This window comes from Mustela nivalis, assembly GCF_964662115.1.
Source record: "Mustela nivalis genome assembly, chromosome: 17".
Classification (NCBI taxonomy): domain Eukaryota; kingdom Metazoa; phylum Chordata; class Mammalia; order Carnivora; family Mustelidae; genus Mustela; species Mustela nivalis.
This window is the reverse complement of record NC_139036.1, coordinates 55,856,480-55,925,525: the sequence shown is the minus strand read 5'-3', so window position 1 is coordinate 55,925,525 and position 69,046 is coordinate 55,856,480. Positions and strand designations below refer to the sequence as shown.

The window sequence follows — 69,046 nt, the reverse complement described above, 5'->3', positions numbered from 1 at the left end:
GAGCCTCAGAGACATCCCTGCTCATTTACTGTTCACCATCTATTTAAACAGAGCAGCCAGAGACCCACAAGGTGTTATCAACATATGACTCTCAAGTTCCTGCAAGAAGTGGAGAACTTTTGGATGTGTCTTCAGTGTCTCATGGGGTGATGTGTACCTGCAATTTGCTACTCACACCAACCAGCCCTGGGGAAAACAGAACAAAATGTAGATTATATTAATAATAGATTAATAATAGAGAACTGACAGCCGTTCCCGATGTTGGTGTCACAGACACTGACCCAGAATCATACGTGTCTCCACCACCCAGGATACGGCACCAATGTCCCCAAAACAGAATGAACACTGATGAAACTAATCCTGATAAAGCCAACATGGAAAGAAAAAAATCTAACATGAATCGTAACTTCACTGTCAAACAGGAAAGATGGGCAGAATTGTCACCCTCAGAAAAATTATTTTTAGGGCACAAAGAAAGGAAATTAAAGCCTTGGAAAGGAAGGCGGCTGGCCAGAGGCAGGACGAAGCTGTGACAGGGAGTCGGGAGTGGTAGTGCAAGAAGTAGAAGGTTGCCACACCTGGAACTTTGCATGCATTCTGCTTATTAAGTTTCCCAAACTCAACCAGCTCTGAAATTTCTGTCACCATTACCTTTTCTAATATGTGAAATTAAGACACAGCTGGAGGTGTGGGAGGAGAAGGTAGATGAAAGGGATTTGGTCTGGGAGCTGGGTAAGGAGCATCGAGACCACTCTGGCAGCCACAAGCCGCCCGTGGCTACTGAGCGTGTGACAGTGGGGGTGGTCGGCACTGAGCTGTACCGTAAGTGTACATCTAGGTGTTGAAGATATACTAGGTGTCGAAGAAGTTCTATGAAAAAAAATGTTTAATATCTCCAATATCATCAAATGATAATATTTTGAGGGTACTGGGTTAGATTAAATGTACTACTAAAATTACTCTCACCTTTTTAAAAAGCCTTCTTAATGTAGCTACTGGAAATTTTAAATTACACATGTGATTCCCATTCTAGACAGTGCTGGGGGTAACATTCACATGATGTTGGGATTTGCTGCCTATTTCTGCCAGGAGAAGCGGGAGTCGGAGAAGGAGGATTCTGAGCCTGCTCCCAGCGCTGCTTGAGGAAGTACCTTGGGAAGGGGGCGCTTCTCGAGACAGCAGGAGGAGGGGACATGAGGCTAGAGGAGCAGGTTTGGGTCAGAGAGTTAAGGTCATTCAGCTAAGATCAAGAACTGAGAATAAAATCAGGATGGGTACTGTAAAGTTGTCTAGTCTTTCCTCTCCTGGGTAACTCTCTGGAATCCTTTTAGACTCAAAAAGAAACTTTTTAAGACTAAAAATAGTTTTAAAAAGAAGAAACAAAAAACTCAGCCTTGGATTGCTCACCAATTGACAAGGCTGGGTTCATGAAGCACCCTGAGAAGGCCTAGGGGGTTGATCATAGCAGGACAGAGACACCCAATTCTGAGTAATGGGAGCAAAAGAGCACTATTGTGGGGTCAGGACCTGTGGGTCCTGGTCCTTGTGCTGGTGTGTCCTTCTCCTCTGATCTCCCTGCTTCTGTCCTTTCAATGTCCTATGAGTGGTGAGGGCACAGACAGAATGTCTTCAAGTTTTCCAAGAAGACTTTAAGAAGTCTTTTCATCTTAAAGTTCAAGAACGCTTGATCCCTCTTTCTGTACGTTGGGCACCAAAAAATGTTTATTATTGGTGGTGATGAGCAGAAGGAGGAAGAGGAAAGCTATAAAGCAGTACTTTTGTGTATTTTGTTTGCTTCTCCACTTCCTGTGTGCAGGCAACCCCTGGGGCCCAACCCAGGTAGCAAGTAGATGCTGAATAAGGGAAGGAGGAAATGACAGAAAAGGGGGTACCTCTCTGTATGGGGGACTCGGACTCTGAGAAAGACAAGGTAATTTGTTTTTTTGAAGATTTTACTTATTTTTTTTGAGAGAGAGAGAGCAAATGAGCACGCACAAACAGGAGGAAGGGCAGAGGGAGATGGAGAAGACAAGTCAGCAACAAGTCAGAGTCTTCTCTGAAGTCTTCTCCATGTCTTCAACAAGTCAGATGATGCTTAACCAACTGAGCCACCCAGGCACCCAAGGTAATTTATTTTTTGAAGTTTTTATTTAAATTCCAAATAAACAAATAAATTCCAGTAAGTTAGCACACAGTGTGCTATTAGTTTCACGTGTACCATGCAGCGATTCGACACTTGCACGTATTGCCCGGGGCTCACACAGGGGCGCTGCTTCATCCCCATCACCTGTTTCACCCATCCCCCACCCCCTCCCCTCTGGTAATCAGCCACACCGTGTTGTTTGTTCTTAGGAATCTGTTCCATGGTGGGAAGGACAAGGTAATTTAAATTAAAACTCAGCAATGGGGCTGCTGCGAGGGGAAGTTTTGAAGGACACAGAGAATGTTTTCCAAGTCCAAAGGATGAGTGTCATGACTTGACTTTACCTTAAAAAGCCAAAGTAGCCCTCTAAACCAGAGGTTCTCAGCCAGGGACCATTTTGCCTCCCAAGGGACATCTAGTGAATGTCTGAGGCTATTTGGGCTGTCACCATTGGTGTGCGTTTAGGGAGGGTGCTACTTATGTCTGCTTGGTCAAGAGCAGAGAGTCTGCTAAATGTCCTGTAATGTGCAGGACAGTCCTCCACGGTAAGGGATGACCTCATCCAAAATGTCAAGAGTTAAACAAAACCAAGCATTGAATTAACATAGGAGCAAGCAACTCTCCTCCTAGGTATATACCCAAGAGCAGTGAAAATACATGTCCACGCGGAAATGTGTACGTGAATGTTCATAGTAGCAAGAGTCACAATAGTCAAAAAGCATCCAAATGTCCATCAATTGATAAAAGGATAAACAAAACATGGTCTACTCTTTTTTTTTAAGATTTTATTTATTTATTTGATAGACATCACAAGTAGGCAGAGAGGCAGGCAGAGAGAGAGGACGAAGCAGGCTCCCAGCTGAGCTGAGAGCCCGATGAGGGGCTTGATCCCAGGACCCTGAGACCATGACCTGAGCCAAAGGCAGAGGCTTAACCCACTGAGCCACTCAGGCACCCAACATGGTCTACTCTTTACCAGGGGTATGACTCAGCCATAAAAAGGAATGAAGTATTGACCCCCAATACAGCATGAATGAACCTTGAAAACGTTAAACCTTAAAAACCCCACACAGGCACCTGTTGTAGGATTCCATGTACAGGAAGTGTCCAGAAGAGGGCGATATGTCGAGACAGAAGGTAAATCAGTGACTGCTCATGGGCACGGGGTGAGGCTTTTGGAATAACAACGATGTTCTGAAATTGAACCGTGGTGGTGGTCATGCCCTTTGTGAATATGCCGAGAACCACAGAGTGAACTTGATTGAATGGAATTAGATCTTTAAAAACAAACACTCAAAAATCAACGGAATAGTGCCGAGTTTGAGAGACTGTTCTCGATGAAAATTATTTGGTGATGGAACCCAGAGGAAGATGGAGACCGGGCGCCTGGGTGGCTCAGTTGGTCGACCATCTGCCTTTGGCTCAGGTCTTGATCCTGGGACCATGGGATCGGGCCTTGCATTAAGCCCGATTGTTGATCCCTGCTCAACAGGGAGTTTACCTGAGATTCTTTTTCTCCTTCTGCCCCTCCTCCCAATGCGTGTGCACACTCTCTCTCAAAAATAAATAGATAAAATCTTTACAGGAAAGAAAGGAAAGGGAGGGAGGCAGGGAGGGAGGAAGAAAGAAAGAAAGAAAGGGAAAAAAAGGAAGGAAGGACGGACAGACGGAAGGAAGGAAGGAAGGAAGGAAGGAAGGGAAACCAACCAAGTGGGCCATTCAAAGCCAGTCTCACCATGGAAGGGGAGGCCTTCAGGGACACCTGCTCCTGACCAGGCTTATGAGCTGCCTTCTGCCCACTCAGGCCACCCGGCACGGAGCTGATGTCAGAAACCTGGAGAAGGACGTGTTGGGACACCTGTGAAGGCATTCAGATCCTTGGGAAAGAATGTTCGCCCAGTAAATCCCCGAGTCTCATAGAACTAAACATCTCCCCTTGCCTGGAGCCTGGGTTCTAGATTTGTAAGGATGAAGACCAGACTTGGGTAAATTCACTGAAGTGATGTTTCATGTTTCAGAATCTCTCGTTTCTTCAATCATTTCCTGACTCCATTAACCTCAAAAGCGCCTGGGGGATTGGTCCAGCCAAATGAAACCAGGGGCCCTCTGGTCCACACAATAACCTCAGAGAACGATCTGCAAGGGGCCCGCCACCTCTGTCCGTCCGCCGGCGCCACGCCCTCTCGCGGCTCACACATTTTCTCCTTTCCTCCCACCCCAGCACCACCCCCACGTGTTAAATCACTGTGTTGAGCCAAAAATTCACAAGAAAATAGCAATGCCCACAAGACGGAAATCAGAAAGAATCCGTGAGCAGATGATCGGGGGAGGAAAGGGAAGTGACAGCACGGGTCACCATTGGCATCGAGTCCCATGAGCACACAGCACGTGGGGAGCCGGCATGCCCCTTCAACGCCCTTCTTCCCGCCCTGGCACGTGGGCAGGCTAGTCTCAAGCCCACTTCTCTGGTGAAGGAATCTTCAAAGAAGGTGACTCAGACCCCTTTAAAGCCTGGTCCTGAATCCAGGTTCTGTACCAACCGTGCGGACAAGGGCACATCCCTTCGCTTCTCCAGACCTCAGTCTTCACATCTGTGAAATGGGTGATGCAGGACCTCTTGCATCTCTTCCAGCTTAACTGCTCTGACTCTGAGCCACGACAGGATACTTGTTTCCAGACACCTTGCCCAGGCTTCTCCAGTAACTGAGTGGGCTGATAATGTTTATAATCTGTCCACCCCCCACTGGGGAACGAGGTAGAAGAAGAAGTGACAATATGTATCTCCTTCACTGCTTTGTCTCTGGTGAGAAATTCAGATGGGCCCCTTTCTCTTTCCTTTCCTTCTTTGTTTTTGGCTTCAGAGATATTATCTGGGGATAGAATTATAAAGACTTTTCTAAAGTAATCATGTTTGAATGAAAAGCCATGAGATATCATTTCTGTCGATTTCGCAAAGGTTTAACTATTTTTTGGCACACACCCCCAATGTTGGCCATGGGGTATGTTAAAGCATATTTTCCTGTGTAGCTGATGGGAAAATAAATAATATTATTATGTATTATGTTAGCATGACTATTTCTAGAAGGATATATTTTGCATATTTAAAATTCCCTATAGAAATAATTATGTGCAAAATGTGTATGTTCAGGAGTAACAGTAGCAGGAAATTGCCAACAACCAAACTGTACAGTGGCAGGCAAGTGACTACATCAATTAAATTACCTTCCTAGAAGAGAATATTGCACAAACCTTAGAAGAGGTGATTTGAACCCATATTTAGTAAGGAAAAATGTAAATAGGCAGGCATTTTATTACTTTCTTCTTTATGTTTGTCTACCATTCCCAAATTTTCTATGATGAATATATATTTCTTGCATAGTAAAAATAATTTTTTTTCTTTTTTATTTTTTAAAGATTTTATTTATTTATTGGACAGAGAGAGAGATCACAAGTAGGCAGAGAGCAGGCAGAGAGAGAGGAGGAAGCAGGCTCCCGCTGAGCAGAGAGCCCGATGTGGGGCTCTCCCAGCACCCTGGGATCATGACCCGAGCTGAAGGCAGAGGCTTAACCCACTGAGCCACCCAGGCGCCCCAGTAAAAATCATTTTTAAAAAACTGTTAACTTTCAATAGCTCCTGACTTACTTACAAAATAAAATCTAGGCCCTCTTGGTGTCCCGTAGCAGACGTTTGAAGACCTGGTCTCCCGTCCAGTCTAGCTCTTATCACCCTTGCCTCTCGCTTTGTCCTCCAGTAGTAGGCCCAGCAGATCTGTCCCCCGGCCGGTCCTCTTCGCTCGCTGCCCGCTTCCTTCCATGTCACCTGGTTCACCTAAATGTGACACTTTTAGGACTCCATTCCTCATTCAAGAGTCATCTTTGGGGGCCCTGAGTGGCTCAGTTGGTGGTGTCCAACTCTTCATTCTGGCTCAGGTCATGATCTCAGGGTCGTGAGATCGAGCCCCCACATCGGGCTCTGTGCTCAGCAGGGAGTCCCTTTGAGATTCCCTCTCTCCCTCTGCCCCTCCTCCTGCTCACGCTCCCTCTCTCAAATAAATAAACAAATCTTTCTTATTATTATTATGTACTTGACAGGGAGAGAGAAAGAGCACAAGCAGGGGGGTTGGCAGGAGAGGGAGAGGGAGAAGCAGCCTTCTGGTGAGCAAGGAGTCTGATGCGGGACTTGATCCCAGAATCCCAGGGAACATGACCTGAGCCAAAGGCAGATGCTCAACTGACTGAGTCACCCAGGCATCCCAAATAAACAAATCTTAAAAAAAAAAAAAAGTCATTTCCAGGAAGCTCCCAGAAAAACTCCTTGCTCTCCACCATAGCAGGATACACGCCCAACCTCTCTGCTCCCTAAGACACTGTGTATATCTTTCTCATTTCAACTTACAGTGTTTTTTTTTTTTTAATAAGATTTTCACATTTAAGTGTCAGTCTCTCTAACTAGTCTCTGAGTTCCTTCTGGATTGTGTCCCCACATAGTCAAACTCCACGGACGTATGCTAGCGGACGAATGAATGAACGAATGGGTGGAAACATGAATGAATGATGTCCTCCTCCAACTCCTCCTCCTCCTACCAGATTCATGACCGTTAGCACCTGGTTAGTCGGGTTGGTCCAGTTTGGGTACATCGGATTCATATGCCTGAAGAGCACGTTAACTCATAACTTGAGAAGAATCAGAATGGGAATCCGTCGAGGGGATCCCGAACGACACTTGGTACGAATTGTAGATAAGTTTGCAGAATAAAAAGACAGACAGTGTCTCACAAATGAAATGTTGAATACAGGGCTCAGGGGAAAGGACCATCTGACGGATGATTTTTTTAAAGATTTTATTTATTTATCTGACAGACAGAGATCACAAGTGGGCAGAGAGGCAGGCGGAGGCGGTGGGGGCGGGGGGGTGGGAAGCAGGCTCCCCGCTGAGCAGAAAGCCCGATGGGGGGCTCGACCCTAGGACCCTGAGATCATGACCTGAGCCAAAGGCAGAGGCTTTAACCCACTGAGCCACCCAGGCGCCCCTGACAGATGATTTATTACACGGCTGTCATCCCTCTCATCAGGAAGCCCCTGCGCTGTGCCCCCAGTACACCAACACCCCTCCCTGGCTCTTGGTCTCTCTTCTCACAGTTTTTCCTGAGTGGTCAGCTCTGGTTTGAGTAATGACGAAGCAGTTTCCCCTTCATTTGGGACATGAGTAGAAATGGCCTTTATTGTCCTAGAATTCTTTCTCTGACACTCATGGAAAATTCTATGCAGACCTGCTCCTGACCTAATCCTTGGGATTAGCCGGCAGCTCATGAGGCTGATAATCTGACAAGTGAAGGACATGTTCGACCCTCTTGCTCAGACCAGTCCTATACCGTGAGAGCATCTCTGCTTCTGTGCACAGGAAGGCAACTGGGCCAACGGACCTTCTGCAGGTGCCTTTGATCTTGAATTCAGCTCATTGAGCGTCAGGTGTCACAGACTCTTGTCAACCCAAGCTCCCTGCTTCTTCTTCTAACCCATCATCTTTCTGTTCACCTGCTTGCACACATTCACCCATAGATGCCAACTTCATTCTTTCCTTAGTAAACAGTTACTGGGGGGCACCTGGGTGGCTCACTGAGTTAAAGCCTCTGCCTTCGGCTCAGGCCTGCTTCCCTTCCTCTCTCTCTGCCTACCTGTCTATGTCTGTCAAATAAATAAATAAAGTATTTTTAAAAAATAAACAGTTAATGTGTCTGGTTGGTACTTGGCCACCGTCCTTACGATTTGTTCTTTTTTAGGATTTTATTTATTTATTTGAGGTGGGGGGGGGTATGAGCAGGGGTGGGACAGAGGGAGAGAGGGAGAGAGTCGCACACAGTTTCTGCAGAGTCTTCTTTCCTCTCCTGAGCATGGAGCCCAACATGGGGATCCATCTCACAACCATGAGAGCATGACCTGAGCTGAGACCAAGAGTTGGACGCTCAACTGACTGAGCCACCCAGGCACCCCCACTACGATTTGTTCTAATACGTTGCTACAAAACCCTGGCTGTTGCCGCTTGCGTAAGGCAGCTGAGGCTGGCCCAGTTACCCCAACACTCTGCAATCAACCAATGTGTCTGCCGGGTTCTCCCGGCAGAGAGGGACTCGCTATGCTCCTTCTTACAATTTATTAAGACGAAGTTCACAGAGTCTTATAGACTTGCTTCACAGTTACTATAAAAAGGAGGGAAGCAAGGGAAGGAAAGGATAGAGGGAGGAAGAGAGAAATTCGTGCATCTGGAGAACAGGTTTTGGTTCAAGACCTCTATTCAGTGCACCCGAGGACGCCCTCAGCGATCCTGAAAGTAGACCCTGCCATTCCCATTTCCACTTTCCCTCCCAGACACATGGAACCAAGGATGTGCCTTTGGCTTGGGTGTTAGGATGTGTTATGGGTTCATTTGCCCCAGGTGGCCCAGATTCGCACGGGAGGCAAAGGGGAGTCAGAGGGACAAATTCAGAGTTGCTAGAAATTAGCCAGTGAAAAACTGAAGAATTGCTAACAAAGAGCTCTCTGCAATGAGAATCCAGGTCAGGGGTGTCTGGAGACCACAAAAAGGAGGGGTGGGGGTAAGGGAGTGGTGAGAGCCTTTATAAAGAACTTGCTCTTGAGCCTAGTAAGGGAGCAAGCACTGGAGGAGCACTAGGACATCCTTGGTTACGGATGGCCTTGAGGGCCAGCCCCAGCCCCCGCCCCGAGAGCTGGTAAGCGCAGATCTGAGACTTAACACCTGTTCTGTCGGACACCCAGTGCGCCATGCCAACTACAGGTGGGGAGACCGCCCTTCCCTCTGACATGCTGAATTCAGGCTGGGAAAACCCAGGAACTGGAAAGAGGCGATTGGATTCAAAATAAGGGATCTCAATGTTGGGGAGGAATTGAGTTTTCTGCACAATGACACCCCAAGGGTGGCTGGGTAGGGGAACTGCCAAGCCAAGTAGGGGTCTTCCTCTCCCTTCCCAATTTCAGGCCCTTGCCCTTCTCAGCTGCATTGACCTGGAAAATACAGAATTCCTTCTGCACAGGCCTGCCAGCCCCAGCAAAGGCGAGGTGGCCTTAGAATCCAGGATGTGTGATTCCAGATGTGGCCACAGGGTGGAGACACACAGTAGTCAGTTCCCTCTGCGTCTCTCCGGGCTGAGTTGCATCAAGGGGTTTATCCAAAGCCGACTTGCTGGGTGGCAAGGTTTAAAAACAAACCAACGTAGTCTTGAAATCATTTTCTAAACCCTGATAAGAAGCCCTGGGTCATCCTTCAAAAGGACTCGGGCTAATTTAGAAATATCTTCCACCTTCTTGGGCCAGCTGTAAATATACTGATGTTTAACCCAACGTGGGTTTTTTGTTGGTTTTTTTTTGTTGTTGTTGTTGTTGTTTTTAAAAAGATTTTATTTATTTATCAGAGAGAGAGAGAGCGCACGCACCCACAAGCAGGCAGAGGTGGAGAGAGAAGCAGGCTCCCTGCCAAGCAAGGAGCCGGATGTGGGACTCGAATCCCAGGACCCTGGAATCATGACCTGAGCTGAAGGCAGTGGCTTAACCAACTGAGCCACCCAGGAATCCCTAACCTAACGTTATTTAATCCTGAAAATATTTATCACGTTGGCAGTCTGTGAAGGCGAATCTGAACTACAAAGCAAGGCGAGGCACAAGTGGGGAAGGACGTCATCTGACACCACGGCACACACAGAAGGACAGCCCCCGAGTATCCCAGGCTTACTCCCGTGGAAGTCAGGTAAGTAACCTATTCACAGAAGCTTCTGGGGGAAAAATTGTATTTATACAGATAAACATAAAAACGTGTTTATACAGATTAAGAAAACAAATGTGGCAAGATGTTTTTAAAAATACGTGAATCTGAGGGGCATCTGGGTGGCTCAGTGGGTTAAGCCTCTGCCTTCGGCTCAGGTCATGATCTCAGGGTCCTGGGATCCAGCCCTATGTCGGACTCTCTGCTCAGCGGGGAGCCTGCTTTCCTCTCTTTCTCTCTCTGCCTCCCTCTCTGCCTACTTGTGATCTCTGTCAAATAAATAAATAAAATTAAAATAAATAAACGAATCTGAAATAAAATCTTTAAAAGACAGGGGGCAGCGTGGGAGGGGGAGCCTGGGTGATTCAGTCAGTTAAGCATCTGCCTTTGGCTCAGGTTGCGATCTCAGGGTCCAGGGGTGGAGACCCACTTCACATCAGGCTTCCTGATCAGCGGGGCGCCTGCTTCTCCCTCTGCCTCTGCCCCTCGCCCTGCTCTCATTCTCTCCCTCTTCCTCTCTCAACTAAATAAATAAAATCTTTTTTAAAAAATGAGTGAATCTGGGTAATGGATATGCAGGACTTTTTGGTATTGTTTTCATATTTTTTCTGTAAGTTTGAAATTGTTTCAAAATAAAGGTTTTTAAAATGCTAAGATCCAGGAGGCCTGGATGTAAGAATCACACTTTCTATTACCCCTCTTCTTGGTATTTGTCATTTCAAGTAACCTCTTTGGCCAGTAGTTCTTCTTCTATAAAATAAAGAAAGCCATCTCTTTACACTACTGCAAAGTTTCTACTGCATGAGTAAACTTCAGCTTACCCATTCCCAGAGAGAGAAAGAAAGAAAACAAACTTGATCTTAGTAATGTATTCTATTTGCCTCACTATAGGCAAAGTATAACCATTTCAACATGTAATCATGGTGTTGAATTATCAGTGAGAGATTTTACTTTCTCTCTTATTTCGTTCTTTATTTTTTTAACTTTCTCTTATTTGTAATAAGCCTTAGACTTAACAGCCCCCTTCACGGAGACTAGCACATTTCATGAGCTAGGACCCACCTGTGGCCAGTGGCTGCCTCGAGTGGCCCAGTGCAGGTCTTTGTGCCGGTGATCTGGGCACCTTTGAGTCAGGGCTCAGCCCCACCCCTCTCCCCCGTTCCCTGTCCAGACCATCCTTGTCGGGTTTGAGGCTGGAAAGTTCTCTTGTGCTCCTTACCTTTCGCTCAACATCTCTGGTCTAGGCACATTTCTTCTTCCAGCACATCCTTGAAGGTTTTGGAACTACAGAGGCAAGCAGCCTTTGTCCTCTGCTTTCCAGCTGTGCGGTGCCAGCCCCAAGGCTACGAAAGCAGCAGGCTTAGTGGAATGAATGGAGCAGAAGAAAAAGCAAGAGCAAAAGAAGTGCATCGGGTACCATTTCATAACTACTTTCCCTCCGCATAGTATTTTTTCTTTAATTCTGTTTTGTACGTGTGTGTGTGTGTGTGTGTGTGTGTTGTGGTGGGGAGGGGAGAGCAGTGGATAGCTCCCTAGTAAAAGAAAGGTTTCCACTCCCCCAACCCCCCCATTCCAGCAGGAAGCGACAGTTCTGAGTTCGAGGATTCTTCTTTTCAGGTTAAGCCTCTGACCCTTCAGCATCTTCAGCGTCCCTGGCTCGAGCATAAGAAGGATTAGCAGAGGTCAGTGGAGGGCATGATGGTTTGACTCAGAGGACTGGGGAGTGAAGACCAACATGAGGCAGACTGTTGACTCTCAGTGGGCAGGGGCATTATTTTTGTATCAGCTGCCTTCATTGCTACTGTATTGTGCGATCTAAGCAGGCACCCTTCTCTGTCATTGTAACTTCACCACAAATATATGGAGAATTATCAGGCTATTTCCCCATCTACAAACAAGAAAACTGAAGTTCGGGGACAGATAGATAGATAGATCTCATATGTATATGAGATCTACATGTATCATATATTCATATGTATGATTGATAAATAGATAATAGATAGCTATATAGATAGGAAGGTACATAGAATACAGATACATGCCATACAGATGTACACTATTATTAAATATCTCAGGGAAGAAACATAAGAAATATTAACATTATTTCCGGATGACTGGAGATAGGGATAATAAAGATGCTGAATTTCACTGTCTCTTCTCCTGTAAATTTTGAGTTCTAAGTCATGTAATACATTGCTTAATTTCTAATAAATGAAATTAAAAATATGAAATCAAATAAAATGTTGGTTGTGACATTTCCTGAACAACCACCCCAGAACAAATCTTTGTTCAGGGAAGAGTCACCATGTTGCCACTCTTCATGATGTGATTATAAGATGCACATCCCCCAGGGGCCCTGGAAGAAGGCTATAAAAGAACTTTTAAGAAGTCTGACTTGACAGAGATTGCCTTTCCCAATGCCCTTGGGTATTCAGAGCTTCCTAAAAGGGAGCTGGACAAATTCGTGTAGATTAAAGCAACAAGACTTCTGGGGGGGAAAGCTGGAGAGCCAGCACACTCCCTTGTGCTGTCCGAACTTCTCTGGAAAATTGGGATGGTCCTAACTGAGACCATTAATATCACTGAGAAAGTGACATTAAGGGCTCTCCAGGGGTAGCCACCAGGATAGGTGATCTACACTGGGAAATTTATCCCCCACCATGCCTTAGAGGTTCATGGGGCAGGAGTGTGGAGGCAGTGTGCGGTTATAACAGAAATACCCTCTTGATCTAGCCCCCACTGCCACTCCAGCTGGTTTTATTGGCATGGTTGTGGTTGTTATAGAAGCTAGCGTCAATTACACGTACTCATACTCTAGAACTTGGCATTTTACAGAGGATTTCTTCCTAATTGGTGGAAATTCAGACTAAATAAAGATTTTAAATCCTCTGCATTTGAAGAGAAAGAGTCCTTCAAATAACCCCTTAGGTCTTAGATCCTATCTTCTACCACGTCCCTCTGTTTTAAACCATGTTCAGGTTTATTTCTCAGACAGCATAAAGTTGGATCAGTAGTGACAGCGAGAATATTTAACAATCACACACATGTATGCATCTAACAGCAGGCCATTAAAATATATGAAGCAAAACTGACAGAACTGAAGGGAGGAACAGAGAGTTCTATGATAATAGTTGAAGACGTCAATGACCCACTCTCAGTAATGGATGGAAAACAAGACAGGAGATACACGAAATGAAGACTTGAACAACATAGTAAGTCAACGAGATCTAACAGATGAACACAGAACACTCTACCCAACAACAGCACATTCTCTAGTACATGTGGGAATTTTCTAGAGTCAACCATATGTGAGGTCACGACTACATCTCAGTAGATTTTTAAAAATAGAGAGCATACAAAATACTTTTTTTGACCATAACAGGATGAAGTTAGAAATAATTAACAGAGGTAAAATCAGAAAATTCACAAATTGATAGAAACTCAACAACATACTCTTACACAACCACGGATCAAAGAAGGAATTAGAAAATACTCAAAGATGAATGACAACAAGAATGCTACATACCTAACATGGGATGAACAAAAGCAGTGCTAAGGGAGAGATTTATAGCTGTAAAGGCTCATGTTAAAAATTGAGAAAGACCTCAAATAAACAGCCTAACTTTACAATTTAGGGAATTAAAAAAAAAAAAGAACACAATAAACCAAAAGCTACCAGAAAAAAGGAAATAATGAGGATTAGAGCACAGATAAACAAGATAGAGAATAGGAAAAAAAAAAAATAGAGAAAATCAATGAAACCAAAACTTGTTTCTTCAAAAGATCAACAAAACTGACAAAACTTGGGGCACCTGGGTGGCTCAGTGGGTTAAGCCTCTGCCTTCAGCTCAGGTCATGATCTCAGGGTCCTGGGATGGAGCCCCACATCGGGCTTTCTGCTCAGCAGGGAGCCTGCTTCCCCCCCCCACACACACACTCAGTGCCTCTGCCTACTTGTGCTCTCTGTATGTCAAATAAATTAATTAAATAAAAAAAAACTGACAAAACTTGACCTAGATGGGGGCTAAACAAACAAAAAGAAAGAAAGAAAACTGAAATTACCAAAATCAGGAATGAAAGTGAGAGCATTACTATGACTCCGTAGGATCAGATCGATTTACAAGAAACTGCTGTAAACAGCTGTACACCAACAAAGTGGATAATGGTGAAATGAGCAAATTCCTACACACTAGCAAGACTGAATCAAGAAAAGAAAGTTTTGGGGGCTCTTGGGTGGCTCATTTAAGTATTTGACTCTTAATTTCGGCTCAGGTCATGAACTCCGGTTTGTGAGACCAAGTCCCACATTGGCCTCTGCACTCAGCAGAGAGTCTGCTTGCAATTGTCTCTCTGCCTTCCCCTCTGCCCCTCCCCCCACTCACATGTTCTCTCTCTCTCTCAGAAGAAGAACAAGAAGAAGAAGAGAAAGGGGAAGGGAGAGGGGGGAAAGGGGAGGGGGGAAGGGGGAGGGGACAAGTCTGAACAGACTGATAACAAATAAGGAGACTGAATCAGTAACCAAAAATATCCTGATGAGAAAAGCTTATAAGCAATGGCTTCCCAGATTAATTGTATCAAACATTTAAAGACAAATGAATACCAATCCTTCCTATACTCTTCCAAAACTCACAGAAAGAAGCAACATTTCCAGACTCCTTGTATGAGGCCAGTATCATCATCCTGATACCAAAACCAAACAAATCACTGCAAGAAAAGAAAACTAATCCCCTATTCCTTATGAACATTGATGCAAAAAAATCCTCAACAAAATACTAATCAACTGAATTCAGCAAAAATAGCAAAAGGATCACACACTATGATCAAGTGGGATTTATTCCTGGGATGCAAACATGTTTCAATGGAAAAAATTGATCAATGAAATACACTACATTAATAGAATGAAGAAGGGAAAAAATGGTCATTTCAGTTGATGCAGGAAAAGTATTTGGCAAAATCCCAACACTCTTTCATGGTCAAAAACACCCAACAAACTAGAAAAAGAAGCAAACTACCTCAACATAATAAAAGCCATGTATGAAAAATCCACATCGTGCTCAACTGTGAAAGACTAAGGCCTTTTCCTCTAAGGTCAGGAACGAGGCAAGGATACTCACTTGTGCTTTTTCTATTGAACATAGCTTTGGAGGTTCTGACAAGAGTAATTAGGCAAGAAAAATAAATAAAAGTCATCCAGATTGTAAAGGAAGAAGTAAAATTATCTCTGTTTGAAAATGATATGGTCTTACATGTAGAAAACCCTAAATATTCCACCAAAAAAAAAAGCTAGAACCAATAAATGAATTCAGCAAAGTAGCAAGATACAAAGCCAACACACAAAAATCAGTTGCATTTCCATACATTAACAATGAACAATCTGGAAAGGAATTTATGAAAACAATTCCATTGACAATACAATTTTTTAAATAAGATAAAATACTTAGGAATTAATTTAATCAAGGAGATATAAGATTTGTGTCATGAAAAGTACAAAACATTGCCGAGAGAAATGAGACACAAATAAATGAAAAGACAGCCCATGTACATGGACTGGAAGGCTTAATATTGTTAATATGTCAATCCTACTCAAAGTGATCTACTGATTCAATACAATGCCTATCAAAATCCCAGAGATATTTTTTTGCAGAAATAGAAAAACCCATCCTAAAATTTATACAGAATCTTGTGGGATCTCATGGGAATAGTAAAAACAATATTGAAAAAGAAGAACTGGAGGACCCACATTTCTGGTTCCAAAACTTCCTACAAAGCCACAGTAATTAAAAGACAGTGATGCTGGGGCAACTGGGTGGCTCAGTCATTTAAGCATCAGACCTTTGGTTTCCACTCAGGTCATGATCTCAGAGTCCTAGGATTGAGTCCTGTGTTGGACTCCATACTCAGCAAGGCGTCTACTTGAGATTTTCTCTCTCTCTCTCCTTCCCTCTGTCCCTACCCTCTGCACTCTCTCTCTCTCTCTTTCTAAAATAAACAAATAAATCTTAAAAAAAAAAAAACACACAGTGATGCCGACATGAAGTCAGGCATAGAAATGAATGGAGTAAAATAGAGTCTGGAAATAAACCCTCATATGTGTGGCCAAATGATTGTCAACAAAGGGGTCAAGGCCATTCAATGGGGAAAGGACAGTCTTTTCAATAAACGATACTGGAAAAACAGGATGTCCACATGCGAAAGAATTAAGCTGGTCCCTTACCTAACAGCATATACAAAAACAAACTCAAAATAGATCAAAGACCTAAATATAGGATGTCAACCTATAAAACTCGTAGAACGAAACAAGGCAAAAGCTTCACAACATTGTATTCAGCAATGATTTTTTTGGATCTGACCCAAAAGGAACAAGCAACAAAAGAAAATATAGATGGGACATGAAGAAAATTAAAGTTTTGTGCATCAAGGGTGACTGGGTGGCTCAGTCTGTTGAGTGTCTGTCTTCAGCTCAGCTCATGATCCCAGTGTCCTGGGATCCAGTCCCGTGTTGGGCTCCCTGACCAGTGAGGAGCCTAATTCTCCCTCTCCCCCTGCTACTCCCCACTCTGGTGCTCACTCCCTCTCTTGCTCTCCCTCTCCCTCTCTCTCTCAGATAAATAAATGAAATCTTTTTTTTTAAAAAATTAAGTTTTATGCATCAAAGATGCTATCAACAGAGTTAGAAGGTTGCCTACAGAATGAGATAAAATATTTTCAAATTATATATCTGACAAGGGATTAATATCCATATTATATAGACAACTAAAATTCAACAACAACAACAACAACAACAAAACTCAGTTCAAAACTGGACAGAGGACTTGAACAGACATGTTTTTAAAGAAGAGACACAGCTGGACACCAAACACGTGAAAAGATGCTTGCCATTGGTCATTGCTGGGGAAATGCCAATCAAAATTACAATGATATACCACATCTGTTAAGAGGGCTACTGTCAAAACAAGCAAACAAAAAACATAAAACAAGTGTTGGGGAGCACATGGGGAGATTGGAAGCCTTGTGCCCTGCTGGTGGGAATGTGAAATGGTACAGCTGTTGTTGAAAACAGGATGGTAATTCCTCAAAAGCTTAAAAATAGATGTAGCTAATGATTCAGCAATTCCACTTCTGGGTATATATCTAGAAGAATTAAAATCAGGCTTTCAAAGAGACATTTACACACCATGTTCATGGCAACATATTCACAGTAGCTAAAACACAAAAACCAAATAGTGTCCATCGGTGCATGAAAGCATGCGCATAGTGGGATAGATCCTCGAAATGGAATACTATTCAGCCTTCAAAAGGGAAGAGTGTTCTTTAATATAGGATCGTAGGCACGTAGCAGGCATGGCTTAAATAATTTTTTTCTTCTCTCTGAAGGTTATTTTAAACTGTATTGATATCTCTCTTTTTTTTGATATCTCTTAATATTAAAAATAAAGTTTATCTAAGAGTCCAGAGCAACGTGCCACTGGTTCTGGAACCATGGGCAAGTCTCTGCTCTCTGAGCCACAGGGTCCTTGTCCATGACACAAGGGAGACTCCATCTTCAGGGTCTTTGTATTCTGATCCCTCCTCCAGTTCTCCCCATGCCGCAGTGATTCCAGACATGTCCATGGGGCTGTAATTTATAAACTTTGTAGGTACCCTCCTATGAGGGTCAAGTCTTTTCCTGGAGCCACATGGGACTGAGCTTCTGCCCTCCACACACTGCTGGAAGGAAGCAGGGAAGAGAGGAAGGGTGTGACAAGAGCCTGTGGGATGGAGGGTTCCCTACAGGTCCCCACTGGAATCCCACTCCCACTCATCCTAAACAAAGCCAACCAAGCTGATGGCACCCAGCTGCCTTATTGGTGACCGTCGAGGGGAGCAGCCTGAGGCAGACATCAGTGAGGGCTGAGGGCCCGGGCCCTGGTATTCTGTGGCCCACAGAGACCTCCACATGATGGGGCTGGTGACACAGGATTATGTCTTCTTAATCACACTGTACTGTGTCTCCTCGTCCAGGGTCCTCTGGGAGCGAATGCTGTTGGCCTCAGAACCCCCACTCTGGAAGTCAAATACCACAGTCGAGTAGTAAGGTTCTTCCCTGGGAGCCTTCTGCAGAGAGAGAGACGGGTAGCTCAGAGAGAGAAGCATGGGCCCCCAGCTCAAGATGGAGACAGGGGATACCCAAGTGGGAGGGGACTTATGGCAGGGGGCCTTCATTAGGGAGGGGGGTCCGGACTTCTTCACTGTCCTGTCCACACCCCTGCTTCACCCCATCTGTGAAAACACAGCACAAAGTCCCAGGCATCAGACCCAGATGTGGACATGGGGCTTGGCGGGGCGGGGGTGGGGGGCTGCCTGGGATCTACTTTGAGATCATTAATCCCCAAGTTAGAAAAACAAGGAACTCTTGTTCTCCCCGAACTCTTTCACTAGCAGGTGGGTCTTGACCCTGGAGTTGCGGGGTGGGGGGGTCTCTTCCATGTTTCATTTTACAGTCTATGTGCCTAAGGGTTGACTGACGGTGGGGGGGGGGGTCATTGATTCAAAACCTGAAAAGCAGAGTTGATACCAAAGAGATGATGGTACCCCAAACAGCAGGAAATCTCAGGCTTGCACATCGGTGTGTGGTACACAGTAGGTGCTTAATAAATGCTATGCTTTACTGACTATTGACTATCACTGACCTCCCCGAAAGCCCCTTCCTCTTCCAGCTACAATGACACCAAGCTCTGGCTGAATCGACACTTGCCCTGCATTGTGTGTGGCCCTGTGCTGGAGAGATCACCAAGCCAGCACCTCTCATTCCCCTCTCCGCCTGCTGCCACCCCGCAGAATGGTACCCCTAGCGGAGCCCAGGAACCCCGCGTGGGAACCAGGCCCTGACACTCACCACTGTGCTGTATTCCACCTCTGGCTGCCTCGGGTGCATGGGCTCTTCCCGAAGGGGCCACGTCTGCAGCTCCAGATTCGCATAGTGGGGTTCCCCTTGCTGAAATGGGGGGGGGTTTGTGGGTTTCCACGGAGCCCCTCCATGGTCCAGCCCAGAGGGGTCTCTGTTCCTGCCTGTGTGCAGATATCTCCCCCTTCCCTCGATGCCCTGGATGCCCCAGCCTCCCTACCCCAGCCCCTACTCCGGTCATCTCCGGGCAGTATTGGAATGCCCCCCAGGTCAGCATCAAAGGACCCTCCCCCATTCCACTTTGTATGGGGGCTGGGAGTGGGGACAGATTGACCAGGGCTCAAGACAAGACCCAGTGACCAGATCTCCCAGGGATCACTCTCCCTGCTCTGGGCGAGCACCCCACTCCATCCCCTGATGATGCATTCAGACCTCCCGGGGCCAGTGGGATTGCTCACGCCCCCAACATCCTCTGTTCTCCCCGCCAGCCACTCCCATACACCCCCAGCCTGTCTTACCTGACTGGGGGACCGCAGTTGCTTTGGATTCTCGCCAGCTAAAGAGACGGGAGAAGCGTTAGAAGTTTGAATCCCAGAACGAAGCAGGAATGGGGCTCCCTAAGATCCCGTTCCCTAGAAAATCTGGCCCTAGGGACTTGCTGCTTCCGATCTGCCACAGGGTAGGAGTTCAAGGCTTTGCCGAGAGGGTGAATTTGTGAAGAAGAAAAAGGAGAATGGAAGGCGTGAAGAATGGAGCCAGCAGGAAGGCGCTCTGGCTTGGGAAGAGTGGCCAAACCAAAGCTAGTTCTCGAAACAGCCACTCAAAGATGGTTCCCCGGCAGAAGAAGACAGGAAAAGGGACACCCCTTTAGGAGGACCCGTTGTCAGGATGAAATGGCCCTGGAGATCTCTTTCACCAAAACGTGAATATACTTAACATCCCCGAACTGTAAACTTGAGCATGAAGGTGGCTCGGGGCACACGACCTCGGGCTCCTGGGGCCCACAACGTTGCTCTGCAGGAATCCTGCCTCGGAGTTAGGCTCTGTGCGCCCCTGGCCTTGCCCCCTGGAGCCCCAAGGAGCAGGTTGGGTCCTCCCAGGGGATGCACACGTGGCCGGGAATGCCTTTGGTGTAGCTGCAGGGACATCGCCGGGGAAGGAATGTGGCCGGGAGCCCGCTGAGGGGATGCACGCGTGGCCGGGAATGCCTTTGGTGTAGCTGCAGGGACATCGCCGGGGAAGGAATGTGGCCGGGAGCCCGCTGGAACACCGAAGGGGGAGCCCTGTCTCACCCGGTCGCAGCGGTGTCACCCAGAGCCCGGCACAGGGCCTGGTGTCACAGCGGGTGCTCGGGACAGTGGTGCTGGGTGTGTGAGGGAGGGAAGGAGGGCATGAGCGAGAGCACGGCAAGCAGGCTGAGGGGAGAACCGTCAGCGGGTGTGACGGAGCAGGCATCAGGCTCTGGGACAGGGGAGGGGACGGGGAGGGGACAGGAGCTGAGACTGGCAGGGATGGGATGGGAGAGTCAGGATATTCAAACAGAAGGCTTTTCTCCTGTTACAGAGGATCAGTGAAGCAAGGTGTAATCCCCCCCACCCACAAACACACTGTCCAACTCTGCAGTAAGAGACTTCTAGAACATTCTAGGGCAGGGAAAATGATACAATAGGTTAAGTGCCCAAAAAAAGGTTTAAAAGAGGGATTATGGTATGAAGCAAACCGTAAGTGAGAAATCATATCTACATAAATAAGCACTGAAAACAGCAGCTGGGAGTTGAGGGGGGCCTGGGTGGCTCAGTCGCTTGCGTGTCTGACCCTAGATTTTGGCTCAGGTCCTGGTCTCAGGGTCGTGGGGTCGAGCCCCACCAAGGGCTCAACAGGGAGTCACTTGAGGACTCTCTCCCTCTCCCTCTGCCCCTCCCCCGACACATGCCTGAGCACATGCTCTCTCTCGCTCTCAAGTTAATTAATTCAATTTACTTTTAAAAAGAGAGAAAAGCAGCTAGAAGGACATACCTCAAATGTCCGTGGTTAGCTCTCTCTCTGAGTGTTGGGAGTTTTCTTTCTTATTTATTATGGGGAATTTATTTCCTTCTTTGTGCTTTTACTTATCTTTTGAATGTTCTAGAACCACCTCGTATCCCCCCCCCCTTTTTTAGAAGGGAGGCTCTCTAGGTGAAAGGGCAGAGAGGTCTGTAGCAATTGGGGCTGGGAAAATCCCCCGCACCCTGGGGAGGCCCACATCACATGGGCCCAATGAAGGGAAGGGCCCTCAAAAGTGATATGAGAGAAGCAGATGGGGAAGAGGAAGTGGTTTTCCTTCCCTATGTCAGGCACACACATGCTGGGCTGACTTCTCTCCTGAAGGCCTGACCCCCACCGTGGGGAGGGGTAGTGGGAGTCCGGGAGGTAAGAGCTCAGGGTGGCCGTGCACCAGCTTCCAGAACACTGCCTCCTCCCCTAAGGCTGGACATAGATCCCCCTGAGAACCGGCTGCTAGAGTCAGAAAGTTCTAGAACAAGAAGGAAATGTAAGGTTCCACATTCCAATGCAGGCAGAAATCTGAGCTCCTTTGGGTGACAGCTGGATCTCTAGCCAGCAACAAGAAGGTCCCATCTATTTTATTTATTTATTTGACAGAGATACACAGCGAGAGAGAGAGAGCACAGGCAGGGGGAACGGCAGGCAGAGGGAGAAGCAGGCTCCCCGCCGAGCAGGGAGCCCGATGTGGGGCTCGATCCCAAGACCCCAGGATCATGACCTGAGCCGAAGGCAGATGGTTAACAACTGAGCCACCCAGACGCCCCTCTGTTCTCTCTTTTAATTTGAGCCCAGAGGAGAGCAAGTAGACCCAAGGATGTCCACAGCATCTGGGGTGCCCTTGTGGTGGGAGATATTTAACAATACGTTAATTTAACAAATATGACCGTGTGCCTTCTCGGGTTCCTCCCTGGTCTTGAGGAGTAGCCCACGCTGGCAGGGAGACAGGCAAGGAAGCAGGTGGGGACAATCAGCAGGGAAACGGGCCCAATGGTGTGTGCAGAGGGGTGCAGCCAGGAAGGGCCCCCCAGTTGCTTTGTGAGGGGCAGAAGGAGCCAGAGGGAAAGAAGTCCAAGGGCCCTGAAGCCCACCAGGAAAGAGCCAGTGAGAGAAGGCAGAGCAGGCACCCCAGGGGCCCAGAGCAAAGGCAGAAGGGAAGACTGAAGGTATAGCTCCCCTAGGTCCTAGGAGGTTGGGAGCAGCAGCTGTCCTGAGTATGACAATGGGCGGGGGTGGGTGGGACTGTCAGTGGAGAGACCTGAACTTTTGAGGGTGTGGGAGGTCATGAAAGGGCTTTATTTTTGCTTTTTTAAAGATTTTATTTTATTTGACAGAGAGAGAGATCACAGATAGGCAGAGAGGCAGACAGAGAGAGAGGGGGAAGCAGGTTCCCCGCTGAGCAGAGAACCTGATGTGGGCTCAATCCCAGGACCCTGAGACCATGACCCAAGCCAAAGGCAGAGGCTTAACCCACTGAGCCACCAAGGCGCCCCCATGGAAGGGTGTTAAACAGAAGAAGGTGATGGTTTTACAGACTCCCTTCTAGGGACCCCCCCTCCCACATAGCGGAGATGCCCCCTCTGGGGTCTGGCCTTGAGGGCCAGCCAGGATGTGTGGATTGAGGGTACGTGTGTGATGCCCATTCTGGGGAACTAGGACATAGAGCCTCGAAAACGAGAGAGTGTGCCAGCCCACCCCCCAGTTGGCTGGGGACTGACTCACATTTGAGCCGTCTGTGAACCATCCTCCAGGCCAGCAGCGAGCTGCCCCCCAGCAGAAGCAGCAGAAGTGCCAACAAGGAGAGGAGAACTTGGAGCCTAGAGGGGGACACAGGGCAGTGTTGAGCAGGTGGGAGCTTGCCGTGCCCCCCTCGTTTGCAATAGATGATAAGATCACATTTCAAAAAAAGAGTGTATAGTCTCCTTTCTACACACATGCAGTATACTTAAGAACCTTCCAGAGGCTCTTTCCCAGATATAAGAAAATAGAAATGTACATTATTTTCCTTCTTCATTCACACAAAGGAGGCATAAGCCAGCACTGTATTTGTACTTGGCAGTACATGGGGGACATCTCTCCATATCCGTGCATAAAGACGACCCCTACTCTTTTTCACAGCTGCATACTATTCCATGGCGTGCATACTACTCCAGACCATCATTTATTTAATTCTTCCCTCTTACTTGGCATTTCCCCCAGTCTCCTGCAACTGCAAACATGATTCCAAAAATCCATCTTGTACTTCTGCCATTTCTTTCTTTCTTTTTCTTTTTTCAGGATTTATTTATTTATTTAGAGAGAGCAAGAGACTCTCAGGCAGACTTTGCTGAGCGTGGGGCTGGACACAGAACTCAATCCCACAACTCCGAGATCACGACCTGAACCTGAATCAAGAGTCGGATGTTTCTCCGACTGAGCAACCCAGGCGCCCGGTAGCTCTGCCCTTTCTATGGCAGATGCCGTGAACAAGCCGCAGCAGATGGGAAGCTGACGTTGGGTCCCTCACGTTACCAGACCCCTCTTTTATGTCTAGTTTGCATTCACGATGTTCTAGTCTTTCCCTCAAAGATGCACCTCGGCCCCCACACTCCAGATTGCACAGGATCCAAGCTGCACAAAGCCTAGCTCGGCCCTGGGTGTGTATCTGCAGTCAGTTCTGGAAGTGATGTGTTCAGGGCTTGCATTTCACCTTGCCTGATGTCAAGACTGTCCCTCGGGTTGACAGGAGGCCCGTGGGAGGGATTCAGGGGGTCATATAATAAAGAATCTGAATGAGGGTGCCTGGGGGGCTGTCGGTAGAGCACGAGATTCTTGACAGCAGGGTCATGTGTTTGAGCCCCCACGTTGGTGAAGAAATGATTTTTAAAAAAGAAAAAAATCTGGATGGACTTTGCCCCTGGCTCCTGGAAGGAAGGCTCTAAATCCTTGGGATTTCCCTAATAGTGTGCGTGCCTTTGCTATTGGGTCCCTTGGATCAGACTTGAGTTCATGCTAAGAGATGAAGTCAGGGTTGGGGCTGGTCATCAGAAGGCCTAACCCCATGATTATACAGACTTGGGGCTCTGAGTCAGCCTGAAATTCAGGGAGCAGAGCGGGGCTGGAATTGAGATCAATCACGTGGCCAATGACTCAACCAATCACGCCTATGTAAAGGAACCCCGGGAAGAGCTGTGGGCAGCAAAGCTTGGAGGAGCTGCCTGGTTGGTGAGCAAATCGATGTCCCAGGAGGGCGACGTGCCCCAATTCCCCTGGGAGTCATCAGGGAAGCTCTGGGCTCAGGACCGACCTCGCCCTGAGGTCCCGGCCTTTATTTTTTATGATAAAACCATATTTGTAAGTATAGCACTTTCTTGGATTCTCTGAGCTATCTAGCCAATCATCAAACCAAAGGGGGTCATGGGAACCCCCAAATTTATAACCAGTTAACCAGAAACCTGATGGCCTGGGGATCCCCAAAGTGCTCTGGCCTCCAAAGTCAGGCAGTCTCATGGGGCTGAGCCACCGCCCCGGCTGCTGGGTCTGTGCAAACTCCAGGGGTCAGTGCCAGAGCTGAATCCCAGGACACTAGGTGGTGGGGGTATAAGGAGTCCGAAAACCTCAGAAATGGTTTACATCTGCGTGTGTTTTCCTGGAGAGAGTCTATAAATGTGGGATTCTCATGACCCCAAAAGGTCAAGAATCGCAAGTTTGGAAGGAAAAATTCAAGATTCTGGGTCACCTGGGCTGAAGCCCAGCCTGCCTCTCATAGCTATGTGACCCTGCGAATTGCTTAACCTCTCTAAGCACCGCCACCCCCGCCCCCCACACACACACTGTCTGCTCCTCGGGACCACGGAGCTGTGCTGACACAGGGCTCTAGTGGGATGAGAACCGACACACAGGCAAGTAGCAGGTGCCTGGTAGGATCGTCAGCCCTCGCTGGATTTCCTCTTTCCAGCCCCACCGTGGCCTCTCCCTGGCCTGGAGCAATCCCTGAGGGGAGAGCCCACATCCGGGACAGGGGACAGGGGACAGGGCACCTTACCCTGGGCCTTGGCTCGGCTGGAACTCCTCCTGGCTGCTTGCACTGCAGGTGGCTCCCACGGCGGTCCGGGCCCCGGAGGAGGGCGGGGACGGCGTGGTCGTAATTTTAGCTGTGGTTGTTGACACTTGGGTTACAGCGATGCTGACACGTGGGGCAGGCGTTGTTGCTGGCGTGGAAACACAAATCAGACCCAGGATAGCTCTCTCGGACTCTCCCTCTGCTTGCCAAGGCCTTTTTGGTTTGATTTCACACAAAATGCTCACTTGGGCTGGCAGCAGGACGGAGGACCCCAGGGGCCAAAGTCTCCCCAGGGCGCTCCTGAGCCAAGTGAGCATTTCCAAACGGGACACGGGCCCTGCTCGCTCCCAGTAGTCCTGATTCCATCCTGAGAAGGAAGGTCATGACTTCGGGAGAGCCCCAGGTCATCCCTGCACTCGAGCCTTGTCCCCGTCCTGTCATAGCCACGGGCCGTCTGCCTGAGACCTCTGTGTAACCTGCAAATCTGACCCGGCAGGAGCTCCTGCTGCTTCCAGCACCTTCTCCGCTGGGCGGGCGCCTGCCTGTCCGCTCGGCTCCCACCTTCCCACAGCGCGGCTCTCTGGGTCCGCAGGGCTGGCACCAGCGCTCCCCCTCTCTCCTTTGTACACCTTGCCTTCTCGAGACTGAGCAGAGGAGCCGACTCCTCCAGGAAGCCTCCCTGACTCTCTCTCTATTACTACCTGTCCTACACACGCGTGTGCACGTGTGTGTGCACGCACGCACACACACACACACACACACACATGCTCATAGTTTGCTCCAAGGCTCTGACCTGATTCCTGCCTCAGCCATTCCACCCTGAGACCCTTCAGGCAGCCCTGGTGCTGGTGCTGGTGCTGGCGCTGGGGGAGGGGTGTGCACAGCTCACCTGGGGTCACAGACAACACAACTTGGGAGGTGTGGTCAAACAAATATCCTGGGAGCCCTGATGAATCGATCCCGCACCGGTATGTCCCGGCATCATCCTCTGTGAGTCTCTCCAAGGTCACTGTGAAGGTGAGGTTTGCAGGATGGTCCCTGATGGACACACGGCCCTTCCTCACTTCTCTGTCTGCCCCTTTGGTCTTTACCGAACTCCACACACATGGGCTCTTGCACCAGTATTTGTCATTCTCTCTGAATTCCTCCTCGTACTGACACTGCACGCTCACGGATCCCCCCACGGTGCTCATCACAGAGGTGGGGCCACGCAGAGACCAACAACCTGGAAAACACAGCCGAGGGTGACCCTTCACCAGAGGAGCCTGGGTTAAGGCACCCCTGGAGTCACCCCCCAAAGTTGCCCCATCTCACATTGGTCACCCCTCTTCTTCTTTTCTGTCATGCTCAAAGTCTGTGTGTGTGTGTGTGTGTGTTTATCACAGCAGCCCCTTCCTCCACACTCCAGCCTCCTCTCTGGCTGCTCAGGGTCATGAAATCTTATCCCAGCAAACCCCAGCTGAACAAGTGAATCCTCCAAATCAGGAAGTCAGGAGAGGAACACACACAGATACTCCCTACCCAGGAGGAAAGAAAGAGTAAGGTCAGCGTAGAAATTAGTGAATTAAGAAGCAGACAAACAGTAGAATGAGCGTATACTTTGGAAAACTGATTTTTCATATGGCAGAGACAAACATGCTGAGAGTAGCCAAATCAAGAAAACACAGGAGAGACACACGCACAACTCATAAGAAAAATAGCCAGGGTTATTTGTAAGCCTCTACCACTAAGTCTGTAAACCTATATGAAACTGATAATTTTCTATATTTAGAAAAATATACATTACTGATATTGGCCCAGAATATCTTTTTAATGCAGACCTGTGAAGATGGGTGTTAGCAAGGAGACTTTTCCTGGTGATAAGTCTATAAGGTGCCATGTATATCAAACTATCACACTGGGGCTCAATGGGTTAAAGCCTCTGCCTTTGGATCAGGTCATGGTCTCAGGGTCCTGGGATCGAGGCCCACATTGGGCTCTCTGCTCAGCGGGGAGCCTGCTTCTCCGTCTCTCTCTGCCTGCCTCTCTGCCTACTTGTGAGCTCTCTCTCTTTGTCAAAAAATAAATAAAATCTTAAAAAAAAAACAAAAACACATTGTACATGATAAATATGCACAATTTATATTTGGTACTTAAAACTCAATAAAGCTGGGAGAAAATGGAAAAAAAAAAAGTTCTTTGTCTTCCCCCAAACCAAAAAAAAAGTAAAACCCAGACAGTTTTGTAAATTAGTTCGCTCAAACCTTCAAGGAACAAACAATTCCAATTGCATTTACACATTTGTAGAGAATACAGAAGCAGGAAAACCTCCCTAATTCCCTTCATGAAGGTAGCATGATACACTGAGAAAAAATCTGGCTCAAATTTCTTAATATAATTCACTGTCTTAATAGTCCAAAGAAGAAAAAATAATCATCTTCACAGATAATGAAAAAGCTGCCTACACCCATTGCTACCGTTTGTTAAGAGACACAAGTGGACGCCTTCTTCAGGCTTCATGGGAACCACTGGGCAGCTGCCCTCCGCAGGGACAAGGCAGAGATGGTCGCTGCCACCTCCGTCCTGGGAATCATTCGGCCGCACGAGCCTGTGGCCGATGAGAGAAACAAACGAGACAAATGGACATCCAGAAGGAACCACAAACGCCCACTGCAGACAGATCCCACGAAACACAAGGACACCCCAGAGGGTAAGGGACAGACTAGCCGTGCTGGGGTGACCGCTTCCAAATTACTATACAAAAGGAAGAGCGTTCCCATGGACAACGAGTTAGCAGATAGAGTTAGAGAAAACATACCATTTATCATCGAAACAACCAAAATGATTTGAGTATCCCGGGGATAGACCTGGCGAGGTTGTGCCCGCCTGTGAGCGGCGAGCTCCTGAGGGACACAGAAGCCAGACCCGCAGAAGCAGGGAGCCCTCTGCTCCCTGGAGAAGCTCCCTTCCGCCCCTCCCCACAGCTTCTCTGCCCTCCCCTTCGTCCCCACCGCCTTCCCCTCTGCTCTGTCCCCGTCTCCCTGCCATGGGAGAGCCAGATCCCTCGAGCTACCCTGCCTACACGCCTCCGTGTCCCTGACACCGTGGGCTGCCCCTGCCAGTCCCCAGCCCTCCCACACCCTGCACCAGACACACCCCCTCCCCATGGCGGGCTCAGTGGCCACTCTCCCACCCACGCTGCTGTCACCTGCTCTCGCCTCCTTCTCCTGTAATAATTCACCCAAAACTGCCCACAAAGCCCCTCTGGGCACCCCGCGGTGGCTCAGGGAAGGTGAGGCGGATGGCCAGAGCCGCGTCTGGCCCCTCCAGGGTGCAGTCCTTCCATCTGTCCACGTCCGTGCTGGACAGACTGCACCCTGCTCCGAGGTCGGACCTGCCGCTGCCTCCCCAGCAGCCCTGCTCCCCAAGCCCCCCTCCCCGGGGCAGGCTCAGTCTGGGCAGCCCCTTACCTGGGACCCAGAGAAGCAGCAGAGCCCAGGACAGCCACGGGACCCGGCCCCGCCGGCTCATCTCTCTGGCACAGATGTCACCTGCAGCACTGCCAGGCGTCTTCAGGCCCCTTCAAGGAGGAGGGTCTAGTCTTCAAGCCTCCCACTTCTGCTTTTCCTTGTCCCTGCAGCTTCCTGGTTTAGTACCTTTAGGCTCTGCTCCTAGAGCTGTCAAAAAATGAAGGACACCGCGGGAATGAAGCTTCCATGGACGATGGTAAGCTGAGACCCCCCAGGACCCACGCACCCTCCTACCCATCCCACCTGTGTCCCAGATGCCACACGCACTTCCAGTGCTAGGATCCCCGCTCCCCTACAGGGCCGCAGGCCTGTGCCCTGCCCCCCTCCATCAACACCCCAAGACCACAAGGCCTGGTTTCCTTCCTCTGGGCCCAGTAATTCCTCTGGTTTCCTTGTGGTCAGGGTGAGCACCCAGTGGGGCGGAGCCAGGGCCAGCGTCCTTCTCCAGCCCTGGGGGCACCCACAGTGAGGCCACCCCAGGGAGCTCCCCTTCTAGTAGCTCCCAGCTCAAGAACCAGACCTCCTAAGCTGGCATGGTGACTTCAGAGTCCCTGAATGTTTCTTACTCTTGGAAACGTGTCCTCAGGCTGTGACCTTCCTTCCTCTGCAGCCCCTAGTGGTCCCAGCTCAGGGTTGGGCACAGAGTGGGGACTTAGCAAGCTTACAAGGACCCCCGTGCCCTGATCCACCGAGAATTCAGATTCTAAATATGCACACACACACACACGCACACACACACACACGCATGCACATCTCCCGTGACAAGTGCTCAGCTTGCACAGAACAGCCACATGAGCAGAGGAAACCAACCCTAACGTGTGACATGTCATCTGGGTGCTTGTGGTTACCCCCAAGTGTTGCCTGGAGGGAGCCCTGCACTAGCTCTGAAGTCCCAAGAATGTCCTTTCCCCGCTTCTTAGAGGATTTTCACTTTCCTCCTCCCTTCTGGCCACAGGAGCACCTTCCCTGGGAAGGCGCAAGAGAACCCAAAAGACTTGCCCATTCTCCTCGGGAAGATTCCAAGCACAGAGTTAGGCAGGCATCGGAAGAATTTCTAAGACAGTACAGTCATCGTTTAATCAAAGCTCACAGAGATCCAAGATCAAGATCTTGAGTGGAACAGGAGACTGTGGGAGAGGGGTCATACTTGGTGGTTTGCTTGGTCTAGTAATTATAAAGTTTCCCCAGAAGTGCATATTTTCCAGTTCAACCACCCAAAGGCACTGCTGTGGTCTTGAATGTCAAGGTTTAAAGGGGGACGCACCAGACTGAGAAGCAGGAGGCTAGGATCTCCTGTGGCTTGTCCACTTGGCACTGGCACAACCGTGGGTAAATTCTGTGGCTCCTTCAAGGTGTCAACAATCACAGCCAATCTGGGGAAATAAACAGTATAATAATCATAAAAATACTCAAAGGTGAGGTAACAATGTCACCTGGAAATACATCTTTACTCTAAAGAAAGGCACCTGGTTGGCTCAGTGAGTGAAGAGTCTGACTCTTGATCTGGGCTCAGATCTCAGGGTTGTGAGTTTAAGCCCCACACTGGGCTCCATGCTGGGTGTGAAGCCTAATTAATAAATATAAAAAATAAGTAACAAACAAAATAAATTTTTTTAAAGATTTTATTTATTTATTTGACAGACAGAGATCACAAGTAGGCAGAGAAGCAGGCAGAAAGAGAGGAAGGGAAGCAGGCTCCTGGCCAAGCAGAGAGCCCGACGTGGGGCTCGATCCCAGGACCCTGGGATCATGACCTGAGCCGAAGGCAGAGGCTTTAACCCACTGAGCCACCCAGGCGCCCCCAAAATTTTTTAAAATAAAAAAAAAAAAAAAGAAAGCAAAACAATAGGAAAATAAGATTCGATAGGGAGTGTGGGCTTCACAAGTAATCTGTTGGGGGAGGTTTCTCTTAGGAACCCAAGGAAACTCCTGGACTCCTGGAGGGGGAAGGGCAGGGGACTTGATCCTGCTGGCCCCATCCTGTCCACAAACACCGAGGAAGAAACGAAATGAGACAAATTTTCCTGTGATGGGGCATCTGAGTGGCACAGTCGGTTAAGCATCCGACCTCAAGTCATGACCTCAGGATCTTGAGATCGAGCCCTGCGCCGGGTTCCGTGCTCTGCGTGGAGTCGCCTTGAGACTCTCTCTCCCTCTCCCTCTGCCCTACCACCTGCTCGCTCTCTCTCTCTCTCTAAAATAAACAAGTAAATTTTTTTTTAATTGCCCCATGCTGTCAGAAGGTTAGGGAAGTGACACTTTCTCCCTATTCCGCAACAACTACTAGTGGGCATGATTTAGGGGAAGACGAAGCCTGAGAACCATAGGCCCAGGGATCATCGAGTTCAGAGCTCCTTCCCAGGGTGGACACACGTGCTCAGAGGCCAGCTGGGACAGGGGTGGACAGTGCTGCATGGGGGCTCCCTGGGTAGACCCAGTCGTAGCAGCAGGCGCTGCCTGGAGTCCTGAGAACGGTAGGCGCCTCAGAAAAGATCGGGGCGGGGGGTCGCTGTGGGGCCATTCAGCAGAACTTCCCTTTCCAAGGTGGCACAATCTCAGCTGCCCTCTCTCCTGGGCAGTCGATGGCTCCCCATCACTCTGCCTTTTCCTTTCTAGAGATCTAGGCCCCTCCCCCACTGTGGGGGTCCCTCAGGTGTGGCCAAAAGCCAAGAGGCCAGGCTGACCGGCAGGAAGTGGCCGCATGACCGGCTGGCCGGGGAGGGTTGCTGACCGTTGGGTGAGTCCGTAATGAAGCAGGAGGGGGGAACCAGCACCTGCGCCAGATGCTTTGTTTCCAGGGGGCTGATATCTTCGGGATCTCTGGAGGTAAAAAGGATAACCGGGAATGAGAAGCAGTGGGGGAAGGGCAGCTGGGAAGGAGGACAGAGCCCCGGAAGTGTCTGGTTTCCCAGTCTGGCCCAGCCTGCCTCTCCGCTGGACTCCCCGGGACTGCCCGCCTCCCACCCACCTGCCCATGTCAAGGAACCAGACCTTCTAGGGGCCCAGGCAAGCATGACCAACCCACATTCCAGTGCATTGCATAGTCCCAGGGACACAGTCTACAACCAGCGGGGTCATGGTCTATAACACACTCTCCAGCTTGGCCCCGGGCATGCTGTGTTCTAGACTGAGATGACACTGTGGGTGAGCAGATGGGGCAGGACCGGCCAGAGGCCTGAGAGCACTCTCTGTCCTCCAGAGGGCTCCCGAGGCTTCCTGTGCACACAGCCGCAGCTCCATGCAGGCCCTGCCCCCCTCACAGGCGTCCGCACCCCAGAGAGAGGACCGGGACAGAGACCTGATCTCATGGGGGCCTGCGGAGCTCAGCAGGGGCCTCCACCGGGGGTCTGCTCCAGGGTCTACGTGGAGGGGTAGCCCTGAGGGGCAGCCCTGGGAGGCTCCTCCGAGTCCCAGTCACAGTAGCAAGAAGGGCATCCGTGACTCTTCAAGGTCATTCCTTCCCTTTCAGCCTCCTCCATGACCCCCTCCTCACTCACTCAGGGCTGCCCTCAAGCCATCCTCTCAGAAGACATGCCTGCCTCCTCCAGGCCCCTCTGAGCCCCCTCCCGTGTCCCTGTCCCCTGCAATGGGTTTCTGTGTTTTGCTCACCCACACCGGGGGGTTGCTGAGTGCCCTCCTTTTCACGGTAAGACTCCACGAAAGCAGGGACCACACAGGCCCCCGCCGCCCCAGGCTCCCCTGCCCACCACACCACACGGCCCAGGGAAGGGCAACCAGAAGCGGGGATAGAGACAGAGAAGCCAGGCTGTCAACGCCTCTCTCATCCTCTTGCCAAACTGCATCCTCAGGAGGAAGAAAGGCAATAGAACTTAAAACTGTGCAAGCATGGTAAGATCCGTCCAGCAGAGCCCTTAGGATCTGCGCTCTTACCCTAAGCTACCGCTCAGCAGAGCCGAGGTCCGAGCAGAGACCCACAGCCCGCACACCCAGGGGGGGGAAGGGGCAGCACCCAGCACCCATGGGCTGTCCTTTCCCAACGTCCCAGGGACACACCAAGCGGCCAGACGCGCAGGGGCAGCTTCCGGCCAGTGCTGACCTCCCAAGTCTCCTGAACCACAGCTAATAACCTGGGAGGTGGGTGAGGCGAGCCAGCCCTGGAGGCCCTGTGACTGGGACGTGGGGTCAGCGCAGCAGGGAGGTCCGGCCTTTGTGGCCTGGCCCTGAGCGGCCTTCCAGCAGCAGGTGCAGCCCCAATGAGTCATCAGTGCTTCCTTCTGTGAAATGGGAGCCTGCCCCTCCCCCCGAGGGAGGCTCCCCAGGACCACAGAGACGCGAATGCACCTGCCCAGCGCCTGGGCTGCTGTTTATTGAACTCACGCCCTGACCTGTGCTCGCCTCTGCCCCCACACTCAGAGAGATGAGATGACTTACTTGCAAGGACCCCACTTTCATCCACCCTACCACGCGTCTCCAGTGAGTGACTGCTCAGGGCAGGGAGAGAGTGGGTTCTAGAAGGCAGTGGAGGGCACCAAACTGCTGTCCCAGAAGTGCGACGGGGAAGGGGATGTTGGGCAACTGCGACCGACAAATGGATGGACTTGCCCGGGAGTCTTCGTTCTCCCCATCACCACCTTCTGCTTCCTTCTCCTCCCTCACCCAAGGCCACCCCGGGCCTCTTTCTCTGTAGAATGATACCAGACAAACAGAACACAGTCCCTGTGGGCTTTCGCCCCTGTCCGACAGGGGGTGGGGTCGAACCAGCAAATGGTCAGTTCAAACACTTCTAATATTGGCTTCAGGAAACACAGTTGGCCTTGAGCTTGACTTTGTGAGTTTGTGACACTCTGGGAATAACCCCACCTCAGGAAGGTCAGCAGCTTCCTCAAACACACACACACACACACACACCCCTACAACCTCCTTGACCCCATTGCTTATCTGTCCCACGACCTGCAGCAGTCTTCCCACAGACATTTCCAGAAGCTGGCAGAATGCATTTGTTTCTTTCTCTCCTTTCTTTTCTTTTCTTTTCTTTTCTTTTCTTTTCTTTTCTTTTCTTTTCTTTTCTTTTCTTTTCTTTTCTTTTCTTTCTTTCTTTCTCTCTTTCTTTCTTTCTTTCTTTCTTTCTTTCTTTCTTTCTTTCTTTTTTTTTTTGGTAGGCAGCAAAACCAAGTTTACTGACAGTAGGAAGTTCCGGAAGAGGGAGGGGACCCGAGAGCATTGCCCAGAACATGTGTTTCAAAGCCAAGAACTTGGGCAAGCCAAGAGTTCATAGGACTTTACGGTAGGGGAGTGTTCGCTTATAGATGTGTCCATGGCTCCCTCCCTGTTCCAAGACAGCAGGTCAGGAGTATACATGCTTCCCGGGAGAAAAGGTGAAGCTAATTGTATTGCCTCACCGTGCCCAAGTTTGGTGCGTTCTTTCTATTTCTTTTGGACTTACTGTGCTTTACCCGAGATGCAGACAGGTCTGATCCACTTACATTTCCTGAGTCTTTGAATATAGTAGTAAATGAAGAGTCCAAAAGAGGATTAATAAAAATTAGAGCATTTAACAAGTCAAGGCTTTTGACATGCAAAACACACACACACACACACACACACACACACAATTACAAGGTTTATAAAAGTACTAACTCATGGTGTGGGCTGGCAAGGGGACCCCGCTGCAGAGTTATGGGAGGGACCCCTTCTCTCCTTCTCAGCAGGAGAAGTCCTATAAATGCTGGGACTTTAAGAACAAACTCACTTAGGAATAATGTCAATACTAAGTTTGAAGAAAAGTTCTAAAATCGGGTTCTGGTAATGGTTGCACAATTGTGAATTTATTTATAATTAGAGAAGTACATGTATAAAATGAGTAAATTTTATGGCATGATACCTAAATTTTAAAAAATGGGGGGGGGCACCTCTGGGGCACAGTGGGTTAAGTGTCTCACGCTCGGTTTCGGCTCAGGTCATGATGTCAGAATGGTGAGATCAAGCCCTACATTGGGCTCTGCATTCAGCACAGAATCTGTTTGGGATTCTCTCTCCCTCTCCCCCTGTTCTCCCCTCCACCCTCCTCTCAAATACATAAATAAATCTTTAAGAAGCAACTTTGTGAGTGTGAGCCCAAAACCTTCTCTCCATCACCTCCCCTCATCTACCCATCTTGATTTCTGAATGTCCTTTTTAAAAAATCCTTTTAAAAAATTTTATTCAGGGGCGTCAGTGGGTTGGAGCCTGTTCGGCTCGGGTCATGATCCTGGGGTCCTGGGATCGGGCCCCGCATTGGGCTCTCTGCTCAGCGCGGAGCCTGCTTCCCCCTCTCTCTCTCTGCCTGCCTCTCTGCCTGCTTATGATCTCTCTCTGTCAAATAAATAAAAATCTTTTTAAAAAATGTTATTCATTTATTTGTCAGAGAGAGAGAGAGCACAAGCAGGGGGAGCAGCAGGCAGAAGGAGAAACAAGCTTCCCACTGAGCAGGGAACCCGACGCAGGAGTCGATCCCAGGACCCTGAGATCATGACCTGAGCTGAAGGAAGATACTTAACTGACTGAGCCACCCAGGCATCCCACGTCCCTCGCCTTGTGTTTGATTCCCTCCTCTGCCCCAGTCTCCCTCAGAACCTTCCTGGCACTGACCAGATATTAATATCTCAAAGAGCTGATTCCTTCCTTCCTGCAATGTGAGAGGAACAGGGAAGGCTGTTGACAAACCAAGTACCAACGTCGTTAAAAACTTCCAACAGAGGGAATGGATGTGTACCTCTCCCAGGGAGGTGAGGCATGGAGTGCAGAAGCGCAGGGACTGCTTGTCAGTAGCGCTGAAGGCAAGATCCGCTGGCCTGGCCCCTCATATGCCCAGCTCACTTGTATCTCAATCCACTGCACCCTGAATTCCAGCACTTCCCAAGCTTCAACTCCTGACTGCTCCGCCTTGGTTTCCCCTCAGCCCATTCCTGCCTGTCTGTTTCAGACCTGGTTGGTCCCAGGGGGCACATGAGGGCCCCAGGGAATGGGGTGGTGGGGTGGGGAGTGAGCACAGAGTAAACAGAGTAGAGCTGAGATGAGCCCAATGGCCTAACCTAGCCTTGGAGTAGGCGGGCTGTGGGGCAGTGCCAGGGAGGTCCAACAGTCCCAGACCTAATTCCCAAGGTGGCCGGAACTAGGGAACACAAATCAGGTGCGGGGCCCAGCCGGCAAGGGGCAGTGCGATCTGCAGCCAGTAGAGAAGCTGCTCTCCCTAGAACCCAAGTAAATATGGGAATCGGGCAGCTACGGGCGGTCCATGGCGCCATCTGTCGGTAGTCTCCAGAACTGCCGGCTGTGTCAGGTAACTTGGTTTCCATCTCTCAAGCCAGGAAGCAGAGAAGTTTCTGCACACATATCTAGGTGAGTGGCATTGATCCTACCCGATCCTCCAGCCAGTAGACCAGGAAGAAGGGGAAGGCTCCAGCCCCTGGGAGAGAGAATGTGGGGGCTTCAGAGAAGCAGGGGGGCCTCTATGGTGGACAAGGACCTGGGGAAGGGGGTGGGGGGAATTATGGAGAAGGGAACAGGAATGAGCCCATCTCTCCGACCAGGCTGCCCAGGAGTGGTGAGGGGCACTGGAACTCAGACTCTGGGGTCTCTAGGGCTCCTGGTTCCCAGCCAATGAGACCAGGGGACGCTCAGAAGCCTCTCCCGACGGCCAGCTCCGAGACCCACCTGGGACTGTTCAGCTGCCTGTTAGAGCAGACAGTTGCTCCACTTCTTGCTTCTGCTGGACTGTTCTAGAAGAGGGGTGGGGCTGAGGCTGCAGGTGGGGGCGGCAGAGCAGCAGCCTCACCTCTGGGATTGAGAAGGCAGAGGCGGGGAAACGCATCAACTTCCCTGCCACCTCTCCCAGCTAAACTCTCTACTGTAAGGCTCTGGGCTCAAGGGCCAAGGTCCCACCAGTGGGACCCCCTTTCTGAACGTGTGTTTTGGCCACATGGGAAGGATGAGGGCTTGCATATTCCTGAGTTTCCAGCTCTAGAACACAGGAGGCGCGGCTTTCGTGGCGGACAGCTTCAGGGGTGCACGTGTGTGTCTGTGCAGGGAGTGGAGGGGATGGAGAAGCGACAGAGTAGCACTGGGGGGGTCCCCACGGATGAGGCAGAAAGGGGAGTGATCCTGATCCAGCTTTCCAGCCCCACTGACTGACTTTGTTGACACGGAAGCCTACAGGGTTCTCAATCATGGATGCTTATTAGACTCACTTGGAGAGCTCTTTAAAAAAAATATCCGGTGCCTGAGCCACCTTTGCAACCTCCTTCCCCTTCCCCCACCCAAGTGCAGCTTGAGGTTCTGACTCAGTTGATCTGGGCAGACCCCTGGCCCACGCCCTGAGGAAGAGAGGATGCAGGAGAAAAAAGAGGTTTCAGACCCACCCTGGACGTGCCCGGGAGCAGGTGCAGGAAGCCCAGAAGTTAGCCACACACTTGACCTCAGGGAATTGCTCTTACCCCTGAATCACCAAAACTCTCTCCAGAGAGGGAGGGCGGGCATTCGTACAGGGGAACTCGACATAACAGCAAAGCCCGTGGCTGTGGGATCTGTGTCCCAGCCCCAAGCCTTCCATGCTGGCAATGATTAGGAGCAGAGACTCGGACTCACGGACTGGCTTTGAATCCCAGTCCTGCCCCTGACAAGCTGTGTGATCTTGGCTGACTTATGAACGTCTCTGAGCCTCAGCTTGTCCCCCTGGAGAATGAGGCTAATGATCGCCCCACTCCCCAGCGTCCACACCCCACAAAGGTTTGGGGTTGCTGCCGCTACTGGCTTTACCACATCACCCCCGTGCCCGAGGGGAAAGTGAAACGGGCCACAGTGTGTGCCACTTCCTTAATATCCAAGGCCAACAGAGCAGCTGTCCCCGTCCTCGCTTTTCTGCAGGACAGCACAGACTCCTTTCAATCCTTTTCCCTGTTCCTCGCTATCCTAGGATAAGCATGCCTTTCCAGGGAACCCTGTGCTGAATCCAGCCCCACCTGGCCTCACACTTGGATGGGCCGCCCAGAACCAGAGAGGGTCAGGTTGACCGCTCTGGCCAAGACCTGAGACACTGCCAGACTTCTGAAGCCACCAGGGGGCACTCTATGCCCAGGCACGGTGTATTGGTTTATTTGACAAATAATGACCGTCTGCATTATGCCAAGCGCTGTGGACAGGAAGATAAAATTATGACAATTCTCCTTTCTGGGAGTTCACCGTTTAGTAGGAAGCACATAAACAGACAGGAAAACAAAGGGTTATCTTAAAAGGTAGAAGTGGTCCAAAGGTCAAGGCAAAAATCCCAGTGGCTGGGGTGGGAAAGGGCTTCTCCCTTTTATGGGACACAGGAAATGGTGCAGACAAGTGGCCCCAGGGTCAGGGATCCCAGTCCTGTGACCCTGCCCCGTCAGTCCCATCTGATTTCTGTTCTCCAGAATTCTGGGAGGAGGATGAACAGAGCCCCTGAAAATTCCAGAAGGATATCCAGCCCACCCTAAATGGAGGCTCAATTCTTCGGAAGTGTGAGGGGACAACAGGCCTTAAGTCATTTCACTCTTCCCCTTCCTCCCACACACGCCCAGCAACCCCCACCCCCAGCAGTCCCCAAAGTGTGACAAAGTGGTTGAAACTGTCCCTGTGGGCCAGTCACCCAGCTGCTTCAACGCTCCCAAGCAGCCTACATAGGACTGTTAGGGAAGTCAGGGGTGGGGACCGTAGACATCGGGGTCCCCAGCACAGGGCCCCAGGGCCTCAGACCTCCCCCATCAGGACTCTCCGGGGCTGGGAGTAGGAATCTGTCCTTTCAACAGGCTCCCCAAGACGATACCTACAATCACATTTAGGAAACTCCACCCTGCAGAATTTGGAAGGCCTGGGACTCTCCTCGTGCTTGGAGGTGGTAGATTGGTTAGGACAGATTAAGAGAGGCTAGGACAGGGGAGCCTGGGCGGCCCTGTCTTTTGGGTCTCCGACTCCTGATTTCAGCTCAGGTCATGATCTCAGGGTCATGGGGTTGGGCTCCATGCTCAGCACAGAGTCTCCTTGAAATTCTCTCTCTCTCCTCTCCCTCCCCACCCCGCTTTCTTTCTCTCTCCCTCACTCTCTAAATAAATAAATATTTTTGTTTAAAAAAAAAAAGAATAGGATAGGACAGGATAGGGCTGTGCCTTGCACTTGACAGTCAACTCAATAGATATTTATTGAATGACATGAGCCAGTGAGAAGAGCTCTCTGGTACCCGTGCAGGGGGATGGAGAAAGGCAGCTCTGCAGCTTCCTCCAGACAGTCTCTCTGGATTTCCCTTGGGCTCCCAGAGTCCGGGGGCATTAGGGTGAGAGTCCCATCCAGAAAGAGGGTCTTGGAGTCCTAGCAAGGAGTTTGATGCTGCACTCACTGTGCCTGGGTGTCCTCAAGCATCAGAAGTATTTGATAAAGCGTGCGAGCATGGAGGGCTAGCTAATGGTGTGGTCGCGGCAGTCCAAATCCTTTCAAATGGGAACAGGGGGCGCCCAGGTGGCTCAGTCAGTCAAGCCTCCAGCTCTTGATTTCAGCTCAGGTCATGATCTCAGGGTCACGAGATAGAGCCCCACATCCTGCTGGAGATTCTCTCTCTCTCTCTCCTTCTGCCTCTCCCCCTGCTTGTGCTCTCTCTCTCTCTCTCTCTCTCTCTCTCAAATATTTTTTAAAAAGTAGGGAACAGCGTAGGATGGCTCAGACCATCTTTGGGTCACAGGTGAGATCATGGCAGCAACATCCTTGTCTACAGACAATCAGCCTGGCATGTGGCTTGCTCTGGGGATGCTCGGAGAACTGTGTCCTGGCAGACTGTGGACCAGGAGCTGGGAGGAGCTGGGAGACCCCAGTGACGGGGGAGGAAGCCCCAGGAGGGCAGCTGGAGGTAAAGATGTCACGACCTCTTTAAGGATTTCAAGATTTGAAATTTGCACAAGGAGGGAGTTCCTAAAAAACAAAATAAAACACAACAAAACAAAAACACAACCAAAAAAAACTAATGATCCTCAGAAAGATAAAACCCAGAACTCCCCAGTTCTTGTCAAGATTCATCCAATAAGTCCGGCCTCTTCCCCAGGTCCCTCCTCCTGGCTGGCCAGAGGGAGGCCAGAAAACTTTCCCTGGTCACAGGACAGCTGAGGCAGGATGGCCATTTTTTTTTTTTTTAAAGATTATTTATTCAGAGAGAGAGAGTAAGAGCGGGCAGGAGGAAGGGCAGAGGGAGAGAGAGAATCGTCAAGCAGACTCCGCACTGAGCACAGAGCCTCACACGGGGCTCGATCTCACGACCCTGCGATCATGACCTGAGCCAGAAGCAAGAGTTGGATGCTTAACCGACTGAGCCACCTGGGCGCCCCAGGATGGCCATTTTAAAAGGCATTTTGTCAGCAACTTGTCCCTGGGAATGCCAGGCTGGGGGAGCTCCCTCCCGCCCTGCAAGGCTGAACCTCCTTTAGGATCACAAGGAGCCAGAAACCGGTCAGGATGACCCGCTCCCCTTGTGCCCTCTGGTGGGAACACGACACTGTATCCGGGTGTTACCTCAGCCTCCTGTCTCCTTGGAAGACCGGATTCTCCAGGCTCTGCCGGTGGTCTCGGGCACAGAATTGGTCGGCGCAGCTCACTCCTGGGGGTGGGTGACACAGGGCGCCTCTCTGACCAGCGGTGGGCAGGGGCCCCTGCTTTTATGGCTGTCCTGGTTGAGGGGAGGGGTGGCGACTGTGGGCCCATCGTGACATCCAATCACAGGTCTCCTGCCTCATCTGGGATGCTAAGGGGGCAGTGTCTTCTCTGTTCTTTTATTGAAACACGGGAAATGAGGAGGCACGCTTTCCCAACGGAGAGACTTTCCCGCCTCACGTTTGCTCGCCACCAGCCCTCCCTTGACCCAGATCCGTAGCCCGTATCTGGGAAGGGGTACACAGATCTCAGTGTTCTTGGCCTGTGGACAATAGATAATTCTCTCCTTCTATGAACGCCATCTGCTTCCCGGGAGGAGAGAAAGAATCTCAGCTTGGTGCCGGGGAGATCTAGCCCCCGGATCTCAAGGCCCACCCAAGAGGATCAAGACGCCGCATTTTTAAGACCACACTTGCGAAGGACATGGTGGGAGCGTGCAGCCTCCCCCTAGGGCCTGGGGCATCCTCAAGCTGCCTTGTTACAGCCTGCCCCGACCCGCCCACTTCCCCTCCACCTGCCCAGGACCAGCCCAGGTCTTAGGTGCTGAATTCCTTCTCCACCCCACTCACATGGTGAAGTCCTAGTATCTCAGAATGGGACATGACTTGGAGCTGGGGGTCTTTACCGGAATGATCAACTTACCCTGAGGTCATTAGGGGGTGCGTTCATCTAGTACGTCTGGTGTCCTTATAAAAAGAGGACATTTGGACACGGGGACACACATAGAGGAGAGACGTGAAGAGCGGCACGGAGGAGACGGCGGTCTGCAAGTCCAGGAGCGAGGCCTGGACGGATCCTCCCCTCGGGGACCCGTCCCGAAAGAGCCGACCCCGCCGACCCCTTGATTTTAGACTCCCAGCCTCCAGAAGGGAGATGACAAGTTTCTGTTGTTGAAGCCCCTCGGTCTGTGCTGCATGGTCAGATGGTCCTCACGAACCAATACCACAGGTTGCTGCTCACTGGATCCCAAGAGGAAGGGACCTCCTGAGGACCCAGAGACCCCCCTCTTGACTTCCGTGATTATGATCCAGGGAGATACTCTCTTGCAGCTCAGCCTGGCCCCCTGGCTCCACTTTGCAACATGAGACACAACCTCTCCCAGGTAAGCCCTCATTCCTCAACACAAGTACACTGTGCGCGAGTGCGCGCGCGCACACACACACGCATACACACACACACACACACACACACACACACGGGGTGGTTTTGTCCCTAGGGGACAGACCAGGACCTTACTGATACAGTAAAGCAGCTGCAGAATTCCCAAAGAGAATAGACACCGGGCAAGCAGGAGGCTGACACAGCGAAGGTGCGTCCTCCGATGACGGGGGACGGAGAACTGTGTGCCAGAGTTCAGGGTGGGGACTGATGTTAATGACATGGTGGGAACAGCTTTTAATGAATGCTGGTGAAGAACCGATGAGAGAATGAATGAATGGGTCGAATGTCATTCTCCACTGTACTCTCTGCCCTGAGGGACACCCCGTGCTTTCTAACGCCGAGCCGCTCCCACAGAAACCTCGAGAGCGGCGTCGGCGCGCCGGCATCTTCCTTAGGTACACATCTAAGTCAGTCTTCTCAAAACTGCAGTTTTTAGTTAGGTTGGGGTGGGCAGTGGGCGTTGGGGGTCCCCCGCCCCTACATGCAACAAACACACTCTGTCTCCCCCAGACCCTCCATCTTCAGCCTCCTCCGAAGTCCTCCCAAGGGCAGAATGCACTGGAAGAAACTTGGCAGGGTGAAAGCTGCCTGTCTTTCTCAGAGGGAGCGGAGCGAGAGGTGTGGCCTGGCCCTGCTGGGGTCTGGCCTTCCTGAAGGGCTGGCGGGTTATAGCTGGTGGGCTGGGGGCGGGGGCGGGGGCTACTACAGGGTGCGCTCACCTTGGGATTCCTTTTCTTTTTTCAGATCAATTTTTTAAAAAATAGGTACTTGATTTTCATGGAAAAGGAAAGAGGAAGAGGAAGGAAGGAGGGAAAAAGAAAACTGTTGAAATGTCTTCATGACCCCCATCGGCCTGGCCCCAGGGACCCACCCCCTCCTCTTCCACCTGTTGGGGTGTCTTTGGACTCTGTGCGAATGCAGGTAAATATGAATGTCCAGGGGGGAGGGGGCACTGTTAAAACCTTCTCCTTTAAGCAGGGAATTGGATCCTTTGGAAAATCCTACTTGGCCTGTGGGGTGAGGGTGGGGGATGGCGGTGATGCCAACGGCATCTACCCCCTCCCACCCCCCACTCCACTTTCCACCTGCCTATGATCCTCACCCCAAACAGCCCTGGTTAAGGATGAGATGGAATCTTCTCCAGCTGGGACTGGTTCACTTTTTTTTGTCCTTCTCCAAAACCCTGCTCCCCTACCCCTTAGCTCCGTGTGTGGGTGTGTACCTGGTTTTTACCTCCCCTAAGGAAAGAGAGAACAGGGACGGAGCCCTGCTAGGTCTGGTTGGCCCCAAGGTGTCCACATCTGACCCCCAGTTGGCCAGGATGCTCCCCTAACCCTCCCACCTGACAGCCCGTGGGCTCTGTTGGTGGCCTCAGCTCACTGCACCTCCTTCCCCACCTCTGATCCCCTAACCCCGGAGCCTACCCGATGGACACACATGTCTCTTTCCGGTGCCCAACTGTTATAGGAGTTTTGTTCCCTTACTGTCATGGTTTTTGGTCACGCCTCTTAGAAGGATGAAGAGGTAGAGTGATGGGCAGTGAGGCAGAGTTTACTGAGTGATCGTACAAAGCTCCTGGAGAGGGAGGGGACCCTAAAAGTTGCCGGTTTGGTGTTCAAATTTATAAACTCTTGTGAGGAACTATCTTGAGCATCCTGGGTGGCTTGGCCGCTAAGGTGTGCCAGTCAGGGCTTCTATCATGCACCTGTCTCCCTAATTGGTTGTTGTTCACGTGTGGCTGGTCTTTGGGGCTGACATCTGCAGACTATCAGCTTGTGATACTGACCCACATTTTATGGTTCATTGTTTTGTTTCAGGATGTTTTGCAAAAGTGACTCCTGCAGACTCTGGGACAGGATGCTCTCAGGTCCTAAGCTGTGAAACAGGATGCTGGTGCGGTTTGGTCTTAGCTGTCCCCACTTTTTTGCTTTCTTGTTGGGGACCCTGGCCCTGACTACTAAGTGTCCCTTTAACCTCTAACACAATGACACTGACTGCCAGGGACAGAAAAACTCCCAAGTTTCTCCGTCCCAGGGCTCCGCTCAGCACCCACAACAGGGCAGGAGACCAGAAGCTGTTTGCACAGTGAGAGGAGCTGGCCAGTCACATGCTGCCCAAATGTTGTCAGGCTAAAGGTCACAGTCCCCAGGCTGGCCCCAGGCAGCTGTAAACCGGCTGTGAAGGGGAACAGCATCACAACATCATCAATGTCTGGGGCCATTATTCGTTGTCTCCACTAAGCCGAGGGCGTTGCTACTGAGTATCTAGTAAATGGGAGGCCAGGAAGGCTGCTCAGCTCTGACAGCCCACAAAGAATGATCCAGGCCCAATGTCAGTGGTTTGAGACTGAGGGGCCCTGTCCTAGAGGCAGACTCAAGGTAGCGCTGGGGCTCCCCGCAGGCCCGCCCCATTGCACCCACCCAAGCATAGTGAACCCCTTGGGCACAAAGGCACTTGCCTGGGCCCCCTGCTGGGTGTTGGGCCCAGAGACATGGGAATGAACGCTATCGGTATTGGCCTGGGTCTGGGGCTCACAGCCCGGAGGAACAGGAAAAAGGTCCTAGGGGACGGTGATCCGCCCCAGCCCCCGGGGTGTGGGTAGGTAGAGCGGAAGCAGAGGGTCTCTACTTGGCCTCAGGCTGGGCAGGCTGCTGCGCTACCACCAATACCCAGCGGGCCGGAAGCGGAGCCAGCCGGTCGGGGCCGGCTCCTCGGGGGGGGGGGGCGGGGATCAGGTTGCAGGGATGGCAGGGCGGGGCGCAGGAGGCGGGGCGCTGGAGGCGGGGCGCAGGAGGCGGCCTCGGGTTGGCCGGCAGCTAGGGGCGGGGCCCCTCGGAGTGACGCCGGATCCTGGAGTCGGTCCCCACCCCCACGTCCCAGCCCCCCAGGTGCGTGGGGGAAGGTGGGTTGGGTGCGGAGGCGGCGGGAGGGAGTCGGTGATGCGCGCGCTCCGCCTGGAGAGGGCTGGGCGACGGCTGGAGCGCTGGGTTAGGGACTCCGCAAAACCTTCGCTGGCCCCCGGCCCTGCCTGCGCCGTCGGATGCTGAAGCCGCCCTCTTCGTGCTCCCGGGGCGCCCCGGGGCCTTGGCTTGGAGAGGCCCGGGGTGCGAGGGTTGAGCTGCTAGGATCTGGGCCCCCAGCGCCTCTGCACCCACCCAGCTCTGCGCCAGACCTTGAATCCAGGCCGTGAGGGCTCATTCTCAGCACAGCCTGTGCTTCGGGGTCCCAGTTCCAGGGCTTGTGCACAGCTGAGCCTCGGTGCAACTTACAGATGAGGAAAGCTTGTCAGAGGAGTTAGTAAGAACTAGGTCCTACCTGAGAAACCAGGGGCGGGGGGAGCGGGGGTGTTGGTGGAAGTGGGATGCTAACCGTGTGGATCCAGGAGGGAACCCAGTATCACCCTGTCCACGTCAGCCCTTGGGTCTGACCTGCAGGAAGGAAGAGTTAGGCTCCTAACCCCCAGAGGGCAGGGACCAGATACTGCTTCTCTCTGTCCCCAGAGCAGGAACTCAGTATTTCCTGTCCACTGAAGGCAGTTCAAGATCCCCTCTTCAGCCTGGTTTCTTGACTTCCTGTGCCCCAGGTGACCCTCTTAGCATCTTGATGGTCAACCCCTGCCAGTCAGTGTCTGTCCCTCTCCTTAGCACCCCCTCCCAATCCTGGCAATCTGTTATCCCACCACTCTGGGGACCTCATGCATGAGGGATAGCAGAGAAAAGGAAAGGAGTTCTCTCCAGAGGGCAGAACCCAGTGAAATCTGGCCCTGAAAGCAGTGTCTGGGCAGAAAACACTGGACAGCTAGCTTCGTGAAACTGTGACTTTCATGGAGTGACCTTGAGGAACTAGACACTAAATATGAACTCAGGGTGTTAGTGATCATATTTTACAGGGGAGGAAACTGAGCGGCCCAAGGTCACAAAGCTAGTAAGCACGAGTTGGACCCGAACCTGTTGTTGGATTCCTAGGTCATGCTCTCCCTGCAGAACCTCCTGCTAAAAGGGCAGCTGGTTTCTGGTCCTCACTTCGTTCCCTGTATCTTTCAGTCACCCACAGCCCACAGAGGGACCCACCACCCTCCAGCCTTCATCTGTCAATATCCCTTCTAAAAGGAGAGGAAGGTCAGAGCCTCGCCCTCAGCCCAAGGAGGAGGATGAGGTCAGACCATTACCCAGCTGGAAGAGATCTAAATAATTCATGGGGCTGTGTGAAGCGGGGGCTGCAGCTTCCGGGAGGGCTTAGAAGGCACACAGCAGACAGGAAACAAAATCAGGTCACTTGCACCTGAGCCTGATCTCTGCAAACCCTGTGGTGCTGGAGAAAGGGTTGGAGGGCATGGCCCCAGGCAAGTCACTTCACCTTGCTGCTCTCATTTCTAGCTCTTATGGGAGGTGTGAACACCAGTGTAAAGGGGAATACTGGGTGTGGCCCTTGGCAGGTCCTCGGGGGAGGTAGTGATCGTCCCCCTGGCCCCATCTGCCTTCCCACGGGCCCAGTATGGCACTCAGCACACCAGGCAGCGGCAGAACTATAAAAGGGGCTGTCCCCCTCTCTTAACCCATCCTCCATTCCCAGACCTTGGGGGAGGGGTACAGGGGGAGGGGTACAGGCACAAATCTTGCCTATTTTTGGAGGCTTGGTTTCCTCCCTTAGAATAAATCCCCAACCCAGAAAAAGTTGGAATCTGTCTTTGTTGGTCTAGAAGGGAGAGACTAGGTTAAAAATATGTATCAAATCCCAGAAACATTCTCTGTGAACACATGGGGATTCTGTGATAGGAATTCCTCAGAAACAAGAGGATAACATCCTTTAATTCTGAGCAGTTACCATCCAAATTACTCTACTTTGAGCTGAACGGCTTGGCTGTGAAATTTACTAAGGTGCTGTTCCAACCTCTTTTCGTTTTCTTCCATCCCAGGCTCATCTGTGATACGGCTGGACCACCTGGGGAAAGGCAGCTCTCTCCTAAAAACACACCTGTCTTCTCCACTTGGCCAAGGTCTGGAGGGAGCAGGGCCACTGGGTGTCCCCGGAGCCAGGGTGGCCTGCAGCTTTCAGGAGCCCATCCTCCCCAAGCCAACACCCAGATCCCTGGTGTACTCGGGACCCAGATCCCCGGTGTACTTGGACAATGAACAAACCCACATTCACTGCAGGCTGCTCTTAGAGGCCGTCTGGTGGGGCCCAGACTCCCGTGAGACTGTCACTTCAAAAAGCAAGACAGTGCCTTTATTCACTGGAAGAGATCTTGAGGCCACTACCCTAGATCAAGAAAAGTCTGAAGTGCCCAAGAACTCCCTCTTCCTCTCCAATAGAAGGAAGTAATACTCTGTTCCAGGAGCTGAGCAACCCAGAGCACGATCGGTCAATGGTAGTGACAGAGGGGGCGTGGGTTGGGGGGCGGGGGGAGCTGTCACAGGCAGCTGTTCAGCCCTACTCTCTCTGCAGGGCCTGTTAGCCCAATTTTTACTCTGGAAAAATATTCCAGTAACAAAGGCTGCTGGGGGCCCGAGGGTGGCACTGGAGAGCTGCGGGCTGACCAGAGCGAGGCTGGGCCCTGCTCTTGTTCTCTCCCCCCACCCTGGGCACCCCGCGAAGTCCCTGCACTGAGCACAGACATGCTCATGCCTGGGGAGGCCCCCTTGGACCAGCCAGCTCTGCCTGGTACCCGAGCGCAGGACAAACTCAGGAGACGATGCTACAGAGACCTCGTTCCCGTGAGTCTGGAGCTTCGCACATCTCTGTCCTGCTGCCACCATCACCAGGTCCTGAAAGATGCCCCCCACTTCCCTGGGTGGCCGTCAGGACCCTCTGGAGCATGTCGTGGGAGAGGAAGAGTGCCAGCACGTTTGGGGTGCCCAAGGGGAGGCGGAAACCTGTGCATCTGCCCAGCAAGACATGGCACGAGTCCCAGTTCTGTGAGCAGCTGAGACCCCGGCCCGTATGATCCAGACTCCCAGCTGGCCCCTGAGGATGCAGCCCAGCACCGCCCCCCACCCCCACGTCTCGGTGGGCCCCAGCTCACTGCAGGTGGGGAAGGCACGGGGCCATGGCGCAGGAGGGCGCCTAAGAGAAGCAGCACCAAAGGGGCTCGGATCCACCACCCACAGGCCACGAAGAGGAGCGGTCCCTGCCCAGGCCTCGGGCTGAGCTCCGGCCCTGCTCTGGGGCCTTCCTCGGTCCAGGTGGTGGCAGGAAGCCCTGATGAGAGAAAGCCCACTTCCGCCAGGGCTTGGCTCCAAACACCCAGGCGCAGGCGGGGCAAGCTGACGCTGGACACCAAGACAGCCAGGAAGGCCCGTGGTGTGAAGACAGGGCATCTGAGGATGGCCATCTGGAGAACCACAGCGTGGGGACACACGGGCTGTGACTGGGGGAAGGGCGTCGAGAGGGGCCGGAGCCGGGCTGGGCAGTTCTGTAGATCCTTGTGGCCTTAGTCATGTGGCGGGGGGGCGGTCAGGAGAGGCGGGCTGGGCAGCAAAGGGACTGGCCCTGGGGCCCCAGCCACACACCTCGGGGCTTCACAGGCCCCCACTCAGTCCTCTGCTTCCTGTTGGTGGCCTCTGGTCCCTCCCAGTTCCAGTGACAAGGGAAAGGTGCTGGGCCCTGCCCAACCCGGACAGAGGTACGAGGACATCAGGACGACGTGTGGTTCAGGGAAGAGGGCTTCTACCATCTCGTTTTATTTTGCGGGGACTGAGCCTAAAGTAACCAGAAAGAACAAGAGTCAAAGGGGACCCTACCGACTGGGGGGGCCCAAGCTCCGGCTTCTACTAAAAACAGTGTCTGAGTCCCAGCGGGGCCGGTGCGATCTGACATAGAAGGGAAACTCTGGGAGAAATTTGTTTTTCTTCCGGCAACCTTTCTCTCCCTTCCAACAGAGACATTTTTTTTTTTTTTTTTTTTCCCCTACGACCGGTGTCAGAAAATAGCTTCTGACTCGTTGGGGAGAAACATTCCCAAGCTCAGGAGGGGCGGGCTTGGCAGCCCCTTTCGCAAAGCCTGGAGCCGGTGTCCAAGGGTCAGAGCGCGGCTGCTGATCCAAGCCCAGGCCACTGGCTTGGTCCCAGGGTGGGCCTTGGAAGACAGAGCTCCAGAAAACCTGGCCAGTGTTGGCCACCTCTAGAGGCTGTGTGGCCTCAGTGGGTCTGTTTGGTTACCTGTGACAGGGGCCAGGAGAGGGACACCCCTGCCTTGCCTATAAGGCCACGTCCAACCCTAAAATGGCACAATTCTGGGATTCTGACTCTGTAGAGAGGACAGAGGGCTGTCCTGTCCACCCTTCTTGGCAGCCAGGTGGTTTAAAATGAGCTGATGTGGAAAGGCCTTGTTTATCATAAAGGACTCGGCCAGAGGACATGTTAATAACTGCCCAGGAATGAAACCAACCGGAACCGGCCGACCCTTTCCACCTTTGGAAACCCACTTTGTAAACAGGCGCCGGGGCTTTCTGAGCCATCCGCTCCCACCGTGCTCAGCACAGCACAATCTAAAGGCACAGGCCTGCTGCTCTCCACCGCATCCCCTGGAGCACATGAATGGCCATCCCCGCCCAAGAGGGTCTGAAGCTGGTGCGCCTTCCCTTACATACACCCCCCCGCAGAGCTGCCCGGTGGTGGTGGTGGGTCCGCCCTCCCCCTCTGGCCCCGTGCAGGGCTGGGGGAGGGGGGGGTCCCCGAGGAAAGCTGCCTGATCTCAGCTAAGCCCAGATGCTGGACTAGATCCTGGACAGGCGCTGGGCCCGGAGTCCATTCTGATGCACGCGATGCCACACGACACAACACACAGGCTCAGCTGAAAACTCCTTCCCTGCGGGCAGGTGTCAGCTCCTGAACTGCCCGGAAGGAAACAGCAGCAGCGGCCTTCACGTGAGCTGGATTCAGAGGGAGGCGGTGGCTCCTCAGGGGCAGAGAGCCCGGGGTCAACAACGACATTCCCAGAGGAAGGGCTCGTAAAGCAAAAACGTGTTTATTAGGCACCCTTGCTCCTCACAGAGGAGCAAGACCCAGGACAGACGCGCCTGAGAAATCTCTCGAGGTTGCAGGAATCTCTCCGAAGACTCCAGAAAATGTTGGCACTGACCGGCCACCACCCCAAGAACACTGTCTGGCTGGAGCACGAAGCCAGGGCTGGGTCCTCAGCCCCACAGACACTGAGGAGTTGGGGAGAGGGGGGGCCGGGGACACCCACCCAGACACTGGCGGACAGGGATGGCCTTCCCAGCTCTGAGCCACTGAGGGGGCAGGGGCCGCAGGAGAGCTCTGGGCTCCTCTCCCAGGACCCCGTCCCAGGGGCCCTCCCCAGATCTGCCTGCCTCCCCCTGGCCGCCGACTCAGTCCCACACATAGGGGTTTCTAAAGACCTGGGAGTTCTTGCCGTCTCTCAGCGGGGTGGCTGCCTGGTGGCTCTGGGCGGCGTACATGTCCTCGGCCCTCAGGGTGGAGTTGGCACTGCCCGTCACCTGGCTGTTGGCGGTGGCTCGTGGGAGGATGACGTCGTAAGCTCCTTCGGACTGAAAGGAAGGACAGGCGGTCTCACAGCCCGCTTCCGCCAGGGCGGACGCGCAAACACTCTGCTTCCTGCAGGCCTGTGCCGGCCAGCTCACCTCCCTCCCTGCGCCCCCCCTCACCCCGCCACTGCCCCCCAGCAGGGCCCCAGCGGCGGCATGGGATGGGGGACTCCACCGCTGCAAACAGAGGGACTGGCCTCTGACCTGGAACCCCTGCCCTCACCCCGCAGAGTGCCTGGCCACGAGGCATGGGAAGAGGCCTCCGGTCACCGCTGATGGCCCCCGGGGCGTCGCTGTTTTCAGAAGGATCCAACCTCTTCTCAAGCCTCCTGCCTCTTGCTTCCAGTTCCTGGGGCAAGTCCTGGGGCCCAGTGCAGAGTGAACCGCACTGAGTGGACACTGCTCCCAGGCTCCCTTCTCCCCGAACTCTTCCCTGAGCCCTCAAGTGGCAGGAGGTGACACCCAGTGGCATCAGGGTGGCCGGTCTGCCTGGCCGAGGACAGCCGGCAGGTCATGGGCATGCCCCTGTTTCTGATTTTGAAACCTGACCAGGCTAGTCCAATGTAGAGACTTAAGGCCCAAATTCTCTGCCTGGAAGCCGGCTAGAGCTGCAGGGGTCTGGCTCCTGGGTGGGCGAGAGACGGCTGTCAGGGGGAGGGGGGGTCCAGAGGCACCCGTCCCAACGCCTGCCCTGGAAGGAAGGTAAACTCCTAGCCCACCTGCCTTATCCCTAACCCCTGCTACTCCAGAGCCCCGAGCTGCCTTTGGTGGAATCAGACCCGGGAGGCCCTCCCACTGGTTTACAATCCCCGGCTGACGGGCCCCTGGAAGCTCCCAGAACATCTAGGTGGGTGAGCCTCAGAATCACCTGGGCACCTGGTTGCCCCCCCCCCCCGCTGTCACACCCAATCAGGCTCCACCCAGTGGGGGCCAGCTCAGTGTTTAAGTGGGGGAGGGGAGCCCCCATCTGTAGTCTTCGCTCATCTCTCTGGGTGGTAACTCCCATCCGGGCAGACTCCAGGCTGTCACCATGACGCCAGGAAGAGATGCGAACCATCAGCATCGCACCCCTCACTCTGCGCAATCTGCCTTTTCAGCAAGTTCCCAGGTGATGGTAATGCTGGGGTGGGGGGCGCTGGGGACCACGTTGTGAGAATCACCATGTCAGATAAAACATCCCTGTTCGCCCCGATCCCCAACCACCGGGGAAGCAGGACTCAGTGTGCCAGGGCGACTAACCGGGTGGCCAAGCTGGGACAGCTGCTGCAGGAAGGATCCTGGGGAGCTGGGGGTCGGGGGGAGTGGTTCACAGCCCGAGTGGCTGGGACCAGCAGACCCTGCTTCGGTCCTTCAGAGACTCCTTGCCTCAGCTCCGAGAAAGGGAAGGGGCTGGAGCTGGAGTTTCAGAGATTCTTTGCACGCTGCACTGCCCTGGGGCTCACGGCACGGAGGGGGGTGAGAACACCACCGGCTGATCTCCCTGGCTTCCTGTTCCCAGCGTCTTGCCAAGGCAGGTCACTGACCTCTCCCCACAGTGACTGCCAGCCCAGGGGGAGGAACATATATGGAGTGAGTGAGACTCTAAGCCGCTGTCTTCCTGTTCCCACCCCCCACTGGCTAATGGAGCATCTGGTTTCCAGAACCCAGGGGAGGTATGAGGTCGAGGGCTGCCGCCGCCTGCTTGTGGGGGGAGGGGAGCCAAGGCCCTCTTAGGACAGCTGTGGCTGAGAAGTACTTACCCAGACCTGTTTTCTGGTCCTCTGTGCCTTTGGGGGCACTAAGGAACGCCCCCTCCCTACCTGGCTGAGACCTTCCTTTGTCCCTCCCTAAGCTCCTTAGGGTAACGCAGGCAACTCCCACCAGCTCAAGGAGGACTCTTCTGCTTTCTCTGCAGCCTGGGGCCGGGCCAAGGTCCTTGTGTGATGCCCAGGGACATAGGGCAGGTCCCCCTGCAGTGCCACTGAAGGCAGTGTCTACATCAACTCCAGGAAAAGGGCACTAGGAGCCAAGGGGCTCTGCTCCCTGAAGCCAACGCACTAGAAGGAGAAGCCTGCCTTGTCCCCATCACCTCCCGCCCCAGCCGGCAACTGGCCACATGGCCTCTGCACCCTCGCTACTGGCCGGCTCAGGCTGGGAGCCGCTGGGGCCACACTCACCGGGCCTTTGTGCATCAGGGCCATCTCTGTGGGCTGGTACACGCTGGTCAGCAGCTGCCCGTTGTACCCACTGTATGGTGACACCGGTCTCTTAGCTGCAAAGAGACACAGGAACGGTTTGGAGAGTGGACTCTCAGGCAGGGCTCCCCAGGGGGCATGGAGAGGGAAGAGTGGCTCACCTTCCCTGGGATAACATCTGACCCAAGGGGGAAGCCTGGCCAGGGGTGGCCCACCTGGTGGGAGGGGTAGCTGCAGGTGGGGGGTCCCCTCCAGAGACCAGCATGCCTTTGTCAGGGGTCAAGAAGAGCTGCCACTGCCTGCCTTCCGCTTGGGCTTTCCTGCACTGGGAGGAACCCCCCCACCCCCGGCTTTCAGCAAAGAAAAATGCTCCTGTCAGCAACCTTCATATCCCCATCCGCCCTCCGGGGCCAGAGGCCAAGAGGGGCACATGGGTCTTCGGCTGCCTTCCAAGGTGGCCAGGCTCCAGCTTTGGCCTCCACCAACGCAGGCTAGCTGCCAGAGGCTAGGGTACACGGAGTGGACACCCCACGAGCTGGGACTCCTCATGTCATCCCAGGGCACAGCTGGCTGCTGATCCGCCAGGACCCCGCAACCCAGAGCCCCACCAGGAGGAACGAATGTACACGCATCCTGTCCTGTGGCACCCTGGCAAGTTTCCAGAACTATTTTCAGCTCCAAGAATACCTCGCCATGCCTTCGGGTATGTTGGTGTCCTGATCTGTTCTACCCTGCTGGGGTTCCCAGGGTGTCCGAGAAAAGCTGATGACCAACCCCTGGGGCCCGAGAGCAGGACAGGAGGATGGATGTCTGTCTCCTGCAGGCTGCTGGCCCACAGCTCCAAGGGACCACAACTGTACAGGGCCAGCTTCCTAAGTGCCAGGCCCACTTGATTGATTTTTCCATTTAGAAAAAAAAAAAAAAAAGGAGGAAAAAAAACCCCTCATAGCCCCAGAAATGTTTGCCTTGAGAGGACAAAGGCTGAGTACTATGAAGGCCTCCTGGCCAGACCCAGGATGAGAGCAGATATGGGTGCCCAAGCCCCACCCCCACTCAATTGGTTCCGCCCTGTATGCAGACCCAGGGCTACCCCAGTGGGCAGATCACAGATCAAGTGCCGGACAGGACAAAGGTCACTCCTTCCCCAAAAACAGAAATAATGGGGATCTCAGTTTGTAGAGAAGAGGCAAGGAGTTCTGCTTCTGGAACTTTCCCTGTCTCTGACTCAGCCCCCAGGCAGAGACTCCAGAGCTGGCGATGGACAGCCAAGCAATTGAAGTCTTAAGCCTCCAAAACATTCCGATCAGACCAGTCTGGGGTTGGGGTCAGGGGGCTGTCCTCGTCTTTCTGTCCTCCAGTTCCCAGTCATGTCGGACAAAGAGTACTGTGGGCAGCTGGATAAGGATAGCACGCCACAGGACACATCAGGAAAGGTACAGCACATGGCACATAGTAGGTGCTCAATAAATGCTAGTGGTCCTTACAGTTAACAAAATGTCAGAGAAATACTCTTCCCTTTGGAAGCCAGGAGCTCAACTGGCAGCCAAGTGTCCCAGAGAATGATCCCCCCTCCCCCTTCCCCCCACCCCTGCCCGCCTGCTTCTCAAGCTGCTCCCAAGGCAGGGGCTTGGCACAGGCTGCAGAAGCTTCACCCATTCCTGCCTCTTCCAATTCCAGGACGCCCTCGGCCTGACCCCTCTGAGGCTGTACATCTGGCTGGTGCCCTTAGTGCTGGGCTCCAACAGGAAAGCCCCATCCCATTCACAACGAGCCAGGACAGGAGCTTGGGGACAAGCCAGGGGAGAGTGGGTGCTGCTGAGACCAGGATGTGGCCCAGTGCTTCTGTTAAAAAGAAAAAAATTGGGGCACCTGGCTGGCTCAGTTGGTTAAGCGTCCAACGAACTCTTGCTTTTGGCTCAGGTCATGATCTCAGGGTCGTGAGATCGAGGCCTGTGTGGGGCTCTGCGCTTAGCAGGGCGTCTGCTTCTCTCTTTCTCCCCCCCATCTCCCTCTGTCCATCCCGTAGCTTGCGCACGTGCTCTGGCGCACTCTCTCTAAAATACACAAATAAATCTTAAAAAAAAAAAAAAAGAACAAAATCTTCACAGAGAAGACCTTTAAAGGAAGCTAAGACTATGAATATGTACACAATGGAAAAACAAGTCCAGGAAGGGTGGTTGTGATCATGGTGAAAGAGGAATACAGACCGCTAATAGCTAATACATCTAGAATAATTTCCAAGTGCCAGGCACAAGCATTAACTCAGTCTTTGCAAGAGCCTGATTTAACAGGAACCATTATCATCCCCATTTTACAGATGAGGAAACAGAGGCCCGTGTTGGTAAAGTATCAGTCAGAGGTGGCCAAGGACAGGACAGGAAAGAACAGGATAAAACCGGGGAGAGAGCCTGGGGGGGGGGGTCATCTGTAGTGTTTGAAATTTTCCAGTGATAATATATTCATGAACCACAGGAGATGGAAAAAAAAAAAAAACACCTTAAAAAATGGTTTTTAGGGACTTTAAGGCAGAAAACTAGCAATAATTCGAGAACCTTCCATCCTGCTGAGGAGACCAGCCCCGACCGTCCCGCCGTCCAGGATGTGGAACGATCGATGGGGGACCCAGGGACGGTCTCCCTCTGCCTACCTGAGGCTGGCTCGTCCATGGAGAACGCCTTGTTCTCCACAAACATGCTCTGGCCCTTCTGCTCTTTCAGGATGGTCTCGTAGCCCACGCCGCGGGTAGGGTACATGTCCCCCTGGTAGCTCTGCTCCGGGCTGGCCTTGGTCACCTGGGAGACCTCCGGGATGACATAGAAGAGGACAAAGGCCCAGGCGTTGGCGGCGAGGGCGATGGCCAGCGTGGGGTCATCCCAGGTGGGGCTGTTACGCTGCCGGTTGCCGTAGGTGTACATGACGATCCACACCACCCATATGGCCATGGACGTGGCCGTGGTGAGCAGCACGAAGACGCCGTGCTTCCGCCAGCGCCGAAAGCGGCCGCACAGGGCCGGCCAGGCCCCGGTGAAGGCACAGAGCAGGAGCAGCATGACATAGATGAGCGCCATGACGAAGTCCATGTTGGCAACGGCGCAGGGGGAGGCCGCGGCCCAGGCCGCACTGCCGTTGCCCTGAGGGCCGCCCTCGCCGCCGCCCCCCCGCACCAGCGTAATGATCAGCCACTCGGTGTTGATGATCACCTCCACGAGCGTCAGCAGCAGGGCCACCGCGAAGATCACCCAGCCCCGCGGCCCGTGGTTCTTCCGGGCCAGAAAGTTGAGGGCGAAGACATGTGCCACCAGGCAGGAGAAGCAGATGGCGAACAGGACTCCGAAGAGGAACCGCCGCGAGGCACAGGTGGAGAAGTCGGGCTTCACCACGCAGGCGAAGACGAGGCAAAAGAGGCCCAGGGTCCCCAGCAGGAAGAACACCTGGGTCCCCAGGAGGCTCCGCTTCTTGGTGTCCTGCACGAAGGGGAGGCTGGCCACGAGGATGATGGTGAGGACAAAAGTGGTGACGACTCCCGCCCCGGCCACCGCCTCCAAGATGATGCCCCAAGCCCCGGAACGGTCACACAGGTTGTAGTAGAGGGGGTTGAGGTCTGGGCTGCAGCCGGGCGGCACGTGGTTCTGGGCCTGGGTGCCGGCGGACAGGAAGAGAGGCAGCCCTAGGCACGTCAGCAAGGTTTTGGGGACGGCCATCCTGGCGCCCAGGCCAGGCGCCGGTTGGGTCCCTAGAGACAAGAGAGGGAAAAGGCAAAGTCAGTCCTCCAAGGCCAGACTCGGACACACGAGTCACTTGCTTCCCCCGATCCTGAACCAGGGCGCACAGCGGGAGCAGATCACAAGGCTGTCCCCCCAGGCTTCAGAATCCTTCTTGACACAGCACTCCTGGGAAGCGTATCCACTGACCAGAGAGGCAAATGAGATGGAAGGCCAATTGTCATCTCTGTTCCTAGTCATAGAAAAGGCAGAACCTGTCCCGGAACTGTCAGGTTCCCCCCCTCTCCTATCCTAACCAGGATCCCAATACTCCCTGAACTCCTGCGTTTGAGCTGAGGGTGACAAGGTCTGAGAGCAAGTCAAAACCAAGCCTATCACCCATTTTGCACTTTCTCTCTGCCCTGAGACTCCATCTCAGTGATGCTCATGGCCATGCCCCACCCAGCATGCGCTCATTCACACTACCACGGACTTCCGAGCCCCCTGAAAGGCATGGCCTGCAGCCAGAAAAAATGGAGAGAGACAATTCTCTCGGATTCCTCCCTACCACCTCCCTTGTCTGCCCTTCATTTGCCCACTTCCCACGTCAGCTCTCCTCTTCGGAACCCAGACTTCTTTGTCTAGCTTGGTTGTCGGAGTCAAGGATAAAATAATTTCTCGGCTAGGGAGTTAATGACTTCATGCAAAAATCCTCCTATGAGGCATTAACATTTTAAATCCAAGAATGGGGAAGGGCAATGCAAAGCCCAGAGGAACTTATTGTCACGGAAGACATGAAGGCATCGTAGCTAGAAGGCAAAAAGAGAGATCTTTCATTCACACCAGGAAGGTACCCTGTTACTCTATGTACTACTCATTGGACCAGTCCCGACAACTAGTCCCAACATCCACAGCGGCTCTAGAGCGGCTAGTGAGCCGAAAACAAAACGGAACCCCTGTCCTCAACACCAGCTGGGCTAGCCCTCTGTGGATTGAAGGTGACAAATGTGGCAGGTTGGGCACCTGGGTGGCTCAGCTGTTAAGCATCTGCCTTCAGCTCAGGTCTCGATCCCAGGATCCTGGCACCAAGTCCCACGTCGGGGTCCCCCCGCTCAACGGGAAGCCTCCTTCTCCCTCTCCCACTCCCCCTGCTTGTGTTCCCTCTCTGTCAAATAAATAAATAAAAATCTTAAAAAAAAAAGAATGTGGCAGGTTAAGAGAAATTAAATATCTAATTAGTGAAAGATTTTAAATTTACTTGGAGAACAGAGAATCCCGATGATCTAAACAGCCAAGTTCAAAAATACTGCAAAATGCAGATATGCACATTATATCACCCCTTCTTCAAGTAAATAGTGAAAAAACCCTCTTCTTCTCTCTCCCTTCTTCGGTCCCCAGAACTCCCCAGAAAGATAGCAACCAAGCGGGACACCTGGGTGGCTCAGTCGGTTAGGCGGCTGCCTTTGGCTTGGGTCAATGGTCATGGTCATCCCAGCGTCCTGGGATCAAGTCCCACATCAGGGTCCTTGTTCCGCGGGGAGCCTGCTTCTCCCTCTGCCTGCCACTCTGCCTGCCTGTGCTCTCTCCGTCTCTCTGACAAATAAATAGATAAAATCTTAAAAAAAAAAAAAAGAAAAAGGATGGCAACCAAGCTTCCCAGGACGATAGTGACCACTAGTGGCTCTCAAGGGAATGGCATGATCCGACTCTTCCCCACCTCCATCTTTCCATGATGATACTGTCTACCCCCTTAAGTTTTCACCATTCCTAGTTACCTAATTTCTAACAGGTGAACAAAAGTCCTGCATCTCAGTCAACAGAAACAGTCTCTCTGTCACTGATAAGTGGAAGAGTACCTGCTATAGATAACAGAAAATAAAGCTCAAAAATTAAATGAATCTACATAATAAAGATCATCAATTTTCAAAGTCCTTTAACATATCCCACAGGCCCAAGGCACCCCTTGAAAACACTGTAGGTATCTCGACCTTCTCAGCTAGTTCATTTTTTTCTTTTTCTTTAAGATTTCTATTTATTTGGCAGAGAGAGCACAAGTAGGGGGAGCAGCAGGCAGAGGGAGAGGGAGAAGCAAGCCCCCCCCATGGGGCAGAGGGCTGGATGTGGGGCTTGATCCTGGGACCCTGGGATCATGACCTGAGATGAAGGCAGGCGCTTAACTGAGTCACCCAGATGCACTCGGGTCCTTCATTTTTCAGTTAGGCTGGCTCCTCCCCACCCCCATGCTACCTATCATTAACTCTTAATAAGCTAACATCTTTACTGTGTTTCCAAATAACTGCATGGTCAGAGCTCAGTTCTTTTTTTTTTTTTTTTTTAAAGATCTTATTTATTTATTTTTTTGACAGATAGAGATCACAAGTAGGCAGAGAGGCAGGCAGAGAGAGAGGGAGGAGGAAGCAGGCTCCCCGCTGAACAGAGAGCCCGATGCGGGGCTCGATCCCAGGACCCTGGAACCACAACCTGAGCCGAAGGCAGAGGCTTAACCCACTGAGCCACCCAGGCGCCCCAGAGCTCAGTTCTAAAGCAAAAGCACGTTTCCCCTGCATTGGGATTTAAATCAGCTTTTGTAGGGGACTCTGTGTAATCGTAGATCAATAAAGCATAAACTGTGTTTACAAGTGCTGGAAAGAAAGAAGGGTCGATGATTGATGGATAAGGAGGAACACCGATCCACTCCAAGGAGAGAGGTGATTTGCAGATTCCGTGCTAGGGGTTCCTAAGCATTCAACCCCATCTTGGGTGTTTGGGGCTCACAGCAAAGCAGCCAGAACTTTATGGTAGAGTTGGAGATGTGGCAGTACGCCCTGAGAAAGGCCACCCCGACTTAGCCCCCAGGTATCTGCTATTTTCCAGTATTTTACCCCCTCCCAGCTCTGGGTGCCAGTTTAGAAACAGGCATCGCTTCCCAATCAGAAAATATCTACTGTGCATTTGCAGGGGACAAAGGCCAGTCGTTCTCCGAGCTCTGGGAAACGAAGATGAACAAATACAGTCCCCGACTGGATGGTTGGTTTGTTTGTTGGTGTTTTTTTCCGTTTTGTTTTTCCTCCATGACTTGATGGTTTTTAAAATCCAGTACGAGAGATAAGGTAGGTGTGTGAGAAAATGGTTAAGTACCACACAAAAGAATTTGCCTCTGGGGGAGGGAAAGGTGCTCTAAGAACACCCAGGTGGAAGCTTTTCCAGCTAAAGGGTCAGAAAAGACAGAATGGAGAAGACCATTCAACAGCGTTTTATTCAGTATTGTATCAAGCATGAACCAAGTTTGTAAGGGGAGACACAGACTAGAAATGCTACAGGGAGGGAGTTGGGGGCATCATTCTAAAGGCAATGGGGAAGCACCGAAAGCTGTGTTTTGCACAAACGTGGAATAACCAGGGTTGTGCTTTAAGATCTCAATCTGGCCAAATGCACAGGCAATCGATTTGTTGAGGACACATTCACCCGTTTAAAGATAGAGGCCAAAGGTAAAGCCATAACGGCCGGATCTGAGAGATCATTTCCCAAATAAAATCTAAGGACTGGCTGAAGGAGGGGAAAAGGATACCAAAGCCCATACTACAAGTTCAAATCTGGTTAACAGCCACGTCATGATGAAGGGGGAAAAAAAAACCCACCAACAAACTAGGTCCCATTTAGCTCTGCAACCCTTATGGTCACTTACTCTTCTCCGTCCATCTTGCTCTTAGAAGTACACGCCTTTACCCAGCATCCAGCAACCTCACAGCTCTCTGTCCCACCAATGTGGGCAGAGGAAAGAGGAAACTTCTCCTGTGGCTCCTCCTCCTGACCCGGTACCCTGCTTGCTTAGCAGCCCTGAAACTTACCAGCCCCAGATGAAACAAACTTTTCCCACCCCACACAATCCATTTCTCTATTCCCCCGAACACGCAAGGGACAGTATGGAGACAAGAATACACCTACTCAAGCCTAGGGCAGTGATCCGTGGAGGCCAACAGATTTAGAGAAGGAAGCTCAGAAGAGGTCCTTTGACCTCCACGAAAGCAGATTCAAACAGTCAACCCATGCCACTTTTTACATGATGGCAGGGGCAAAAGGGAAAAGCACTGCAAAGAGATGGACCCAGCTCTGCTAAGAGGCTCTCCCTCCTGCAGGTCCCTAAAGCCTGCACTTCCTGGTTGTCTTCTGGGCCTGGATGGCTCTTCTACGCAAGGGCCTCCCCTACCAGGCTGGAAGGTGTGTGAGGGCAGTGAACAAGCCATGTGTATCTTAGCTTCCCTGCAAACATCCAGAGCTGCACCTTGAACAGAGTAGGCATTTAAAAAGCATTCGCAGAACAGATTCAGTGCCCGCTTTTCCCCAGCCTTCTTCAGTCTGGAGTCACATCTTCTGCTTCAAGGTTCTCAGTGGGACCAAGGAGGGGACCTCCTCCTGCCCCACGAATTTCTCCCTCTCCACCGCGGCAGCACAGTCCAGTCTCGGATTATTTCCTGGACAAAGGGGCCCTTTTGCTTCACCTCCTTGGAATCAGTCATACAAATATTTTTAATCACCTCTGAAATCAGCCTCTCCGCAGCTCAGCCACTCAGCCCCCAGCTCTGGTCTGAGTCAGCCCGATCCAGTTCCTGAATCCCCCTCCTCCCAGTTTCTCTCTCCAAGGGGAGCAGGGAGGCCTCAGCAGGGGGTGGGTTCAGAGGCCCAGGGGGCCCTGACTGGCTTGATCAGAGGCACTCAGACCCACTCACCTTTCCAGAACCCCCGCTTCAACCCTGCCATTCACGCCAGAACCTGAGAACCTCTAGGGCACAGGAGACCATCCCGAAGAAGGTACTAAGGGCTTCACAGCACCGCCCTGTTCTGGATCTCCCAGGCTCAAGGACAGAGTAAGACATAGAAACGCAGCCTGTGGTTACATTTAAGGGTGCCGTGACCCCCAACAGCCCCCTCTCAAAGGCACCTAGGCTCACCCAGGGACACCACAGAGCATCCTCCTTCCTCATCTGCCAGCACTCAGCAGCCTATCAGGACAGATGGATGGACCCGCAACAGTCCTCTCATCTCCGTCCCTTCTCCCCCATCCCACCTCCCCTCCCTGAAGTTCTATCCCCTTACTCCTGTTCCAGGGGGCTCTGGAGACAAAACCCACGGATAAAAGGGATCAGAGATGCCCTGCTAGGAGGTACTGAGGTATCCAGGCTGGGGAGGGAGAGGCTTCTGAAAACCTCAGCCTAGACCTCCACATTAAGTGGACCTTTGGGCCAAAATTTCCTGAGAATTCTGAAAGGTGGAAGTCTTCAATCCAAGGGTCTGCTGTGGAATGCCACTCCGGAATGCGCCCCCCCCACACACACACACACATAGGAAGACAAGGTGGGGACCTCCAAGAGCCCAGAACCCTATTTTGACACATTCTGATCCCTGTGCTGTAGGACCAAGATCGTGCAGCTTTGAAATGATCAGCTTTTCTGGGGTGTAAAACTGCGGGCTTGAGGATGCAGGGGCCCTACCCCCAACCCCTGCGGCTGCAAGCCCCCTCCCGCCTCCCTGAAAAGCCCTAGCAGGGAGGAGAGGGGAGCAGGGATCTAGGAGCCAAGCTGCCAGAAATAGGGGCTCCTTAATGGTCTGATTCCAAACTTTCTACAAGATTCTGAGAATTTCCCTACTCACTCCTGCGGTCTGCACCCGCGCTCCCCCCGCCTGGGGAGCAGGGACCCATCCTGTCTCCCGCATTCCCTTAGGCCACAGAAACCTGCCCTCCCCATCCCCGGGCACCGGAGAGGAGGCCGCCCCACCAGTCAGGGCTGACCGTGGACTCACGCAAACGGCCGCGGGAGTGGAGGGGGCAGCGACTGTGGAGTTCGGGACAGCGCCGGGCTTCCCCCACCCCTGGTCCCCAGCCTGCGCCGGTTTGGAAAGTTTCTGCGACCGAGCGGAGTTGGCGCAGCGGCCCCCGCGCCCCGGTCTTCCACCCTCTGGCTTCTGCCCTCGCCCACGGCCCGCCGGCCCGACCGGGCTCTTCCGGGCAGCGGAGCGGAGGGCGGAGCGGGAGGCAGCAGCCCTTACCTGGGACGCGCCGCCCGCCGCACGCCGCGCGGGGCCACCTCCAGCCCCAAGCGGAGCGCGAGTGGGGTGAGAGGGGCTCGGCGGAGGGAGCGGAGCCAGACGCAGCCCCGGCCTGGGGTGGCGGGGCCCGGGCGGGGGCTCGGGGCGCAGGGCCTGCCTCTCCCGGGAACCGGGGCCGGGCCGGCCACACTCAGTCGCTCCTTCGGGCGCTGGCCTCTTCCCGCACTCCGCTCCTTTCTCTGGGAGAGGGTGGGCCGGCGCCTGCATCACCGTGACATCACCTCCATTCAGGCGCTTATCGCGCGGCCGCGGCGCTCCAGGTATGTGCAATCCGTTTGCACAGCAACAAAGCCCGCCGGGCCCTCCCCCCCGCCGACTCACCTCCAGGCTCCGGCGAGGCGTACTTTCCGGCCGGGGAGGGAGCTCGGAGTTACTGGCGGAGCTGGCCTGAGTGTTGTTGCTGTTTACTGCCACGCCCCCGCACGCGGGCGCGCGCACTCACGCGCACTCACGCGCGCTCACTTTCAGGAAAGCGGTTTGGGGTGCAACCCAGCACACCTCTCCGGCGGGCTCTCTCGCCCCGCATGTCCCAGCGCGCGCACACACGAACACGCGCGGCGGCCACCTTGGTGCGTCTCACCGAGCCTTCGTCACCTTCGTCCTGGCCCTTCCGTGAGGGACACTCGCCGGGGCACAGTTCGCTGCTCTGGGCTAGAGCGAGGCGCACACTCGGACACAAAGTCCGTCTTTGTCACGTCTTCTGTGCCCCCTCCCCGAGCTTGCACACGTGGACACACCACCCACCGACTGTCCGCCTCTAATACGCGCGGCCTTTCCCTGGCACCTGGGTCACCAAACGTGCATGGGGGTGCGGAGGGCGCACCGCGAGCGTCCCTACCGCCGTGGGCGGGGCGGGGCGGGGATCCACTCGGAACCGTGAACAAACGTCACCCCGGGCCTGACTCCCCTGCGCCTGGATTTCCTGCGACCGCCCCAGACACGGTCCAACTCTGAGCAAGCCCTCCCCTCCCCGCGTCCCCGTTCCCTGTTCCGACTTGTCCTAATTAGCCTTCACGGTCATGTTCCCCGAGGTACAGTGTTTAACCCGGCCCCCGCGGTCCCTGCGCTCAGGGACGCATCGGCCCTAACTCCGAGTCCAGGTCTCTAGCCGCCCGCGGACTTTTCCACGAGTTCGAGTACCCTCCGCCCCACCCCCACCCTCTGCCCCGGGGTGGATCCCCCGGTTACCACCCTTTCCCCTCCAGCCCCAGGAATCAGCAGAAAGGGAGCCGCAAAACTGGGGAAGCGAATCCAGTTTGGGACGTCCCCGGCCCAGTAAACAAGAGGAGATTTTTTCCGGCCGCCTTCCCTTGGGGCTGGCGGGCTCTGCGGGAGGTGGGCAGCGCGGTCCGGGGGCGCCCAGCGGGGCCTAGTTAGCAAGCTCCGGAGGCCCGGAGGGGCCGCGGCGCACTGGGAAGGGAGAGGTTGTTGGGTCTGGCCGGGGCCCAGGGGACGGGGAGGGAGGGCAGGACGCCGGGTCTCCGGGGTGCAGGTTCTCGTGACGCCGAGTTGCCTGGGGGATCGCCAGCAGCGCGCGGTCGGAGCCAGCGGGTGGCGGGGCGGGCGACGGGGCGTGTTTGCACAGCCCGGAGCGCCCTCGGGAGGGGCGGGGAGGGGAGGCGGCTGGTCCCGGGTTCGGGGGGTGGCAAGGTTGGGGGGAGGGCGCGGGGAAAGGGGAGGGGTACCTCCTGGGCTGTTTGTGTGCCTCAATCTACGACAAGCAGGAGTCAAACTCAATGAATCACCAGGAGCTGCCGGAGCGATAAACCCCAGGCCTGCCCCTCCCCTCGCGCACCGGCTTCTCGGAGTCCAGGAGGGATTGTTTGCTTAGCGGCCGGGGCCGGCGGTGGGGCCCTGTTTTCTAGAACCCGGCTCCCTCCCTGTGCCTTGCCGTCGCTTGCAAGTCTGGGAAGTGCGGTGATCACTGAATTGTTTCCGTTCTTTTTAAATATTAAGAGGAACAGCGCGTTTCTGGTGCAAAGTTGTGCCTTACTCTACGTCCCCCTCCCCTAAGTCCACCCCTGCCCCACGTCTTCCCGACCCTCCCTTGTGGATGTGTAGGCAGGTGCCCCCGCGGGGAAGGCAAGCCCTAAGCGAGCCAGTAAGTCCCTCCCGCCTCTGACTCCTGGTTTTCATTAACAAGGCAAGTATTGAAATCAGTTTGCAGGGAGGGTCGCTCATTAGCATATGTGAAAAGCCAATTCTGGGGGCCGAGGGTGGGTGTAGGGGAAATGGTCTGGGGGTGAAAGCATTCTGGATCCAACCCATCTTCTCCGGCTTCTGGAACTCCTTCAGGTACAGAGGACCCTCCCAAGAGGCAAGTTTTCCCCTGTCAGTCTCTGCCCAGGCAGGGGTGAGGTTGGGGTATGAGGCGCCTGGCCTGGCCACCCACTGGGAGTGGGTGAAGAGGCATGCCAACCTGCGCAGTAGGCACCCCTGGAAATGTAGGGCAGCTTTCTGAGAAAGGTTTGCTGGGTCCCTTTTCACCCCGTCTCACTCTGGAACAGGATCTGCCTTCAAAACAAAGCCAGGCCCACGGGGCAGATGACCTGTCCCTTTCAGCCTCCGGGATCCCTGGTGCCCTCTGGTTTAGTCCCTTGGGCAGGGCCCAGCTGGGTGTGGGATGGTGGCACTGGAGGTCCAGATCCTGAGAGCCCCATCCCACTCCAGCCCCCGTGAGTCCCCGTGGGGGTGAAGGGTGCTGCTGGACACAGGCAGCCTAGGTTGGCCAGAAGGGAAGTTCTGTGAGAGGTGTGGTGTTTTCCAGAACTCCAGGTATAAGGTTGTCTGTGCCCCCAAATGCCATCCACCCAGTTTAATGACCTATAGGCATAGAAGCCTTTTATGAACTCCCATTTTCACCAAAAAATATCACTTTGTGAAGTCATCCTCTATGGATACTGCCCCCCCCCAACCCCCACACTGTTCAGAGAGATCCTGGATTAATGGATTGTCAGGGAGTGTCTGGCTCCCTCCCTCCCCTTATATATGGTGCTTGGGTTCCTCCTTCCATCCATCCAGGCCTTTCTTCAATGAGCTGCAGGACGCCAAGGGACTGACAGGGCCCAGGGGTCAGCAGCAGCGCTGCTACCAGCCAGCTGTGACCTGGACAGGTCCCTGCACCTCCCTGGGCCCTACTATCCTCTCCTGTACAATGGGCTGATAACCTCAGCTTTACGGCTCACCGAAACATCCAGATGAACCCGAGTGTGGAGTGTTCCTCACACAAGTCTGCCCCTCACAGGTGCCCAGCGGTCAGCCTCTCCATTCCTGGTGCATCCCCTCCAAATCTTGGTCCTGTCTACTCTTGTAGAAGCTGCTTCTCTGACCTTTTTTCAATTCTGTTTTATCAGAACAGCCTTATCACACCGTGCTCTGGGCCTTCCCCTCTGCCGTTCCTTTTTCCTCCAACATCCTCTACCTTCTACCTCCTTCCCTTTTTCTGACCAAAATTTTTACAGAATCAGACCTGCCTCAAAGCTCAGCCCCAGTGTCCCTCTGTGAAGCTTTCCTCACCTTCCCCAGAAAGAACTTGGACTTGCTTTACCCACAGCTTTTTATGGGTTTGTTTACTTATCATATCTCAGTGTATCTTCATCAGTCCTGTCCACCGTTGTCTCCACAATCGGACTGTGCCGTTCTCAAGATAAGGGCATGGCTCACGCATCTTGTGGTCCCCGGCATCTGGCACAGAGCCGATCACGTGGTGGCTCCATTGTTCTGTGGTTAGGCCGGTGGCAGTAAGAGTAGCGGAGGGGTGCAGCCCCTGGACAGTGGTCTGCCACTACCTTCACTCCCACCATGGGCCTTGCAACCTTGCAACCTTGCAAGCCTTGGGCACCTGCCCCACTGCCCACCACACCTGCCCCGCACATGGCCCGGAGACCTTCCTGGGAAGCCCACTACCCCCAGTGCCTTTTGGAGAAGTCCACTGCCCCTGGACCAACAATGCCCTCCATTCAGAGTCCCGGTAGAGGAACTTGGCCACCTGGTTGGGGCACAGGGGTCAGGAGGCTAGAGGTCAGCTTTGCTCCCTAGAGGGACTGCCTTTTGCCTGGGTAGCAAGAGTCCCGCATTGCAGTTTCAGCTGGTAGCTTCACTCTCAGGAGCCATTGCCTTCTCTGAGGAGGGGGAGGGCTTCCCTCTCACCCCCACAGGGGTTGAGTGCCCTTGATCTTGGGGCCTGGCCGCAGTGAAGGGAGAACAGTACCTCCTGGAGCTGAGGGTGAGGGCTCTTGGCTCCCTGACAGGTAGGTACCTGGAATCCTATGCCAGGCAGCTGAGGGCCCTACCACTGGCTGGTAAACAGATTTTGCATTTGACTTTTCCTTGATCCCAGACTCCATATTAACTGAATACTACCCAGCCGACAGTGTCTGGCTATGCCTCTTTTTTCTCTTGGGTTTATAGGACTGACACTGAGACCAGTAGGTACCCCCCGGTTTTTGTTTTTTAAGGACTCGGGTCCCTAGGTGTCACCTTAAGAAGCAAGAAGCCAGGGGTCTGGGAGCGGGCAAGTTAAACACTAATTCACCACAACTGGCTGCCCATGGGTGATCCCTCTGGAAATGGACCCGGAAACGAGCCTTGGGCAGAGCCTGCTGGAATGTCTCCTGCTGCCAAGCCCATCCACAGTGGGCACAAATCTGTTCTCCCCACCGCACAACCCCCCCGCCCCGTCCATGGCTCAGTGGCCACTAATCAACTCCCTGTGGAGGAGAGAACTGGATTTTCTGAGCTGCCCAGGTCTGGAGAGTGTCCATCAGGGCACAGTGGATCTAGGAACCAGGGTCAAAGCAGGTGGTCCAAGGAGTCGGGCCCCTCCACCTTCTCACCCCTTCCAAAAACGAGAAAGAAATGTATACACGACGCTGTGTCTAGTTCCCCCTTACCCTTCAGGGGAGGGAGGATCTCACCCCCATCTAAGAGCATTTCAGGGATGGGGTACCCTTTACTTTACTCCAGTGGCCGCATGGCCCCAAACTGATCACCTCACTTACAGTCTTCCTCTCACCGCCACCCCCCCCCAGCACTCCAGGCACCCTGCAAACCCCCTTCCATCAGGGGGGCATTCTCATGGGCTCCCACCGCCTTGCAGGGAAAGATAAGCTTGCTCGCTCAGCATTCAAGACCTCCCCAGCCAGCTCTCGACCCCCGGCGCCAGCCTCACCCCCCTCCTCTTCCCTACAGGAAATGGCCACTCCAGCCTGAGAGGTCAGCTCCCAGTCTGGCCACTGGACTTGCCTTCCTGTGGCTTTGCTCACACTGCCCCCGACTCTCAGTCCGGGAAGCCCCCTCAGGGCCTCTCTGATCAGTCCCCTTGGAAAGTCCTGTGCTCCTCCCAGGAGTTTTCGCTGGTGACCCCATCCCACAGTCATCCTCCCTCTGCTCCCCTAGAGCTCCCCTTCTAAGGTAGATTTGCTAGCCTAGCAATGCTCTGTGTCATTACTTATACCTTATCCACAAATATCTTGATTCTCTAATTGCTGATAGGCTTGATGGGGACTGGACTCAGATTTCACGTCTATCCTTCCTCGCAGTTCCTAGGATAGTGCTTTATACACACTAAAAAAAAAAAAAAAAAAAAAAAAAGGCAATAAATATCAGCAGAATAGTGGACCAGCTAGGAACTGAGCAAGGCAGCCTTCTTGAAGGGGGAGGGTAAGACTCAGAAGACTCAGGGTCTAGCCTTGGCCTTGCTGCAGTTATGAACCCCCTACTTAGATCCCTGGCTCCCTCTGGCTCCCAGAAGTCCAGGCCAGGAAGTTCAGAGAGATGCTAGCTGGTCTGACAATGCAGTCCTCACCATAGCTTGTCTTTGTGTAGTGCTGTACAATTTTCAAGTGTCTTTTATATATATTCGATCCTTATAAACTTAGGAGCTCAATAAAGCAGATATGATCTTGATTTTATAGATTTAAAAACTGAAGTTCCTAAAGGTCAAACAGTGTGCCGTGGATTAAAACCCATTGGTCTGAACTCCGCCGGACTTGCACTTTCTCTGTGGGGTGCCCACCAAGTGCTTTTTCTCATCTCTCCTATAGCTCTTACCTTTTCTGCCTCATTAGTGTACGTCGTCTTGTGTCCCCAACCTGGGTGTGAGCTCTTTGAAGGAAAGATCCATCTTGGCTCCCTTGGTGCCTTGCCCATAGTAGGGCCTCAATCAATATTTGTGAGGGAGGAAGTAAGGGAAGGATCTGGACATGCCTGCACGGGAGAAAGATGATGACAACAGAGCCCCCAGCGTCGACCTGAGACCCTCCCTTCTCCCGACAGTCCCTTCGCCCTCCGAAGCCATCTCCCGCCAGTGCTGCGGGAGACAGTTGCCTGGCCTCTGGTAAGGTCACCTGTCTCCCTCTCTAACCCCTTCTTCCTTCTCCAACCCTGTTCTCTGGGTGGCCGCTGGCCCCTATGGTCACTCACGGCCCCTCTGCACGGTCCATAGCCTGCCTTTTACCGGCCCCGTCAGCCACCAACACAATTCTCTCAACAGCATTCAAAAGACCCAGTCCTCCTCGATGCCCTGACCCATCTCCTTGGATTGGAGAGCACCCCGACTCTCGAACTCAGCCAGGACCCCGAGGTGATGGAGAAAGCCCGGGCGCCACAGGAGACTGGCGGCACTCACCAGAGGTGGCACTCTAGCAGGGCAGGGCCTGCTGGCAGGCTGCTCAACAGTGTCTGGTCGCAGCTGTTCCCACTCTGCCCACCCCCCTGCGCCACTTGGGGCTTGACTCTGTCTCCCTTGCCGGAAGCCCAGCTGCGGTGCAGCGGGAGGCTGCCGGGAACCCAGCCGCGCTATTCTGGGAGCGCGCTGGAGCTCCCGGCTGCCTGGCAGCAGCTGAAATTTCAGCCCCTTTGGTTTCCACACTGTTCTTCTCCTCCCCTCTGATGATAAGGCAGAGTTCAGTCATTACGCAGAGTTCAGAACCACGGATGGTGCATTTGAGGGTCTTAATAGCAGCTGCGGTTACGCTAAAGTGGGACCTGGCCATAAACCACGTACACTGGAGCCCGCCGATGCCACGGCCTGCGTTCTCACTGCCAATCGTCCAGACCGGAGCTGGGCTTCTTGACTTCTACCATCTGTCCCCGGACCCGCCCTGCCACATTAACCCGTTCTCAGGCTTTCTGGCACAGCCCCTCCCGGATAAAGCCTGTGGTGAATTCCTCTGAGACCCTGTTTTCTTCCTTCTTCTTCTTTATGGTTTTTTAATTGAGATGGCATGGTTTGATTCTGCAGTGTGAGCGATAAAGTCTGAAGGCTGAGTTTGGGTGAAGGAAGATTCGAGTCATAATCAAACCCAGTGACGACAAAATTAAGCCCCCGTGATGAACCTATTTCTGGATAGCCT

General features: G+C 52.9%; 2 protein-coding genes and 1 long non-coding RNA gene across 14 annotated transcripts; all 3 read right to left on the bottom strand.

Annotated features, from left to right (window-relative positions):
- Positions 1-14,732: 14,732 nt before the first annotated feature.
- CD300A (CD300a molecule) lies at positions 14,733-42,277 on the bottom strand. Of its 9 annotated transcripts, none has more exons than XM_082705054.1 (9): positions 39,907-42,277; positions 29,657-29,765; positions 28,333-28,539; positions 25,773-26,108; positions 24,866-25,031; positions 22,564-22,658; positions 19,320-19,357; positions 18,793-18,891; positions 14,733-18,011 (listed from the first exon to the last, which is right to left on the bottom strand). In XM_082705054.1, exons 3-9 carry the CDS (start codon positions 28,391-28,393, stop codon positions 17,877-17,879), a joined length of 930 nt encoding a protein of 309 aa, XP_082561180.1. In that variant the 5' UTR covers positions 28,394-28,539; positions 29,657-29,765; positions 39,907-42,277; the 3' UTR covers positions 14,733-17,876. The 9 variants fall into 9 exon arrangements, with proteins under 9 accessions (XP_082561180.1, XP_082561182.1, XP_082561185.1 ...); XM_082705056.1 differs by lacking the exon at positions 39,907-42,277 and adding an exon at positions 32,785-33,052; XM_082705059.1 differs by lacking the exons at positions 29,657-29,765; positions 39,907-42,277 and adding an exon at positions 28,959-29,179 and having other exon boundaries at positions 14,733-17,621; positions 17,848-18,011.
- Positions 42,278-45,977: 3,700 nt separating this feature from the next.
- On the bottom strand, positions 45,978-63,423 carry GPRC5C (G protein-coupled receptor class C group 5 member C). 3 transcript variants are annotated; one of them, XM_082705045.1, is made up of 5 exons: positions 62,013-63,423; positions 54,533-55,618; positions 51,868-51,962; positions 49,565-49,714; positions 45,978-47,904 (listed from the first exon to the last, which is right to left on the bottom strand). In XM_082705045.1, the coding sequence occupies exons 2-5, from the start codon at positions 55,584-55,586 to the stop codon at positions 47,872-47,874; spliced, it is 1,332 nt and encodes a 443-aa protein (XP_082561171.1). In that variant the 5' UTR covers positions 55,587-55,618; positions 62,013-63,423; the 3' UTR covers positions 45,978-47,871. The 3 variants fall into 3 exon arrangements, with proteins under 3 accessions (XP_082561171.1, XP_082561172.1, XP_082561173.1); XM_082705046.1 differs by lacking the exon at positions 62,013-63,423 and adding an exon at positions 61,632-61,965; XM_082705047.1 differs by lacking the exon at positions 62,013-63,423 and adding an exon at positions 61,386-61,595.
- A 1,699-nt stretch (positions 63,424-65,122) lies between these two features.
- On the bottom strand, positions 65,123-68,819 carry LOC309850752. Of its 2 annotated transcripts, XR_014304428.1 has the most exons (4): positions 68,320-68,819; positions 67,743-67,898; positions 67,147-67,256; positions 65,123-66,528 (listed from the first exon to the last, which is right to left on the bottom strand). It is a non-coding gene; the product is annotated as an uncharacterized lncRNA (long non-coding RNA). The 2 variants fall into 2 exon arrangements; XR_014304427.1 differs by having other exon boundaries at positions 65,123-67,256.
- Between the last annotated feature and the right edge of the window lie 227 nt (positions 68,820-69,046).

Excerpts from the sequence above, each read along its gene's own strand:
- CD300A (XM_082705054.1), bottom strand. The coding sequence starts at position 28,393 with ATGAGCCGGCGGGGCCGGGTCCCGTGGCTGTCCTGGGCTCTGCTGCTT. Across the intron at positions 26,109-28,332 it reads GCTGCTTCTCTGGGTCCCAG|GTTGTTGGTCTCTGCGTGGC; the intron begins GTAAGGGGCTGC and ends TGTGTTTTCCAG. Across the intron at positions 18,892-19,319 it reads AACTGCGGTCCCCCAGTCAG|CAAGGGGAACCCCACTATGC; the intron begins GTAAGACAGGCT and ends CCCCCATTTCAG.
- GPRC5C (XM_082705045.1), bottom strand. The coding sequence starts at position 55,586 with ATGGCCGTCCCCAAAACCTTGCTGACGTGCCTAGGGCTGCCTCTCTTC. Across the intron at positions 51,963-54,532 it reads CATGGACGAGCCAGCCTCAG|CTAAGAGACCGGTGTCACCA; the intron begins GTAGGCAGAGGG and ends GTCTCTTTGCAG. Across the intron at positions 47,905-49,564 it reads GAGACGGCAAGAACTCCCAG|GCTCAGTCCCCGCAAAATAA; the intron begins GTCTTTAGAAAC and ends TGGTTACTTTAG.